General features: G+C 42.7%; 1 protein-coding gene across 3 annotated transcripts; it reads left to right on the top strand.

The window, feature by feature from the left end:
- The first annotated feature begins 11,626 nt into the window (after positions 1–11,626).
- On the top strand, positions 11,627–55,114 carry RRAGD (Ras related GTP binding D). Of its 3 annotated transcripts, none has more exons than XM_008994762.4 (7): positions 11,627–11,849; positions 32,069–32,364; positions 39,194–39,393; positions 40,498–40,612; positions 42,032–42,174; positions 46,935–47,083; positions 51,928–55,114. In XM_008994762.4, exons 2-7 carry the CDS (start codon positions 32,122–32,124, stop codon positions 52,077–52,079), a joined length of 1,002 nt encoding a protein of 333 aa, XP_008993010.1. In that variant the 5' UTR covers positions 11,627–11,849; positions 32,069–32,121; the 3' UTR covers positions 52,080–55,114. The 3 variants fall into 3 exon arrangements, with proteins under 3 accessions (XP_008993010.1, XP_002746865.1, XP_017826746.1); XM_002746819.5 differs by having other exon boundaries at positions 11,627–12,067; XM_017971257.3 differs by lacking the exon at positions 11,627–11,849 and adding an exon at positions 12,537–12,742.
- The last annotated feature ends 884 nt before the right edge of the window (positions 55,115–55,998 follow it).

Raw genomic sequence — 55,998 nt, 5'->3', positions numbered from 1 at the left:
AAACAAAAGAGTCACTGCAGCTTGGTTTGAAATTTGTACTGTTTGCATTATTAATAAAGTTATGGTTTCTTGTTGGGTGAAAAAAAAAGTTTGAGGTAGGCATTTCCCAGTTAGAGTGCAGTTGCTCAGCAAGGTCATCTAGACCTTTCCTCTCTGTATGCTGCTATTCCCATGATAGGTTTTTATCTTCAGCCTCAGGGTTGCATGGTTATTTTCATGGTTGCAAGATGGCCTCCCTGCCTCTAAGTACCATGTTCTTACAAATGGGGTTCAAAATGAGAAACGGTGGTATCAGGGTACTCTTCTGATTAGCCTCTTTTATTAGGAAGCAAACTCTTTCCTAGAAGTTCCCCAGCAGGATTCCTCTCTATAGCTTATTGAACAGATGTGAAAGAGTCTTGGAGTTTAATATCTGATTTTCCCTTCTCTAACTTAGAAAGCAGGCTTGAAAAAGGTCTGGGAATGGCTGGAAGGTAGCTGACGGATAGTGCCTGCTATTTTTGTTAGGTAAAACAAAATGGTATGTGTAAGTGACAGTTCCAGGACTTTATTCTCGTGAAGTTCTAATAAGATTGTTTCTCTTGGGAGTATCTGCCTACTTATATCATTGAATATGTAAGTGGGTGTAACTCTCCCAACCAAAGCAGGGGTTACCAAGTCCAAACTGATCTACAGACATGTGGAGCACCTAATACCTCTGCACTGCTGACTCTGTTGTCAAGACAGAACTTTCTGCTCTCATGTGATAGCACTACTTATATCACAAGCTTGTCCTTAAAAGTCCATATGGCTGGGAGCGGTGGCTCATGCCTGTAATCCCAGCACTTTGGGAGGTCGAGGCGAGTGGATCACGAGGTCAAGAGATCGAGACCATCCTGGTCAACATGGAGAAACCCCGTCTCTACTAAAAATACAAAACATTAGCTGGGCATGGTGGCACATGCCTGTAGTCCCAGCTACTCAAGAGGCTGAGGCAGGAGAATTGCCTGAACCCAGGAGGCAGAGGTTGTGGTGATCGTGCCATTGCACTCCAGCCTGGGTAACAAGAGCGAAACTCCATCTCAAAAAAAAAAAAAAAAGTTCATATGAATAAAAAGTTAAATTTGTTTTTAGAAACGGGATCTTGGTATGTTGCCCACACTGGCCTTGTAGTCCTCAGCTCAAGTGATCCTTCGGCCTCAGCCTCCCAAGTAGCTGGGACTTATAGGTGCCTGCCACTGAGCCCAGATTAAAGTTATTATTATTATTATTTTTATAGATGGAGGCCTGCTCTGTCACCTAGGCTGGAGTGCAGTGGTGCAATCTCGGCTCACTGCAACCTCTGCCTCCCAGATTCAAGTGATTCCCCTGCCTCAACCTCCTGAGTAGCTGGGATGACAGATACACACCACCACTCTGGGATAATTTTTGTATTTTTAGTAAAGACTAGAGATGGGGTTTCACCATGTTGGCCAGGCTGGTCTTGAACTCCTGACCTCAAGTGATCCACCCGCCTTGGCCTCCCAAAGTGCTGGGATTATAGGCGTGAGCCACCATGCCCTGCCTAGACTTTTTTTTTTTAGATGGAGTCTTGCTCTGTTGCCAGGCTGGAATGCAATGGCACGATCTCGGCTCACTGCAACCTCTGCCTCCCGCGTTCAAGTGATTCTCCTGCCTCAGCCTCCTGAGTAGCTGGGACTACAGGTGCATGCCACCCAATTTTTAATAAAAGTTCCTATGTAGCAATTGCATCTCACTAGGTTGAGACTTTCTTTGGATAATCACAAATGCCATCTTTAGTTCATTCACGGCTTGCAGTCAGAAAACTTCATTTACTTACTGAATAAATAAATATTTATTTATTTCAAAGACAACATGATTGACATCTAAGAAATGGCCAAAAATGCAGGATTAAGAGAGATTCCTCTGTAGCAATACACAGTAACTAGAATGTTAGAAATTTAGGACCCTGATTTACTTCTCACCTCCCAGTCCTGTTCCTATCTGGGTCTTACTTATTTTGATAAACAGCCTTACCTTACATCTGGTTGCTCAAACCAAATGCTTGGGAGGAGTCCTTTTCCTGACAACCCACATTAAATCTATCAGTACGACTTATCTGTTCCACCTCCAAAATGTATCTCAAATCTGTCGACTTCTCTCCATTTCATAGTTCTCACTCATTTCTCTTTTACCATTCCAGTGGCCTACCTGTTATTTCTGCTTCCACTGTAAGTCCCCTACAACCCGTTTTTCCCGCATAAGCCTGAATTAGCTCATCAGTTCATCAGTTATCTACTGCTGCAGAACAAACCACCTCAAATCTTTTTTATTTTTTGAAACAGAGTCTCTCTGTCGCTCAGGCTGGAGTTCAATGGCGTGATCTCAGCTCACTGTAACCTCCACTTCCCAGACTCAAATGATTCTCACGCCTCAGCCTCCCAAGTAGCCAGGACTACAGGCATGTGCCACCATGCCCAGATAATTTTTTTGCATTTTTAGTAGAGACGGGGTTTTACTATGTTGGCCAGGCTGGTCTCGAACTCCTGACAAGTGATCTGCCCATCTTGACCTCCCAAAGTGCTAGGATTACAGGTGTGAGCCATTGCATCCACCCCACCCCAAATCTTGATGATTAAAGAAAAAATACAGGCTGGGCGCAGTGGTGCATGCCTGTAATCCCAGCCACTCAGGAGGCTGAGGCAGGAGAACTGCCTGAACCCAGGAGGCGGAGGTTGCGGTGAGCCGAGATCGCACCATTGCACTCCAGCCCGGGTAACAAGAGCGAAACTCTGTCTCAAAAAAAGAAAAAAATACAGTCATTTGCTCACGATTCTGTGGGTTAGCTGAGCAGGGCAAGTTCAGCTGGAATAGCAAGGCTGTGCTGCATGTAGTGTAGGCTGGACTTTCTTGCATGACTGAAGTTTGGGCTGGAGAACCCAAGGTAGTGTCACTCACATGTCTAGCCCCTCGTCAGGGACGGCTGGAACGCTGGGGCCAAGTGCTCTGGCATCCTTTGGGACCTCACTATCCACAGGGCCTCTCCAGCAGGCTCCAAGAAAGCAACAAGACCTCTTAGAGCCCAATCTCAGAAGTTGCATCATGTCCCTGTTACTTCTATCACAAGTCACAGGGGCCTGCCCAGATTCAGGAGGAGTGAAAACAGAGAGAGGAATCGCAAAGGCCCATTTACAAAAGTGCGTGTGGGATGGGATGGATGGTTGCAGCCACCTTTGAAAACAATCTAACGGAGTGAGCTTGCATTTATTTATTTTTTAATTTTTAATTTTCTTATTTTTTAAAACAGGGTCTTGCCTTGTTGCCCATGCTGGAATGAAGCGGCACTATTGTGGCTCACTATAACCTCAAACTCCTGGGCTCAAGTGATCTTAGCCTCCTGAGTAGCTGGGACTGCACACTCACACCACCAAGCCCAGCTAATTTTTCTTTCTTTTTTTTTTTTTTTGTAGAGACAGGGTCTTGCTCTGCTGACCAGGCTGGTCTTAATCTTCCTGGCTGCAAGCAATCCTCCTGCCTCTGCTTCCCAAAGTGCTGGGACTGTAGGCATGAGCCACCATACCTGGCCCAGAGTGAGCTTTAAGAAAAGTATACAACACTTTTCATCCCTCCCTCCCTCCCTTCCTCCCTCCCTTCCTTCCCTTTTTTTTTTTTAAATAGGGCCTTGCTCTGTCACCCAGACTGGAGTGCAGTGGCACAATCACAGCTCACTGCAGCCTCGACCCTTTGTTTTGGGCAATCCTCCCACCTCAGCCTCCCAAGTAGCTAGGATTACACTTCCACGCTACCACGCCTGGATATTTTTTTTTCTATTTTTTTGGTAGAGACAAGGTGTCCTATGTTGCCCAGACTGGTCTAGAACTCTTGGGCTCAAGTGAGTCTCCTGCCTCAGTCTCCCAAAGGCATTACAGGTGTAAGCCACTGCACCTAGCCACCTCTCTTCTTAAACTTCTTCAGTGCTTCCACTGGCACTTAGACTACAATCCAAATTCCCTATCCTGGCTGAAAAAACTACCTCTCCCTTGTGCCTACCATCCTCCCGCTCTTCATTACACTGGCCTTTTTGTTCCTCCAACACCAAACCCTGCGCCTTGTTCTTGGTTTAACAACAGTTTCTGGGAAACACTCCATTCCGACTTTTGTTTTGCTCTCTCCTTCTCCTGGTCAGCTCAAATGTCACCTTTTTAGAGAGATCTTCTCTGCCCACCCCATCAAAATCAGACTCCTTCCCTTACCCCCAGCCACCCTTTCACCTCCCTCTGTTTTTTTCCTTCATAGTACAGATCTGAAAATTCCATCGTCTTCATTTTCTTTCTTTAAAAAATGCTCGTCAACTGCTAAAGGGATGAAGTTATACAACAGAAATCTCTGTAATGGCTATGAGTATGTCTGCACATTTAAAGACCAAGTGTTTCCCTCTAGACTAAAGAACTGAGGGGCGGTAGGTCAGGAGAGAGAGAAACTAGCTTTTCATTGCATATTGTTTCGTGGTGTTGGGCTATTTTACTATGCACATGTTTTTAAAATTGTAAGACATTTTAATAAGATCTCTTTCATGAGAGAATGCTTCCCAAATATTGTTCAATGATTTGTAATAATTTCACTAGATCACCAGATGGCTTAGGTGAACTGGAGGCTGTGAGCTGCCCTCTTGAGAAATTTGTTTGGCTTCCCTGGGTTAGAGTAAGTCCAGCAGGATTCTGCAGAAGGCTCTTTTCTTTGCTTGCTTTGAGAGAGAATGAATGTCTTTAAATACATATTTAAAAAGAAAGCGTGAAAAGCTTTCAACATGAGATTCCCAGGAAACAGGCACAATGCCATGAGATGCTTCAAAATACCTTAAGATGCAGGACACAGGCTGTATTCAATTGCTTGCCCTATTCAGGACTGCAATTACTCTGCCTGCATTGTGCAGGTTTCTTTTAAATAGCTCTCATGTTCCTTGTCATCACAAGACATCCGATTGGTAACAGCAAAATAATTCACTGAAATAAGGAAACAAACTCCTGGCCTTTAAAATTCAAATTTTCAGCCAAAGTACACGTGGATTTTATACTTTGGCTTAGCATACAGTATAGAAATATAAACCAAGCCTGGGTGCGGTGGCTCATGCCTATAATCCCAGCACTTTGGGAGGCCGAGGCGGATGGATCACGAGGTCAAGAGATGATCGAGACCACCCTGGTCAATAAGGTGAAACCCCGTCTCTACTAAAAATACAAAAATTAGCTGGGTATGGTGGTGTGAGCCTGTGGTCTCAGCTACTTGGGAGGCTGAAGCAGGAGAATTGCTTGAACCCAGAAGACGGAGGTTGCGGTGAGCTGAGATCGTGCCATTGCACTCCAGTCTGGGTAACAACAGCGAAACTCCGTCTCAAAAAAAAAAAAAGAAATATAAATCAGAAAGGGTACTAAATCACTTGCTACTTGTGTTCCTAGTGAAAAGAATGATGACAATCCACAATTGTATTACAACAAGAAGTTTTCTTTCTTTTGTGGGTTAGGAAGCTTTTCATTTTTTCTTTTCCCCTTTCCTCTCAGTGAATCCTGCAAATTAAATCCAGCTGACACAACAGATCCAGTTTTTGAGTGTCTATATGAACTTTGCTTCTTTCCTTAGGAGACTGAGAGCGGCTTATCACTTCCTTTCTACCCTTTTCAATTCAATGGCTTTATTTATTTATTTATTATACTTTAAGTTCTGGGGTACATGTACAGAACATGCAGGTTTGTTATATATGTACATATGTGCCATGGTGGTTTGCTGCATCTACCACCCCGTCATCTACATTAGGTATTTCTCCTAATGCTATCCCTCCCCAATACCCCACACCCTGTTACCCCTCCCCTAGCCCCCTACCCCTCGACAGGCCCCCGTGTGTGATGCTCCCCTCCCTGTGTCCATGTGTTCTTATTGTTTAACACCCTCTTATGATTGAGAACATGCAGTATTTTGTTTTCCGTTCTTGTGTCAATTTGCTGAGAATGATAGTTTCCAGCTTCATCCATGTCCCTGCAAAGGACATGAACTCATCCTTTTTTTATGGGTGCATAGTATTCCATGGTGCATATGTGCCACTTTTTTTTTTTTATCCAGTCTATCATTGATTGGCGTTTGGGTTGGTTCCAAGTCTTCCCTATTGTGAACAGTGCCGCAATAAACATATGTGTGCATGTGTCTTTATAATAGAATGATTTATAATCCTTTGGGTATATACCCAGTAATGAGATTGCTGGGTCAAATGCTATTTCTAGTTCTAGATCCTCGAGGAATTGCCACACTGTCTTCCACCATGGTCAAACTAAATTATACTCCCACCAGCAGTGTAAAAGTGTTCCTATTTCTCCACATCCTCTCCAGCATTTGTTGTCTCCTAATTTTTTAATGATCAACATTCTAACTAGCATGAGATGGCATCTCAATGTGGTTTTGACTTGCATTTCTCTAATGACCAGTGATGATGAGCTTTTTTTCATTTTTTTTGGCTGCATAAATATCTTTTGGAAAGTGTCTGTTCATAACTTTTGCCCACTTTTTGATGGGGTTTTTTTTTCTTCTAAATTTGTTTAAGTTCTTTGTAGATTCTGGATATTAGCCCTTCGTCAGATGGGTAGATTGCAAAAATTATTTCTCATTCTGTTGGTTATCGATTCACTCTAAGGATAGTTCTATTGCTGTGCAGAAGCTTTTAAGTTTAATTAGATCCCATTTGTCTATTTTGGCTTTTGTTGCCATTGCTTTTGGTGTTTTAGTCATGAAGTTCTTGCCATGCCTATGTCCTGAAGGGTACTGCTTAGGTTTTCTTTCTCCCCTCTTTCTTCTAGGGTTTTTAAGGTGTTAGGTCCTATGTTTAAATATTTAATCCATCTGGAGTTAATTTTTTGCATAAGGTGTAAGGAAGGGATCCAGTTTCAGCTTTCTGCATATGGCTAGTTAGTTTTTCCAACACCATTTATTAAATAGGAATCCTTTCCCCATTGCTTGTGTTTTTCAGGTTTGTCAAAGATCAGATGGTTGTAGATTTGTGGCATTATTTCTGAGGCCTCTGTTCTGTTCCATTGGTCTATATCTCTGTTTTGGTACCAGTACCGTGTTGTTTTGATTACTGTAGGCTTGTACTATAATTTGAAGTCAGGCAGCATGATACCTCCAGCTTTATTTTTTTTTTGCTTAGGATTGTCTTGGCTATGCGGGCTCTTTTTTGGTTCCATATGAAGTTTAAAGTGATCTTTTCCAGTTCTGTGAAGAAAGTCAATGGTAGCTTGATGGGGATAGCATTGAATCTATAAATTACTTTTGGCAGTACAGCCATTTTCATGATATTGATTCTTCCTAACCATGAGCATGGCATGTTTTTCCATCTGTTTGTATCCTCTCTTATTTTCTTGAGCCATGGTTTGTAGTTCTCCTTGAAGATGTCCTTCACATCCCTTGTTAATTGTATTCCTAGGTATTTTATTCTCTTTGTAGCAATGGCTTTAATGTAGCATTTACCCTTAGGCCATTAAATAGGACTAAGGCAGGAGTGTCCAGTCTTTTGGCTTCCCTGGGCCACACTGGAAGAAAAAAAATTATCTTGAGCCACATATAAAATATACTAACACTAATGATAGCTGATGAGCTAAAAAAAAGGAAAAAAAAAAAAGGAAAGGAAAATGTCTCATAATGTTTTAAGAAAATTTACGGATTTGTGTTGGGCTGCATTCAAAGCCATCCTGGACCACATGTGGCCCGTGTGCCATGGGGTGTATAAGTTTGGACTAAGGTCAGGCTGCCTGAGTTCCAAAGTAGTTTCTCCATCCATTCTGTGCAGTACCTTGGGTAAATAGTTTAACTTCAGTTTTCTTATCTATAGAGGGGATAATATTACATCTTTAAAGAGAATATTTTAAAGTTCATATTATTTTGGAACAGTGCCTCCTCATTTGAAGAAAATCTCAGTAAATGTTAGTTGGCTAAATTTTAATGGGTAATAGACAAAGCTCATCCTTCATGATACTAAAAAATATCTAAAAGTTGAGTTTTTTTTTTTAAGTTAAAATAAGCATTTAGTCTTTGTGATATTGTAGTCTCTTCAGGTCTCAGGCAATCTTGGACAGATGAAGACCTAAGACATATGCTCTTTTTGCATGTCAGCTCATTCCTAGTTGCTCTCTTATAGCCCGCACTTCATATTTACCCCAACAGTCGCATTTCCCAGGGCCTGGAGCAAGTAGAAAACTTGGCTGCCATTTCTTCCTGAAGTTTCTCTCCGAAATAGGCTAGATCTGTGTGAAGAGCCACATACTATCTTCCTCCCTTCTTCCACCCTTCTTTTCTTCTTCCCTTCCTCCCTCTTCCTTCCTTCTCTCCTACTTTTCTTTCTCCCCTCTTTCTTTCCTTCCATAAGCATTTATTAAGCACCTGTCAAGTATAAGGTGTGGTTACATACTTGCCATGGTTACATACAACAACAAAAACTATGGGTAGCACAGAGACAAATCCTCACATTCTTTGGAGCACTGTCCCGTGGAGACATCACCAGACATAGGCTGAGCTCCAGTCCAGAGTGGCCAAGGCAGCAGCCAATGCACTGAGCAGAGCCCACGCTGAGTTTCTTAAATGTTTTCTTGTAGTGTTTTTCAATTTTAATTTAAATTTGGAAAGAGTCTACATATGTGATTTTTTAAATTCAAGAACGTCTACTTCTAGAATATTTTCAACATATCTCTTGTTTGAAAGCTAACAGTATTGAAATGATGTCAGCAAAAGAAAAAAAGCAATCAAGCTTTTTCCTGTTCTGTTCAATACTATACATCTCTGAAATGGCAGTAAATTAGAATATCTTAAATCTACATAGGACTCTTTTATCTAGCTTGGGGTAGAATGTAATTGAGGATTTGACTTCTACTGATTTTTTTGTGGGATTTTATTTTATTCTTCTTTTTAAGAATGGTCCAGGCAGGGTGCTGTGGCTCATGCCTGTAATCCCAGCACTTTGGGAGGCCAAGGCGGGTAGATCACCTGAGGTCAGGAGTACAAGACCAGCCTGGCCAACATGGTGAAACCCTGTCCCTACTAAAAATACAAAAATTAGCTGGGCATGGTGGTACATGCCTGTAGTCCCAGTTACTTGGGTGGCTGAAGCAGGAGAATCGCTTGAACCTGGGAGGTAGGGGTTGCAGTGAGCTGAGATTGCGCCACTGCACTCCTGGGTGATAGAGCAAAACACCATGTCAAAAAAAAAAAAAAAGCAAGAATGGTCTAATTTTCAAGTATCTTGAAGTATACTCCAATCTATTGTTTCCTTCTAAGATCTCTTTTCTTGGGAGAAGTCAGAGAATCATCAGACATTTCTGTCCTTTCTGGGCCATAGGCACAGTGGAGCTGTTGGATTATGACCTGCCATTTCTTGATCTCTGGGTCCATGGGGCATACACACTTGGCAACCTGCCCAGGAACGCCCTAGAGGTCTGAGTCTGGCTTGACCTGGGACAGTCTTCTATGATCTCCTAAATTGTTATTTCCAGTTTGAATCAGTCCAGCTCAAAGGTCCCAAGGGTGGTGGGCTAGCTATAGGATAGCTGAAAGTCCTCAGCCACACTCTAGGAGGCCCTCCTCCCTGGAGTTTCCTTTGATGCAAGGGATGAAAATGGGCTAGGAAAATTAATCCTAGGAAATGAGCTTTGTAAGTACCTGAAGTTTTTTTTTTGTTGTTGTTGTTTTCTCCCCCATTTAATCTTCCTAATAATCCTTAGAAGGAGTGATGTTCTATTGATAAGCAATCAGGTTTAGAAGGGCTTAAGTAACTTGCCTCTGATGGGAGTAAGTAGTGCCTGCTCGTGTTGGTGATGCTCCTTGCACCTCACCCCACCTTGGGACCCACTCCCTTCTCTCCCTATCCAATCTCTGTCCTGGACTAGGTTCTGGGCTCCCTTGCCTTCTGGCTTCCAGTTGGGTTTGGTCAATGGGAGACACAGGAGAGTGGAGGGAGGATGGATGGAGAGAAAGGGGTCGGGGTATTTCTTTCCTCTGTTCTCTCCTTGATGTGAGGCAGTTTTGACAGCAGCAACTTCCTCAGTTACCGCTCCTGTATTGTGGCCCCTCTCCAGGGCTCTAGTTCCCTTCCTGTAAATTTAGGGGTGGTCATATCTTCCCACTATTGCGAATACCTGAGTTAATTTCCTAACCTCTGTCCACACTCCTGTAAATTGTTCCTTCACTTGAAGGCTTCAGTTAAAAATCTTTGCATCTACCATCTGTTTCGTCCTGGGAAGGACCTTAACTGATACAGTCATACCAGATCACACTGCCTGCCTCCCTTGGAAAATCTCAGGACCTTTCCAATCAGAAACAGCTACCTTCTGAAAAGTGTCTGCATCCACCTTCAACACTCAGAAATACTAGAAAATCCAGGACAATGAGTCATGATGTGGTAGACTGAGAGCTCCTTAAGGGCAGGAACACACTGCCTTTAGCATCCTTAGATCCCCTACTTAGTCCAACGCCAGGCATAGAGCAGGTGGTTAATAAATGTTTCTTATGGAAGTTAGCACCCTTGGGCCCGGAGAGTCTCCTGCTTGAGCACCCAGCCTCCTCTTCTGCACCGCACCAGCGGCTGAGCTGCTGGCACCTGTAGGAGCTGGATCACCATGCTGACCAGCCGGTTTTTTCTTATTGTGCTCCATAGAAGGAAGTTCATCCACGTGATTTTTTGCAGTACCCAGAAAGGGTGGGTACAGTGTGTTCCGTGGTGAAAAGCTTGTGAAGGAGGAATGCAGGTTTTAGAGTCTCACTCCACGTTACTGCTATTCCTATTTGAGAATTGCCCCCCCCACCACTCCCCTACTCCCACAAAAGCCGTGAAATATTTTATTTATGTGGGATTTCAGTCTATGCAACAATGAGACATGAGGAGGTGGCCATGAATAGCCCCTGAGTGTGTTATACACAGAGACCTTTTCCTAAAGGCTGCCGAAGAATTATTTAGTCTAAGCAGGCACAAGTCATGTGATTCCTTCAGAAAAATTTACATCTGGCTGGGCCTGCTTTTTGAATATTCTTGGTGGGAAGCACTTTGAACCATAAAGGCACACTAAAAGACAATTGCTATGGAGACTGCGCCTCCACTGTGCATTTCTCTGAGTTCTCTGCCTGGGGCTCTTGAGCGTCCACGGGGTGTCCTCCGCACGCTGCTCTGGGGTGGGGGTCTGGGCGCCACACTGCTGGGAGGCCGCCCACTTGGGATCCTAGCTTGAGACTGAAAGCAGGAGGCAGCCACCCACAGTAGAGGCTCTGCGGTTGTGTGTGCGTGGTGGGAGTGGGATGGGGGGGGACATTCAGGGTGTGCGGCACTCCCTCCCCCGCTTGTGTGAGGACCACGTGCAGAGGCGGCGCATGGGGGCCCCTGGCGCGCAGCCGCGGTGGGTGATGGCGCGGCGTCCCGGGGGCCCAGTGTATGGGGCGGGTGTGTTTGACTGTCTGGGAGGATGCAGGGGCCCCGCGCCACCACGCTCTCCTCGTGCGTGTGCGTATGTGGCCTCGGCCCTGTGCCCCGCCAAGTGGTGCCCGAGGCCGGGCGAGCGCGCGCGCGCCCGTGCGGGTTGTGTGTGTGAGTGTGTGACAGTGTGTGTCAGGTGACTCGGGTCACGCAGTCTCTCTCTCTCCCTCCTCGGGGAGGAACTGCCGCGCTCCGGCTGACTCCTCCGCCGGCGGGCGGGGCGGGGGAGGGGGCTTCGCGCGCGCTGGTAACAGCGGGACCCGGACCTGGGCGCCGCCCGCCGGGGGACGCGCGGCCCCCGCTTCCGCCGGCCCCCGCCGAGCTCTAGACAAACCCCCGCTTCAGAAATAGGCTGAGGGAGGCCAGCTAGCAGGTTTGGCCCCCACCCCGGAACCTCCCCGCCCCAGGGCTGGCCGGTGGGCGCGATGAGCCAGGTGCTGGGGAAACCGCAGCCGCAGGACAAGGACGAGGCGGAGGAGGAGGAGGAGGAGGAGGAGGAGGGGGAGGAGGATGAGCTGGTGGGGCTAGCGGACTACGAGGACGGGCCCGACTCCTCGGACCGCGATCCGGACAGCGGCACCGAGGAGGGAGGTGAGCGCCCGGCCCCCGCGCCCTCAGTTCGAGCCCCTTTCCTCCCGGTGGTGTCTTCCCGCCCCCAGCCTGGCCGCGCACGGGCCACCGACTTGGAGGGGTCCAGGGGAGAGGAGTTGAGGGGTTGGAGTGGGGAGGGGCGACAGAAGCGCGACCTCGAGCTGCCAAACGTGGGAGCACGGTGCTGGTGGCGGAGGGGGGGACCTGGATCGGTGAGGACGGGGAAGGAGAGAGGAAGCATCTGGGCCGAAGGAGCGCGCGCTTCTGCCCCTTTCAGAGCCGGTGCCTCCAGCGCCCCTCACCCGAGCTCTCTGCAGCGTCTGGCGGTTGGAGAAGGGAGGGGAGGGGACGGCGGGCGCGCCTTGGGACCTCTCTCCAGAACGCTGCTGTTGAAGCCAGAGTCAGATGTCGTGGCTAAAAAAAGGCAACGGCGGCAGCGTGACTGGCAGGGTCGTTGGCAGCTGCGGGTGTCAGTCTCGCCCCGCGTCGCCCCGGGAGGGGTCCTGGGGCCGCCCAGGTGGTGGCTGGGGAGACCCGTCGGGGGCGATGCTCGCCAAGCTGTTTTGGGAGTCGCCGAGTGGCCGCTGGTTTCCCGGAATCCACGCAAACACCGTTATCTGGACATCTTATCTGCACCCCGTATCAACACCTGGACTTGGCAGTGCCTGCCAGGGAGTGAGTGCGCGGCGGGGGATTCTTGCCATTGAAGCAAACTGTTTCCTGTTCTAGAAGCGGGTTTTAGCAATCAATCGTTCAGCTTGTGGGGGCTTCCTGCATTTTATTCTTAAGGTCTGAGGAAGTTGAGAGCATTTTAGGATTCCAGAAAGGTTAAACTTTTTTGTTTCCCTCAAAAGCGACCAAAAGTACCTTTATTGTAAGGTCACTTGGAAAGGTCAATAGAAAGTGGCTGTTACACATGATACTATTCTCGGTGAAGCTGTATGCATCCACGAGAAGGAACTAACTTTAGTGTTTAGCACTGAAGAAATTGTGTTACAGATACAAGTATCTTTGTGACTATTGATTTTTAAAGAACTTTCATTGGGTATTCACTGAACTTCTTTTAAATTCCCTATACAAAGCCTTTCTCACAAGGGTAGTTGCATAATTCTACATCTGGCAGGCACAACTTTCAATGAATCAGAAAGCAAATAAAGTTAACTATGCCTGGTAGATGAGAAAGCAGCCTCCCAAGTCACCATTTTTCAGAAAATGTTTTCTCTCTTAGGCAGTTTCTCTCTCTTGGCCTGTTTTGTGCTAATTCCTCATTTGCTTAAACTGATGTGTGCACCTTTGTGCTTTCTGTCTTCTTCACTTCCGGTAATTGGTCCTACCGTTGAGCACCGGGCCACATTTTTGTAGATAAAGGTTCTCAGTCCTTTTATTGGAGTCTCTAGAGCTACCTTCCGTAATTAAATTGTTCAGTCGCCTCATTATTATTTAAATTCCATTTGTTAGCTCCTCCCAGATGCTCAGAAGACTCCAGAGAGATGCAGAATAGGGATGTATTTGCAAGGTATTTGAAATGGTGGACACAGCAGGGTGTGTGCGGGATTCTCTTTTTAAAAAAAGAAAAAAAGTTGGGGGTGGGGGGACCATATCCGGAAGGGAAAGCCCTGTAATTTGATACTGTTCTGCGGCCCAGAGGGTCCAGGAAAAGTACTGGACCCTTCTTTTATTCTGCAGTTAAATGGGCACTTTTAAAATTTGATGTGGGGACTTGAAATTGAAGTGAAATTAAAGCGTGCCTGCTTGAAGGATGGGATTCCCGGAACAAAGCCTTCCCCAGGGCCCAGACTTTGAGGATCCTTCCTTAGCTGCTAACCTAAAGGCAAACTTGCCTGTCACTGATTTTTGGTGACTTGCATAGTAAAATCCTTCTGAAAGAGCTCTTGGGATCAGCTTGGGATCTTGCTATAAAAGGATTAAATATATTTGTATTGTGAGAAGAGCAACATGTTCATATTTGCTTGGCAAACGTTGGGCCTGCTGTGGTTAGGTGGTCTGCTTCTCAGACTTCCTCCTTATATTTTGGCCTCTGTTCTTTCCAGATTTCCCTAACTTTGACTTTTGGGTTTAGGCCTTGATGCAGAATCTCTGTCTGAACATTTGCTTCCTAGTGGCAGATAGGATCCTCAGTCAGCAGTTCCAGCGAGGACTGTTTCTGATGGCTGTCAGGCCAGCTGATATGGTCTGGGGAGTGGGGATTGGGAGGGGGAGGTTGGGAGTTGTGACTTCCCTTCCTGTGTCCTTCAGAAGGCTGATTCACGTGTTGCATTATAACCTTGTTTTATTTTTGGTAAAATTTTCATTTACCTACTCTCAAACTTAAAAGAAATGCAGGAAAAAAGTACTTACTTATTCTGAGAAAAGATGGTTGGATATGGTGTACTCTGAACCACTAGTAAAGCATTTCTCTAATGCACCCCCTCTCCCGTTTCCCTTTCCTAATAGCTTGGTTTAGTGCCTGCACTTAGTGGAGACCTGGGGCTTTTTCCATTAAGTTCAGAAATCTACCCTGTCAGGCTGGTGGCTGAGGGTGGGATGTGGGACCAACTGGTATGGCAGCCTAAGTTGCAAAGCAGTTTATCAGGAGCCATCCAAGAAAAGTGGACATAAGGTGGATATGTAAGCAATTTTCATTTCCCTCAGTCTTAGGACTTATAAAGGAATCTCTGATCTTATTTTTAAACTGAGTGCCTTGTAAGTTTTACCACATTGTACTAAGTTTGAAAACGTAGGGCAGCTAAGGTGAGACTTAAATTGCACTTCTCTGGCTTCCATTCCATATTTTATTCATGAATAGCAAAAGTGTTCTCAGGCACACGAGTTCTGTTAGGGCAGATCTGGACATTTCTCAACCTTCCCCACATGGTAGTTAATTACAGGTAAGGTGAGTCTCACCTTCAACTCCCAGAGAGGAGGCAGTGGTTAGGCCATTAAAAACAATTTCATCAAAAATAATGATTATTTTTAGATTCATGAACTTGAAAGCTTTTAATAAATTACTGTGCTTTAAAAACTGTAATAACATGGTGGCTCATGCCTGTAATCCCAGCACTCTGGGAGGCCGAGGCAGGCAGATCACAAAGTCAGAAGTTCGAGACCAACCTGGCCAACTTAGTGAAACCCTGTCTCCAGTAAAAATACAAAGATTGGCTGGGCATGGTGGCATGCGCCTCTAGTCCCAGCTACTTGGGAGGCTGAGGCAGGAGAATCACTTGACCCAGGAGGCGGAGGTTGTGGTGAGCTGAGATCGAGCCACTGCACTCCAGCCTGGGCAACAGAGCAAGACTCTGTCCCCCCAAAACAAACAAAAAAACAAAAACAAAAAACCCTATAATAACAAGGAAAGCAATTAAAAGAGCATATTTAATCAGAAAGTAAAATTGTTTTACCTCCAAAGCCCCTCCCATTTTTTAGGGGAAACTTGGCTAACATAGCTGCTTGCCCACAGTCCAGTGAAGTTCGATCTTTGTCTTCATAGCAGCCTGTGCACACCCTTAGGGTCTGAGGAAGTGATTCTCCAGGTGATTTCTGGAGGCCTGAAAGATCCAGGGTCTTCCTTCCTGAAGGATGTAGTTGGGGTGGATCCAGCAATTCATATGTATTAATCGTTAGTTCATTAGTGTCATCTTTTTGGGGGGAAGGGAGTGGGTTTCTCTATGTTGCCTAGGCTGATCAAGCAATCCTCCTGCTTCAGCCTCCCAAGTAGCTAGGATTATAGGCATGCATGACTGTGTGTGGCTTTCTCCTAAAATAACTAAAAAATTAGTAGCAAATTCACCTTTTTATTGTTCCTTGGAAGTAAGTAGAGTTAATGTTTCTCCTGATACTGAAACCATGGCTCAGAGATACCAGGGGACTTTTCTACCGCCCTGTCATGAGCTAGAAGTGAGCGAAGTTTGGAAGAGGATCAAGTGTGTGGAAATGTAAGCCCCTTTTCTTGTAATTCTGCCTTATCCAAAAAGAGTTGGGTTGACTACAGTCCTGGTCACAACTTATCTCTTGGATTTCTTTCTGGCCCTGGAAATACAGAAGAGTTGGAACAGATGAAACTACAGGATAGTTTAAAAAGACATGATCAAAGTCAAACCTTAGGTAACTACTTGTTTGAATGCCTATATTGGGAGAGTATCTTATATCAGACGTTTTATAAACCCCTGTCAGTGATTCAGGACACCAGAGAGTACTGACTCTCTTTTTTATTAGCAGCCTCTTCCATTTTAATATTAGACAGAGGGTAGTCTAATGGAAACAGGAGGCACAAACAGCAAGTTCTGGGTAAGAGACGATGGCTTTGGGTTTGAGAGATCATCTTTTGTCTTTCAAAGAGAACTGAGTCTGCCCCAAGTTCACCCCCTGCGATATTCAATCCTCCCCCAGCCCGTAGCAAATGCTGGTGACAACCGATTTCACTTTTAGCACAGCTACCTCGTTTCTGCTCATTTTTCTTCTTTTGAGATGGAGTCTCACTCTGTCACCCAGGCTGGAGTGCAGTGGTGCAATCTCAGCTCACTGCAACCTCCACCTTCTGAGTTCAAGTGATTCTTCTGCCTCACCCTCCCCAATAGGTGGGACTGATTATAGTTGCCCATCACAATGCCCAGCTAGTTTTTGTATTTTTAGTAGAGATGGGGTTTCACCATGTTGGCCAGGCTGGTCTTGAACTCCTGACCTCAAGTGATCCACCTGCCTGGGCCTCCCAAAGTGCTGGGATTATGGGCATGAGCACTGCATCTGGCCTCTTCTTTCTTTCTTCTCTATCTCCTTTATTAGTTTTGTATCCTTTTCATTTTTTAAGAAACCTTTTTGTTCTCCCTACTGTGCCACAGCCTTAAAGCTCCCTTGTGATTGCCTTTCCTGGTTCTGCTGTGACACTCAAGACAAATATGTTTTTCACTCCTGGGCTACAGGGTCCAGGGTGCTTGCTGGTCAACTTTCTCCTCTTGTGGTCCTCCTAGAAAGACTTCAGCTTCATTTCTTAGTGTGTAAAATAGAGGACTGCATAAAGCCAACTCAAAGTGATTGTTAAAAAGTTTGTAAGAATGCCTTTCCCTTTCTGCAGGCACGTTGGTAAATCAATACATATTAGTGAAATGAGAAAGGTTCCCTTGTCCCCCTCGCAGGGTGTGTGATGGGGGTTTGGCTCCCCTCTTCATGCTCCACTGCTCAAACCTCTAGGGGAGCACACAGATGGGCAGGCTGTGGGCCTCTGGCCCCATGGCAGTGTCTGTGCTGAATGTTTACAGCTCCTAAAGCCCCAGTGGGCGTGTGTTACAGGGTGCTCTTTTAGTGTTGCCATCTATGGGCTTGTATTAACCAGCTCAGTTAGACCCTCTATCTTGTCGCAAGAACAGAGTGCTTTCTGTATCCTGGCTTCTTACCTTAGTGTACCGAAGAATCGGATCACACCTGGGCTTACAGAATGAGTGCAAGATTTTATTGAGTGGAAGCAGCTCTCAGCAGATGGGGGAGCCAGAAGGCAGATGGTTTTTGCCTGGAGTCTGGCTGCTATTCTCTGACCACTCTGGCCAAACTCTGTGTCCTTCGGTCGGTCCATGGCTTGCTGGTGTGCTCCCAGTGTCCTCTCGATGTCCAGCTGCTTGTATCTTCTTCCATCAATCCACTCCTCTAGATGTTCAGCCATTTGTGTGTTCCTCCACAGATGTGCTCCTCCCGACATCCAACCCCTTCAGTCTCTGCCTTGCTAGGGTCTTGGTTTCTTTTTTTTTCTTTGAGTTGGAGTCTGGCTCTGTCATGAGGCTGGAGTACAATGACACAATCTTGGCTCACTGCAACCTCTGTCTCTCTGGTTCAGGTGATTCTCCTGCCTCAGCCACCCAAGTAGCTGGGATTACAGGTGCACACCACCACACCCAGCTAATTTTTTGTATTTTAGTAGAGATGGGGTTTTACCATGTTGGCCAGGATGGTCTCGATCTACTGACCTCATGATCCGCCTGCCGCAGCCTCCCAAAAGTCTTTCTCTTCTTTTTTTGTTTTTTGAGATGGAGTTTAGCTCTTGCTGCCCAGGCTGGAGTGCAATGGTGTGATCTTGGCTCACCACAACCTCTGCCTCCTGGGTTCAAGCGATTCTCCTGCCTCAGCCTCCCAAGTAGCTGGGATTACAGACATGTGCCACCATGCCTGGCTAATTTTGTATTTTTAGTAGAGACAGATTTCTCCTTGTTGGTCAGGCTGGTCTCAAACTCCCAACCTCAGGTGATCCGCCCTCCTCAGCCTCCCTAAGTTTTGGGATTACAGGAGAGAGCCATTGCGTGTGGCCAGGTCTTCAGTTTTTATAGCCACAGGATGGGGATGTGGCAGGCCAGGGGGTCTTGCAACATTTGGGCAGGAAATGCCTGGCCTCACCTCCATCTTTGGGGGTGGAGCCCTTGCCAGGGACCAGGCCCTCCTCTACCCGGCATTTCCCTTCTTTTTTCCATATAATTTAAAGGGACCATGCCCTTCCCTTCCCAGCACTCCCCTTCTCATTAGGACTGCTACTGAATGAATACATATGTTAAGGAAATATTTATATGTGGTATCAATCTTGTTTTTTAGTTATCTGCCAGTGTGATTTGAGGGGATTTCACAGGGAAAGATTTAGTCTTCACACATAAATAAAAGAATCACCTTCAAAAATCTGTATGCCTTTGAAAAATATGTGTTCTGTTTGCATTTCATTTTCTCTACTAAGTAGATAATCAAATGGACAGTAAATCTTCGTGATTTTTGCATATCTCTTATTAGTAGTAGTGTTATTATTCACATGATTCGTTCCCACTCGAATTGGAATTTCTTACTGAATTCCTGGGTCTTGAATGTATAAGTAGTTCCATTGATCAACAGAAGCTCCAGAAATTTAAAGGAGCCAGAGAGAAAGTTGCAAATAGAAACACACCAGAGGCCTCTTCCTAAAACCATAAGCACATAGACGCTTAAGCCTTTGTTGATCCCACAGAATACTAATGGTGAAGACATTCTAATTTTCCCTTAAGGCTGAGTGACCCTCTCACTGTAGTCACATTCCACAAAAGACTCTCTCGTTGCCCAGGCTTGGGGTGGGAAAAAAAGAAGGGGAGTGACTCTGTGTGTTTGTGTACGTGTGTGTGTGTCCGTGTGTATGTGGATAGAGATTGATAGAACAGGAAATGAAGGCTCACAGGCAAGGGGACATGTATGGGGTCACATAGCTAGTAAATGGCAGAGCTGAGACTTGAATCCTAGTCTGACACTAACCCAGTACGTGTTCAACCATTCCACTTGCCATCACTTCGCCACTTAATTCTTACATTAAATAGTTTATTTTCCTGTTTTGAGCCTGTTCAAAGATGTTACCTCTCAGAGAACTCTCCTTAATTATAATAGTTCTCAATCGTATAATGCACTAGAATTTATGAAGTGCATTTCGTATGATGCCTCATTCTTCCTGGAGAGAAGGCAGGGCCAATCTTAAGAGCTGTGTAAGAAGGTGAACATTGGGTATCAATTCCCACTTTCCTGATTTCTGGTTCCTTCTCTGTTGTAAGCATTCCTAACCCTCAGATCAGTCAGGTAGGGTCCCCAGGCAGCCCTGTTATACTCAAGGCACCAATCCATCTTTCTCTCCCTTCTTTTTCTATTTACTAAGGCCTGTTGGTTTTTGACAGGGCTCTGCTGGTTACTGGATAATTCCGGATTAAGTAATTAGCCTGCAGGTGTTAAAGACTGATAATGGGCCAATTTGATGACTCCTCCCCATAGTGCTGTTCCTTGGGTGATTGAATTTCCTGGGATCTACAGCAGTCCAGTTTGAAGGCTGGGTGGGCTCTTTGGGAAATCTGGATATTGCCAGCACCGAGTGGAGGAGAGGTGAGGTCTACTTGGTGTCCCTGACCACAGTAAATAAACTACACCTAGGCATAAAGCTGATCCTCTTGGTACTCAGTTCCAAGTGCTGATCTGGGCCAAAGTCAGACATGAAGTTTCTTTTTAAAGCTTCAGTTAATTTAGCCTCAAATTCTGCTCAGTCACTTTCATGTAATCATCCCAACAAACATCTATTGAGTGTTTGTTGTGGGTAAGCACTGAGGCCTCAGTTTGTTTTAACAACAATTTTAATTTTGTTAAGCTACAAACTGCAAAATCTTGTTTTCATATTATTCTATAATTTGTGTTACACAGGCCATTGGGCCCAAATTTTAAACTAATAGAAAAAAATCCTCCTTTGGAATATAATATTAAAATTTTACAGAAAGGCAGAAATTGCTTACCAATACCTAACACCCCTTCAAATTACAACTGTTTTTTATTCTTCAAGTATGTGTGTAATAACCCACATGGGAAAAATGACAAAAGGCCACAATGATGTTTTGTAAATATAGAGAAAACAAAGATTTAAATCAGGAAATTACAGGCTCACGCCTGTAATCCCAGCACTTTGGTATGCCAAGGTGGGAGGATTGCTTGAGCCCAGGTGTTCAAGACCAGCATGGGCAATATGGTGAGGCCCTGCTTCTAACCCCTTCCCCCTCAAAAATAAAAAAATTAGCCAGGTGTAGTGGTGGTGGTGTGTGCCTGTAGTCCTAGGTACTTGGGAGGCTGAGGGCAGGAGGATCACTTGAGCCCCGGAGTTTGATGCTGCAGTGAGCTATGATTGAGCCACTGAGCTCCAGCCTGAGTGACAGAGTGAGACCCTCTCTCTCAAAGAAAAAAAGAAAAACCAAGCAGGAAGTCCATTATCCATGGCCATAGAGACATAAAATATATATGTAAAATGTATATATCCCCAGGTAAAAACTGCTTCGTTGCCTTATAATATTCCACAGACATAAAGCTTCTCAATGCCTGGATGTTCCCTAAGTCCCTTCTAATTGGTTCATTTATCCTCTTCTTTATGTCTTGACAGTTTTTGAAAATGTCACTGTGGTAAAAACACCTAACAGGAGATCTGTCTTACTAAGTTTTTTTTTTTTTTTTGAGACGGAGTTTCACTCTTGTTACCTAGCCTAGATGGCGCGATCTCAGCTCACCGCAACCTCCGCCTCCTGGGTTCAGGCAATTCTCCTGCCTCAGCCTCCCGAGTAGCTGGGATTACAGGCATGCACCACCATGCCCAGCTAATTTTTGTATTTTTAGTAGAGACGGGGTTTCACCATGTTGACCAGGATGGTCTCGATCTCTTGACCCTGTGATCCACCCACCTCGGCTTCCCAAAGTGCTGGGATTACAGGCGTGAGCCACCGCACTTGGCTCTTAGTAAGTTTTTAAGTGCACAGTATGCTGTTGTAGGTACACTGTGGTACATCAGATCTCTAGAGCTTAGTCTGCCTGCTTGACTGAAACATCGTGCCCATTAATGAGTACCTGCATGGGAGCTGTCATTTACATTTTAGAGGATGAGTGTTACCACCTTGAGAGATGACACTGTGTGCTATGTAGGTGGTCAGTAAATGGCAATCGCTGGTTGATGAGGTTGTAATGGATTGGTTTGAGTTGTTTTGCTGTGGTCAAAGCTAAAACTCCTCAAATATGCCCTAACTTTCAGCCAACAAGGTCAGGGCTAGCTCAGCAGCTTCCATTCCCTGTTTCAAGCCTTTCACATTCTTACCTCCCTTGTGAGGCCCTGGGTCCTTTCTCCATGTGAGCTGCAGACCAGCAAGCCCCTCAGACTCAGCAAGTTTAAACACTTGTTCAGCTTCTTCCCCCTAACCTTCCTGGTGAATGAGCTACCAGATCAGGAACCCAGGGCTTTTTCTTCCTTGTCCCCCATGCCCGATGGGACACAGATTTCAGCTCACAAGTCCATTTCTTCTACCCATTTCCACAGCCTGTGCCTTAGCTCTTTTTCATTGGTGTTCTAGAACAACTTCCTAACTCCACACTGGCCCCGGCAAGGGAGTCTGTTTCTGGAGTGAACTTAATGTAAATGTAAATCACATTAGTCTCCCTTTAAAATCCTTAGTGATTTCCAGGCTGGGCTCGGTGGCTCACTTTGGGAGGCTGAGGCAGGTAGATCACCTCTACAGAGTGTTACCTCTGGTTGCCTTCAAACTGCATTCCCTAACCTCCAGTTTCCTGAACTTGAAAATCTCTTCCTGGAGCAACCTTTTCCTCATTCATCTCTTCCACGCCTCCTCTCCTTTAAGACTCCGATGTTGCTCCTCCGGGGAGCCTCTCAGTGCCTAGAATACCTAGCTGGCCGTGCATGGTAATTGCCAGTTTCTCATGTCTGTGTTCCCCTCTAATTGCTAGAGGATGAATCGTTTTTGTTTGTGTCTGCAGCCCTGCCTCATACTTGGCCAGTGTTCAGGGAACCTTGGTGAAATGAGAACACACTGCTCTCTTGTACATTTCATCTCACTACAGCAAGTTCCTGGGCAGGTTGAAGGGGAGCCCTCCCTTAGTGGATTTTTAAAGACTTGTCCTCTGATTGCTCCTTTTAGGGGGGCTGTCATCTTTCATTCTCTTTTGCCTGCCTAGAAGCCTGAGACAAGGGTAATGCTTAGGGAGATGTTGGTGGAAAAAGCCCAGCCTTCTGCAGGAGGCAGAGGCTGAGGTGACTTCTTTCTGGCATAAGCTTTCTGCCTCTACCACGCCTATTGTGGAGTGAGACCCTTTGGGAAATTCAGAGCTGCGCTCTAGGGGATTTGTTTTATTGCTGTGCTTAAACCCTGGACCCTCAGATTAACGCTTTACCTGGGCTAAGCTACCTGGGCTCTACGAGGTTTCTTAAGCAGAGATATTTGAGGAGAGAATGGGAGGGGATTAGAGGGAAGATTTTTGTCAGCAGTCCATTTCTGATATATAAGAAACCTTTCCTGATGTAAAGCCATGGTCTACAACATTTTTGACCATGGCCCTCGGTAAAAACATTTATACTCTGAACGAGTACTCACATACATGTTAATAAACCCAAGAGAGTTTCACTAAGCCGTGTTTTACTCTTACGCTGTACCATGTGCTCCAATATTTTTCTAGTTTCTTCTTTTTAAATGTCTTTCTTGTTTAATACTGTTGCTGTTTAATGCCCACGAATTGATTTTATGAAGACTGATGTATTCTGACTAAAGTTTGGAAATCACAGATGTAAAATATTTGAAGAGCAGCTGGAATGAAGCCATTTTGTAGAACACCTCAAGGAGAAGGTCCTTTGTAAATTTTAATTCATGAGATATGCAAATCAGATGACAGTTTAGTACTTAATGTTACCAACAGAGAACTGATTGGTGGTGAAGGTTCTGGGTGAGTACTCCACCAATACCAGTCGTATGGCCTTGGGCAGTTTCCTTCCTAGAGATTCCTCAGGTGTAGAACAGACTTATCCCCCCTCACTGGGCTGGTAAAGTTTATAGAAATGTCCAGCACAGACCAGGAATGATGGAGGCTGAAGTGGGAGGATCACTTGAGCCTAGGAGTTCCAGACTAGCCTAGGCAACATAGGGAGACCTCATCTCTACTAAAGGAAAAAAGAAATTATCTAAGCATGATGGTACAGAGTGCACTGGCATAATCACAGCTCACTGTAGCCTTGACTTCTGGGCTCAGGTAATCCTCCCACCTCAGCCTCCTGAGTAGCTGGGACTATAGCCACATGCTACCACAACCTGCTAATTAAAAAAATAAATATTTTTAGTGGAGAGAGGGTTTGCCATATTGCCCAGGCTGGTCTTGAACTCCTGGGCTCCAGCAATTTGCCTTCCTTGGCCTCTCAAAGTGCAGGGATTACAGGTGTGAGCCATTGGACCCAGCCTACACAGCATATTTCCATACTCCCTAGCTGAAGGCATCCGCTCGGAACCAGGGAGTCCCTGCAAAGTTGATGGTGTTCTTTCTGATAGGCCACTCTTTCTCAGCTGTTTAATGGTTGGTGGTCCATGCTTGAATTTGGCGGGTAGGGAAAAGGAAATACTTCTAGCTGTATGTGTTGTTGCAGCCATATGTGTGTTTAGCTTCCCAGCATTTCTGTGTATGTAAACATGCACACATACTCCCTTCCCCCTTCACAATGGTGTTTGTCACCTCGCCACCCTCCCAGGAGGAGGAGATCCAACTTCTACAGGGCATCAGTGTGGATGATCATGCTACATAGAGACTTACAGGCCCTGCTGGAGAAACACTTAAATCTACACCCAGTTCTAGCAGTATAAATTGGGAAGAAAGGCATTTATAAACACATGAATATTTTTCCACTTGTATGTAATTTAAAGGAGTTTTACTTGCATTAATTGGAGGCAGTGTTGCACAGCAGAAAGAGAATGCATAGACCATGAGTGGGCCAGCCCTCAGTTTAAATGTTACTTGACCTTTCTAAGCCTGTAAATTATAAGATATGCAAATTAGAGTACAGTTTAGTATTTAATGTGACAAATAGAGAGCTGATTGGTGGTGAAGGCTCTGGGTGGGTGGTGAAGGCTCTGGGTGAGCATTCCACCAAAACCAGTTTCTTCACCTGTGTAATGGGCATAATATCTATTCTTGAAGGAGCATGAATGGGATGAAGCCTGTAGAGTGCCTCAAATAGTGTCTGGCACATGGTAGGCACCTTCATACATGATAGCGATGAGTTCTCATTGCATGCATATTTTCCTGTTCCATGCAAGGCATTGTGCCTTTGCTTACATTTGGACTTCCCTCTTCTGGAGGACCTCCTGCCTCTCTTTCTCTCAACCCATCCAAATTCTGCGGTACTTTCATATGCATTCATATTCTGTGTGATCCACTGGGTCACTTCCCTGGCCCACAAGCATTTCCCTCCCTCTACTTTGCATTGATTAAACACTTGCTGTTTGGGAGGTGATAGCAGAGGAACAATAAATAACTGTTAAGGTTTCCATTCTTATCTTGAGATTACATTTTTTTTTCTGGAATTTTCCATTTAATTTTTTTGTTGTTTGTTTTTTAAGACATTTTTTATAGCAGCTGTAACTGTCAATTACAACAGTTAATTGACATAACACATATTTGATATGTTTCATGTATGTATGCACTTGTGAAACTATCAGCACAGTCAAGATAAAGAACATATCCATCACTTCCAAATGTTTTCCCGTACCCCTCCCTTCCTCCCTCTGACCTTTCTTTACCGCCTACTGCTTCTTCCATTTCTTTTTCTTTTCTCTTTTTTTCTTTGAGACGGAGTTTTGCTCGTTACCCAGGCTGAAGTGCAATGGTGCGATCTCGGCTCACCGCAACCTCCGCCTCCTGGGTTCAGGCAATTCTCCTGCCTCAGCCTCCCGAGTAGCTGGGATTACAGGCATGCGCCACCATGCCCAGCTAATTTTTTGTATTTTCAGTAGAGACGAGGTTTCACCATGTTGACCAGGATGGTCTCGATCTCTCGACCTCGTGATCCACCCGTCTCGGCCTCCCAAAGTGCTGGGATTACAGGCTTGAGCCACCGCGCCCAGCCTCTTTTTTTTTTTTTTTTAAGAGGGAATTTCGCTCGTTTCCCAGGCTGGAGTGCAGTGGCGCAATCTCGGCTCACTGCAACTTCCGCCTCCCAGGTTTAAGCGATTCTCCTTCCTCAGCTTCCCGAGTAGCTGCGATTAAAGGTGCCCGCCACCATGCCAGGCTAGTTTTTGTATATTTAGTAGAGATAGGGTTTTGCCATGTTGGCCAGGCTAGTCTTGAACTCCTGACCTCAGGTGATCCACCCACCTTGGCCTCCCAAACTGCTGGGATTACAGGCATGAGCCACCACACCCAGCCCTGCCTTTTCCATTTCTCAGGCAACCAGTGATATGCTATTTGCCACTGTAGCTTAGATTAGTTTACAATTTTTAAAAAGAATTTTATGAAAAAGGAGTCATGGCTTATTTCACTCAGCATAATTAGAGATTCATCCAGGTTATATGTATCAATAGTTGTTTTTTTTTTTATTGCTGAGAGGCACCACAATTTGTGTATCTAGTCACCTGCTGATGGACATTTGGGTTCTTTTCAGTTTTTGATTATTACAAATAAAGTTGTTATGAGCCTTTGTGTACACGTTTTTTTTTTTTTTTTTTTTTTTGAGACGGAATTTCGCTCTTGTTACCCAGGCTGGAGTGAATGGCACAGTCTCAGCTCACCGCAATCTCTGCCTCCTGGGTTCAAGCAATTCTCCTGCCTCAGCCTCCTGAGTAGCTGGGACTACAGGCGCGCGCCACCATGCCCAGCTAATTTTTGTATTTTTAGTAGAGACGGGGTTTCACCTTGTTGACCAGGATGGTCTCGATCTCTTGACCTCGTGATCCACCCGCCTCGGCCTCCCAAAGTGCTGGGATTATAGGCATGAGCCACCGGCCTGTGTACGCGTTTTTATATGGACAAAAACTTTCATTTCTCTTAGGTAAAAACTCAGCAGTGGAATGGAAGGGATAATATGATAGGTGTATGTTCAACTTCTTAAGAAAACACCAAATTGTTTTCCAAAATAGTATCATTTTACATTTCTACCAGCAGTGTATAAGAGTTCTAGTACCAGCACATCCTTGCCAACACTTGTTACTCTGTGTCTTTTTAATTTTAGCCATCTTAGTGGGTATCTCATTACAGTTTTGATTTACATTTTATAATGATTAATGATTTATTATCTTTTCATGTGCTTATTTACATTCTATAAATCTTGGGCAAATTGCCTCTTCAAATCTTTTGCTTATTTCACTTTTAAAATTGGGTCAGCGGAGGCCAGGCGCAGTGACTCATGCCTGTAATCCCAGCACTTTGGGAGGCTGATGTGGGTGGAACACAAGGTCAGGAGTTTGAGACCAGCCTGACCAACATCGTGAAACCCTGTCTCCACTAAAAATACAAAAATTAGCCAGTGTGGTGGCACACTCCTGAAAGCCCATCTACTCTGGAGGCTGAGGCAGGTGAATCATGTGAACCTGGGAGGCAGAAGTTGCAGTGAGCCAAAATTGCATCACTGCACTCCAGCCTGGGCAACAGAGTGAGACTATCTCCAAAAAAACAACAAAAAAATTGGGTCATCGCTTGGGTACAGTGGCTCACGCCTGTAATGCCAGCACTTTGGGAGGCTGAGGTGGGTGTATCACTTGAGCCAGGAGTTCAAGACCAACATGGCAAAACCCCAGCTCTACAAAAAATTAGCTGAGCCATGGTGAGTCACACCTGTAGTCCCAGCTCCTCTGGAGCCTGAGACAGGGGGATTGCGTGAGCCTGAGAGGTAGAGGTTGCAGTGAGCTATGATTGCGCCACTGTGTTCCAGCCTAGGCAACAGAGCGAGACCCTGTCTCAGTAAATAAATAAATAAAATAAACTTGAGTCATTTGTTTTCTTATTAATGAGTTTTGAGAGTTTATATATTCTGCTTACAAGTCCCTTTTCAGATACATGATTTACAAATATTTTCTTCTAGTATGTGTTTTGTCTTTATTACTTGACAATATCATTTGAAGTTTTTATTTTACTTTATTACTGTTTTTTTTGAGAGTCGCTGCTAAGTCTAAACAAATTTTTCATTTTTGGATTTGTGCTTCTCTTCCTTTTTAATTTTTATTTTTTAAAGTTTCATGGGTATAGAAGTTTTATTTCAATAAAATCCAGTTTACCAATATTTAGGGGAGGGTGTCATATCTAAGAAATTTTTGCCTAATGCAAAATCATCTCCTAGAAGTTTCATAGTTTTAGGTCTTACAGTTAGTACTATGACCAATTGGGTGGAATTTTTTTGTTTTTATTTTTGCATATGGATGTCCACTTGGCCCATCAGTCATTTGGTGAAAATGACCATCATTTCTTAATGGAGTTGGCTTTCTTTGCCTCTTGGTGAAAAATCAGTTGTCCATGTATGTGTGGGTTTATTTCTGGATTCCCTGTCTGTTCCAATGATCTCTTTGTCTTTCTGTGCACCAACACTCACAGTTTGGACTGGATTTTGAAGATTCTCCAAGAAGGGAACCATGTTTTATATATCTTTTTGTCTAACCAGCATTTACCAAGCAACTGCTTTGGGTCCCTTAACCCACATATTTATTGTATCTATAAAACAGAAACCTTAAGAGCACAATTGAAAGAGAAAATGTAGAGTTGAAATCACAATTTCAGGAGTATTTAAGATTTTGAAACATTTGTGTTTGGCAAATAAAGTGAAAGGAAATATCAAAGGTTTTCAGTGAACTTGTGCATCTTTGGATTTTAACTTAAAGTCCTGGGCTTTGTAAATTAAAACAGTGTGTAAGTTGCCTCTTTCTACGTTGTAAATTTTATCTTAGTTATTTTCATTGACAGATTATAGTTCTATACATTTAAGTTGTTACTTCTTTTGTCTCTCTTTTTTTTTTAGACAGAGTATTGCTCTGTTGCCAGGCTGGAATGCAGTGGTGCAATCTTGGCTCACTGCAGTCTCTGCCTACAGGGTTCAAGTGATTCTCCTGCCTCAGCCTTCCAAGTATCTGGGACTACAGGTGCATGCCACCACACCCAGCTAATTTTTGTATTTTTGGTAGAGATAGGGTTTCAACATGTTGGTCAGTTGCATGCCACCACACCTGGCTAATTTGTATTACTTTTTTTGTAGAGATGGAGTTTTGACATGTTGCCCAGGCTGGTCTCAAAACTCCTGAGCTCAAGCAATCCACCTGCCTTGGCCTCCCAAAGTACTAGGATTACAGGTGTGAGCCACTGTGCCCGGCAAATTCCAGAAAATTTTTATTACTCCAAAATAACTGTATACCAGTTAACAGTCATTCTCTATTTTCCCTTCTCTCTAGCCACTGGCAACCACTACTTTTTGTCTCTATGGATATGTCCATTCTGAACATTTCATGTAAATGGAATCATATAATAGGTAACATTTTGTATCTGTTCTTTCACTTAGCATTATATTTTCAGTGTTCATCCATATTGTGGCATGAATCGGTACTTTATTCCTTTTTTATGGCTGAATAATATTCCATTGTATATATTTTTTTGAGACAAAGTTTTACTCTATCACCCAAACTGGAGTACAGTGGCGTGATCATGGCTCACTGCAGCCTCAAGCCCCTGGGTTCAAGGGATCCTCCCACCTTGGTCTCCTGAGTACCTGGAGTTACAGATGCATGCTGCCATATGCAGCTAATTTTTGAAGTTTTTGTAGAGATGGGGTCTTTTTTTTTTTTTGAGACGGAGTTTCGCTCTTGTTACCCAGGCTGGAGTGCAATGGCGCGATCTTGGCTCACCACAATTCTCCTGCCTCAGCCTCCCGAGTAGCTGGGATTACAGGCATGCGCCACCATGCCCAGCTAATTTTTTATATTTTTAGTAGAGACGGGGTTTCACCATGTTGACCAGGATGGTCTCAATCTCTTGACTTCGTGATCCACCCACCTCAGCCTCCCAAAGTGCTGGGATTATAGGCGTGAGTCACCGCGCCTGGCCTGAGATGGGGTGTTACTATGTTGCCCAGGCTGATCTTGAACTCCTGGCCTCAAGCAGCCCTCCTGCTTCAGCCTCCCAAAGTGCTAGGATTACAGGTGGGAACCACCATGCCCAGCCTATGTTTAATCTTTTGAGGAACTGCCAAACTGTTTTTCAAAGTGCACCATTTTGCATTCCCACCAGTGGCATATGAAGGTTCCAGTTTCTCTACATCTTCACTAACACTTGTTATTATCTGTTATTTTGATTATAGCCATCCTAGTAGGTGTGAAGTGGCATCTCAATGTGGTTTTTACTTGTACTTCTCTGGTGGCTAAGGACATGGAACACCTTTTCATATGTTTATTGACCTTTAGTGTTTCTTTGGAGAAATGTCTATTCACATCTTTTGCTCATTTTTTATTGGGTTGTCATTTATTATTAAATTATAAGCGTTCTTTATATATTCTGGATACTAGACTCTTATCACGTGTATGATTTGCAAATGTTTTCTCCCATTCTGTAGGTTGTCTTTTCACTTGAAAAATTTTTTATGAAGTCTAGTTTATTTTTTTCTGTAGTTGCTTGTGCTTTTGCTGTCATAGATAAGAAACCATTGCCTAATGCAAGGTCGCCAAGATTTACGCCTATGTTTCCTTCTTAGTTCATTTTAAGAGTTTCACAGTTTTAGCTCTCCAGTTTAGATGTTTGATCCATTTGAGTTAGATTTTGTATATGTATATAATTTTTGTATGACATAAGGGTCTAACTTCATTCTTTTGTGTGTGGATATCCAGTTGGCCCAGCACCATTTGCTGAATGAATCTTAGTTTTAGTAATTATTTTAGGTCCTTGATCTCATTTATTGTAACAGCCCTATGAGATGTTTATTTTCATTATCAAGTCCATTTTATAGATTTGGAAATTGAGACTCTAAAGCTAAGTATCTTTTTCAAGGTCTGAGAGCTTAAACCCCAAGTCTTGCTGACTTCAGAGCCTTAACACTTAACCACTGGTCTGTGCTTCCTTTACGTCTGTGAAATGTACACGTTCTTGATCAATGAGGAAGGAAGGCTGCTTAGCAATTTAGTGGTTTTCTAGGACTTAAGAACATTGTGGAATTAATACTAAATATTTCAAGAACAGAGAAAAAAGAGAACCCTACAGGGTTTGGGGCACCAATTACTAATTTTATCAAGTAATGCCTAATCCTTCTAGGACCATTAGCAAAGGATTTTAAGATTGAGTTTTGTTACCAGGGACTGCTGTAGTGCTGGCCTCTAGGACTTTCTGTGAGGATAAGAATGTTCTGTGTCAGGGATTCCCAAACCTTGGGGCCACAGACCTGCACCAGTCTGTGTTCTGTTAGGAACTGGCCCGCATGGCAGGAGGGGAGCGGTGGGCGAGCAAGCGAAGCTTCGTCTGTGTTTACAGGCACTCCCCATTGCTCTCATTACTGCCTGAGCTCCGCCTCCCGTCAGATCAGCCATGGCATTAGGTTCTCATAGGAGTGCAAACCCTGTTGTGAACTGCACATGCCAGGGATCTAAGTTGTGTGCTCCTTATGAGAATGTAATGCCTGATGATCTGTCACTGTCACCCCCACATGGGACTGTCTAGTTGGCAGGAAAACAAGCCTAGGGCTCCCATTGATTCTACATTACGCTGACTTGCAGAGTTACTTCATTATATAGGATGATATAATAATAATAAAGTTCGTAATAAATGTAATGCACTTGAATCATCCTGAAACCACCCCTACCACTCCACTGGTCCCTGGAAAAATTGTTTTCCATGAAGCTAGTCCCGAGTGCCCAAAGGTTGGGATCTACTGCTCTGTCTGTGCTGTCCAATATGTTAGCCACTTGCCAGAAGTAGCATTCACATTGTTATGTGCCCCTCACCACCACCAGGCACGTCCAGAACTTTCTTATATTCCCCCACCTGAAACTACGTACCCATTAAACAAGAACTCCCTATTCCTCTCTTCCCGCAGCTCCTGGAAACCACTATCCAACATTCTGTGTCTATGAATTTGACTTCTCTAGAAACCTCACAGGAGGAGGATTTGAATTTCTAATTTTAATTATTTTTAATTTAAATACTGTATTTGGCTAGTAGCTACCTTACTGGATGGGGGTCCCAAGCCAGGGTAGTCCTGAGAGATGTCTGCCTCTTACAGACTTGGCATCTGCTGTGTAACACAGTCCAAACCTGCAACATCTAGTCCAGGGCCCATTTTCCAGGCCTTCATGGCTTGGGAGAGCGCTAGCCAGAGGAGGGTGACAGAGAGGCATAACTCACATCAACAAGCATCTCTTTAGTGATGACTTCTCAGAGAACGATATGCCTGAATGCTCAGATCTGGATTCTTTCCACAGACAGTGTGTTCCAGGAAATCTCTCTCTTTGCACTCAGAGTCCCTGCTTGTGATGTGGCATTATGTTGGTGTCTGGCCCCCGGGACTGTATGAGAAGTAGCAAGACTGCATTGTTGAGTGTTTTGCATTTACCAAAAGCTGTCCCCTCGGTGAGTGGAGGGAGGCAGTTAGTACTCTCTGGAAGAGTAGCATCATCTGTGAATCGTAAATCACATTTGAGGGGGAAGTGAAACTCCTCTAATTAACCGCTGTGAAAGCGTCTCACCCTCATTCTCATTTTGTGGTTTCTCCAGTTCTGGACTTCAGTGACCCCTTCAGCACTGAGGTGAAGCCGAGAATCCTGCTCATGGGCCTGAGGAGAAGCGGCAAGTCGTCTATTCAGAAAGTTGTCTTTCACAAAATGTCTCCCAACGAAACCCTGTTCTTGGAGAGCACTAACAAGATATGCCGGGAAGATGTTTCCAACAGCTCCTTTGTCAATTTTCAGATTTGGGACTTCCCAGGACAGATCGACTTTTTTGACCCTACGTTTGACTATGAGATGATCTTCCGGGGGACAGGAGCACTGATATTTGTCATTGACTCCCAGGTACAGCTCAGTCTCAGGGCTATGATGTCCCGGCCAGTCCCCTCCACACCGCCCCATGTATTTGGTTTGTTTTTTAAACTCTGGAATAGGCCTGTCTGCCAAACAAGTGTTTCTTGGTTAGGGCTGTCAGACTTTGCAAAAGTAAAAGGGCTTCACCTTGACTAATAGTCAACCCACTGAGCATTAGGGAACCATTGGTACTTCAGCAAATCATAGCCTAGGAAACCCCACTGATGGAGAGGCCCATTCAGGCCAAACATGTCATCCCTACTATGGTGCCCTTGGTCAGCATCTACAAAAGATTACAGGTTCTCTGCAATGAAAACATGTATATAAGTTTACATAACTCTTTTATTATTTCCTATGAAGATAAAGTTCTAGGTGTGAAAATTTTTCTGAAACATTATAATTATTGCTTAAGACAATATAATTCTATTATATATTTCATAATTATTAAATATAAAAAGTAAAATTTGAGATAAAGAGCTCTCTTAAGAAGATGGGTATTTGATATTTTGTCCACTTGATGGATCCATGCTTGAATAAGACCATATTTGGCATGAGTTCTATTTTTTTTAAATGTGGTTATAAGCACCGAGAAACTTTGTTCACATAAGTAGGTGGATATGAGGTGAGTTTTGTTCCCGCATTTGTCCAGCTACTTAGATTCCTTCCAAGTTACATCCCCTAAATTACCCAGGTTCCCATCACGAAAAAGTATTTTTAGTAGGGTTTGTCAACAGGCTTCCAGAGTAGGTTCTCCTTCCACTTTGTCAGAAGCAAAGAATTGGGAACCTGTTGGCTGGTGAAGAGCCCTATTCCCAGTCACCAGTCATTCCCTTTATCAGGTTCTCTTCCAGCATTCCACACTGGCTCCTTGGCACCCTGGATTTTTTAATATTCTGGGGCTTTTCTACTGTCATTGGGGTAATGGGGAGGAGGCAAAGGGAGACAGTAGGACTACAGGTGCATGTCAGGCAGATACATTTTAGGAAGGAGATGTGCAGCAGGATAGGGGCATTGGTGCTTTCCAAACTAGCCATGTTTGGGGCTCTTAGAGAGTGCCCAGGACACATGGCCCAGCCTGAAGTCTCCCCAAGGGCTCCCTTTTGCAGCTGGGGGGAAATAAATGGCATCAGCCCTTCTCAGCATGTGCTGAACCAACTCTGAGGTTCAAGTTGTGCCATTTGCCTGGAACTGTGGACCCACAGTGAGACAAGTTGGCCAGCTGTGGGTGTGCATCACCTGGCTAAGCACACCTGGCCCTTCTAGGTAGGGCTGCGGTGTTACAAAGACTGTTCCTGATAATATCATTCTGAGCCCATGCTAGACCATCCTCTAAGTAGACTCCCCTTGCCTGAGAAGATCATACGTTCATTCAGGAGCTAGGTGCCTGTTTAATATAATAACAAAAGTTTCAACTAAGCTTCTCAGTCCCAAGCGGCTGCATTATGTACTTGTATGGCTGTGGGAGCATGGCCATATGGTTAAAGGGGTTATTTCTTTCCTTTTTGGTAGGGGTGTGGAGGAGGGAGACTTCAAATCCAGTGCCTAATCTGTGATCACTAGTTTACTCTCTTCTTATAGGCCCTCCAGAAATGAGTGTTTTACCTAAACCATGTCCAGGGCCTGCTGTCAGCAGCTGCTTTCCTGACTGTCCCACTTGTACTGACCTGTTTTCTGGACCATCTGTGGTCTTGGCAGTATCCCCTGCCTTCCTGTCTCAGGTCTGCCAGCACCATAAATTAGGGAGCTAAGAGCCTGAGGGGAGTGGAGGGGGTGTATGCACGCTGCTGTAGGGAAGGGGAGGCTCCAGGGATATCATGCTCATGTGTCTCTTCTCAGCTCCATTTTTCTCCCTAAGTCACGCAGCAGCTGTTTCTGTAGTTGTTGAACTGGGTAGCTGTAGTAGTCCTTACCCATGGGTGAGTAGATTTCCAACCAGATGACTCATCATTACAAGACAATGGGTTAGTAAGTACTTACTTAAATACCATGTTGTGCTTACACAGCAATTTGCATTTATGGGAATTCAGATTTCCAGTGTAATCTATTTTAGGTGTTTGTAAGTTGGCTATAATATGGCTAAAATAGGTATATCTGCCTATTTTTAAATTAAAAGCAGACCTTCAGTTTAGGTTGGTAAATGTGTTTTTTATTTTAATTTTGTTTCTCGAGGTTTTTCTTTTTTTCTCAGACGAGGTCTCACTATGTTGCCCAGGATGGAGCGCAGTGGCTATTCACAAGTGTGATTATAACACAGCCTCAAACTCCTGGGCTCAAGTGATCCTCCTGTTTCAACCTCCCAGGTAGCTGGGATAACAGATGCATGCTACTATGCTTGGCTCTTCTCTTGGGTGTTTTGTTTGTTTGTTTTTTAAGCTGTGGGGTAGAGAAAGATATAGGAATGTTTTAGAAGTTCATTTTCTAAAATTATACTTTTTATAAAGAGTAAGAGGCAGGACACAATGGCTTATGTCTATAATCCCAACACTTTGGGAGGCCAAGGCAGGAGGGTCACTTGAGCCCAGGAGTTTGAGGCTGCAGTGAGCTATGATTCTGTCACTGCACTCTAGCCTGGGTGACAGAGCAAGACCCTATCTCAAAAAGAGAAAAAAAATCACATATAAAAATAAAAAGTAGGAAAAACATTGTTGAATGCTGTAATTTATTTAAAACAAGGAATAATAAAATAAGCAGTTTCAAAACTTGATATACTTTTCTGTTGGAAGCAGAGTGTAAAAATCGTGTTTGCAGGAATCTTAATGGGATGTGATTAGACGCACTGACAGGAAAATCAAAACTTTAGGGAAGTATCTCTGCAGCACTTGAGTGTCCTTTCCTTTATTTCTAAGCAGTGCTATTTTGGTCTCACACCTCATATTATTTTGTTTGTAAATTCCTCACAATCACAGGATTGCCAGATAAATATATCCCCAGGGAGGAAATGTGTCCTCACAGAATGTCATGAAATAAAAAAGAATGAAAGCAAGAGTGGTTCCCATGATCTATGGTGACACCCCAGCCCCGCTCTGCAGCCTACAGAATGCACCATTTCTCCTGAAGCCATTGCACGTGTGCCTATGGATCCAAAAGAGAGTTTCTTCTTGATCTGTGCTGGTGCTTGTGACCTGCCCATAATTCCCAGATCTAGTTTCAGAGTAGAAACTATGCAGTGTATTTCACCTTAATTTCTGTTTGTCATAGGAAGTAATAAACAATGGGAAAAATCACCTGCAATCCCTCTGCTCTAACCAATCAAGTATTTTCTTTTTAGTCCTTGGAGCTACATGCTGCTTTATCAGTTAGTTGGTAATCAGACCATTTTATATGCTTGACAGGGAGGTTAGAGTAGCAATTTCCAGTCTTTGGAGATATGATTCTCTCTTGACATTGGGTAGTTTTGCTCACAGACATGTTCCTTTAATTCTCCTCCTTAAAGACAGGGATAAGACTTTTCTTGAGGTATAATTTACACACAATAAAATGCACTCATTTTAAGTGCACAGTTCAACAGGTTTGACAAATGTGTACACCATATAACCACGTCTCATTAAAGATATAGAGTATTTCCTCCACCCCAAAGTTTCCCTTGTGTGCTTTCTCAAGTGGTCCCCTGAAACATTCAGCCCCAGGCAACCACTGAAGTGCTTTCTGACACTTCAGTTTGCCTTTTATAGAATTTCATCTATGTGGGACCTACGGTAATACCTTTCATTTTTAATGCTTAATCTGCTGACCCAGTGCCTGACATCTACCTTTCATTTAATTTTTGAGACAGGCTCTCACTCTGTTACCCAGGCTGGAGTGCAGTGGCATGATCTTAGCTCACTGTAACCTCAAATTCCTGGGCTCAAGGAATTCTGCCTCTGTCTTCGAGTAGCTGGGACTACAGGTGTGCACCACCAAGCCTGGTTATATATATATCTTAGGCTTTGTATATGTATATTTTTAGAGATGAGGGTCTCGCTGTGTTGCCCAGGCTGGTCTTGAAATCAAGCAGTCTTCTCCAGTAGGTGGGATTATAGGTGCGAGCCACTGCTCCTGGCTTTTGTTTTTTATTCTAAACAACTCTTTAGAGTGTCAAGGATAGGAAGGACTCCCGTAAGTAACACCCCCCATGGGCACCGAGGAAGAACTGTCCAGACCCCAGGCACAACTAGTGCCTGAAGAATATCTTAGTTTATAGTGTTATTGCTCAGCTGTTTCCTTTATCTAATCCTTCATATATAATCATATATTAGTTTATAGAATTAGTGCTTGAAGTGTAACTTACTGCTTACATATATCTAGCATACTTAGTTCTATATAATCTTTCAATATAATCATATAGGTATTGTAGTCAGAGCTGTACTGACACATTTAGTGCTGATTTACATAATCCTTCTATATAACCATATAGTAGTCAGTAGTAGGAGAAATGCCTAGAACAGTCACAGAACAGAAGCAGTACATGGGAAAACAGCCAGATCAGGATGAGAACCAAAGATCCAGGCGGTGGCATCCCTGCCTGAAAGGGGAGGTTTGGAGCAAGCGCCTCTCCTCCTGATAAAGGAATTGCAGTACCTTGCATCCAGTTCCTATGGAAAGTAGGCCTCAGGCCTGAGATCCTGGAAGTAACCGAGGGAGAAGAAACTCTCTGGTGTGACCAGTCACAGTGGCTGTACACCCGGTCAGTCTTTTCTCGCTTCTGTGCTAGCTCAAAGAATCCTCCCATAAATATCTTAAGAGAAGAGCACAAGTCTATCAGTTCCCACTGCATTACACTTACAGTATCCTTCTATTAGAAATCCTTTGAGGTCTCCAGCCCCTGGATAAGAAGTGTTGCACACAGCCCACCTCCTTGCCTTGGTGATCTAATGGGGGTGAATCCCTTTTCTGTACATGACCTTCCACTACTGCGCATGGCACAGCCCCCTGCTGTGCACGGCCCACCTCTCTGCTCAGGTGACATAATGGGGTGGTCCCCTCACTTGTAACTCACGTGATTATGTATGCCCTATTACTAAGCCTATAGATAATGATCTCACACATGACCCCACCCCCTGCTTGTACCTAATAAATACAGATGCTCTTGGGCATTTGAGGGGTGCTGCTGATCTCTGCTCACAGGTAGTGTGGCCCCCTGAGTCCAGATGCTCTTCACCAGTTCTTCAGTGTCTTGTCTCTTTACCTCTTGGATCCTGCACCTCAACACAGCATAAGGGACATCCCACGACCCAGTGGGTCCTCCATAGCCCTACATCTGGCACCCAACGTGTGGGTGCCCTACAGACTCCTTTTGCTGTTTTTTCCTCTTTATAGTTTCCTATTTGTATAATTAATATTTGACTTATCTAGAGACTAGGGATATATTTTTGTTGATGTTTGGAGCATGGAAGAATGCCAGAAAACATCCCCAATTATATTGGCTTTCTGTATTTTCCAGGTTTGGAGTCATAATTGGGGGGAAAAGGCATTTAGATTCTGTCCTACAGAGCTCTTTCCCTTTTTTTTTTTTTTTTTTTGCATAAAAACAAGACCTTTTTCACACCCTTAAATTGGCAATAAACAAGAGATCCGACATCACCAGTTGCTGGTGCGGGTCTGAAGCATCAGATGCTATTACACCCTTCCAGGTACAGTCAAGGCACTCCTACCTATGACCCAACAAGTCACCCTTCAGAGTAAGCCAATGAGACTGTACACATATCATTGTAATCACATATATGTGAAAATATTTACAGTGTCCATCAGCAGGCAAATATATGATAAATTATAGACCATCGATGAAAGAAAGTTTTATAGAGCCATTAAAAGGAACTACTGCACTATAGTTATGCACTACATAACATTCAACATAGATGAATCTTACTGACATAGTGTTGAATGAAAAAGGCCAACTATCCATACAACTTAATATTTCTTTCCATTTTTAAACAGTATAAATGAATTCTATATGATGTTTGGGGATGTCTGTGTCTGTACTAATGTATACGTGAGTGAGAATAAATACTAAACTTGGGATGGTGGTTGTGTCTAGAGGATGAGCGGGTAGAGGGATGGCATGGGTTGGGAGGATGAGGAGAAACACAGAGGGCTTTGGTGTAAATGTTTTCTTTTTTAAACAGAGATGAATACGCAGGTGTTCATTATATAGGCATGGGAATAAAAAAAAATTAGTATTGTGTTGTTTGGGGCAATTATCCTAGACCAGGGCCTTTTTCTGTAAAGGGCCAGATGGCAAACATCTTCGGCTTTGTAGACTGTACTGTCTCTGAGCAGTTTCTCTAGAGGAAACTTACTCAACTCTGCCATTGTAGCACAAAGGCTGCCTTAGGCAATATGAAAGCAAATAAACACGTTCCAATACAACTTACTTTTAAGAAATCAGGCAAGGGGTCTGTGGACTGTGGTCTGCTGACTTCTGCACTAAACCAGCTCTCCAGCTCCTTCCCCATCCGCCCAGTGGCCCGTATCATGCCTCTTTCTCTACTTGTTCATTATAGTTCACAAAAGACTGGAAAATCTGGGAGATATAGTATTCCAGGGAAGGTCTTATGTGGAGTGGGGTTTCTCTTCCTGAAACCACAACTCTGATCTTTATGACTGTCATCAACCTCGGTCATAACTACCTAAATCAGCTGCATTTTTTTAGCCTTTCTTTTTCCTCTCTTTGTTAACAGAACTTAAGTTTTCTCTCTTTAATTCTAAGAAGCCAGCTTGTTGAGGGGAGCCTTTGCAACATATTTTGGGGGGTTGTAGCCACATGGTTTCCAGGTGAAGACTGTGTGTCGGGGGTTCAGGAAGCAAAGCGGCCTTCTCTCACAGGTGTTGCCTTTGGTCCTAGGACGATTACATGGAAGCCCTGGCCAGGCTCCACCTCACGGTGACCAGGGCCTACAAAGTGAATACCGACATCAACTTCGAGGTGTTTATTCATAAAGTGGATGGTCTGTCAGATGACCACAAAATTGAAACCCAAAGAGATATTCACCAGAGGGCAAACGATGACCTTGCAGATGCTGGATTAGAAAAAATTCACCTGAGGTGAGAACAGAAACCCCTTGAGGATCCCAATAAAGGATGGAAGAAAGCAAGTTTGGGGTTTGGAGTCAGCATGACTGGCTTGGCATGGGCAGTAATTTACCTTCTTTACCCTGTTTTGTGCTGTAGACATTGGGATAGGATTCGGGGAAAACAAGCTTTGCACGTGCTAATGCTAATCTTTAGTGAAACCGGTGTTTGTTTTTTTTTTTTTAACAAATGGTCAAAGCTAAGGTTCTCCCCTCACATGAAAAACACATTATAGAAAAGCCATGATATAATTCTAGTAGTTAGTCAATGCTAAAGTTTACAGTTCTTGATAAAGATATTATCTGTAACGCCTATAATCTCAGCACTTTGGGAGGCTGAGGCGGGTGGATCACGGGGTCAAGAGATCGAGACCATCCTGGTCAACATGGTGAAACCCCGTCTCTACTAAAAATATAAAATTAGCTGGGCATGGTGGCGCATGCCTGTAGTTCCAGCTACTCAGGAGGCTGAGGCAGGCTTGAACCCAGGAGGCGGAGGTTGTTGTGAGCCAAGATCGTGCCATTGTACTCCAGCCTCCAGCCTGGGTAACGAGCGAAACTCCATCTCAAAAAAAAAAAAAAAAAAGATACTATCTGTAATTATAAGTAAAGGAGTAGTCTGAAAATCCAAATAGGAATACTCACAAAGGAAAACAATATCTCCATCCTTTTTTTTGTGGGTAGTATATGCATCGTTCATTTTGTAAATTGGAAAAATGGAAAAAATTAGTTGCTTCAATATCAAGAATATAAGTTACTAATGAACACCTAAGAGGCTTGTGTAAAGATGATCTGGCCTGGATTGTCTTGCAGAATGTCAGGAAGCTGGGATGAACACAGATTGCTGCAGTTTTAAGCTTGCCTGTTGGCAGATGGGAATAGACACAGCTCAGGCTTTTTGGGAGGTGGGGAGGAATGGCTTGTTTTTCACCGAAGTCACTGTGAATTCTGAAGGGGCTGGACTGTATGTGTTAGGACGATAGATACAGAAGGCAGATTACTGGTGCACTGACATAGCCTAGGCAGTCTAGTCTTCATTCAAAGGGAAAATATGATGAAATACTGTTTCCTCTTTCAGCTTTTATCTGACAAGCATATATGATCATTCAATATTTGAAGCTTTTAGCAAAGTGGTTCAGAAACTGATTCCACAACTCCCAACTCTGGAGAATTTGCTGAACATCTTTATCTCAGTAAGTAAATAATATACTCCTGTTTGAGTCACTTGTAGAATTTGAAAATAACATTGCAAGAGTAAAAAAGCTCTTATTTCTGATTTCTCCTATAGCATTCCAAGGTCATTTAAGTATTACTTTTAAAGTTTACTCCTATGTGTTGTTTTAGATCCTTTAAAATTTAACTCCCTGCCTGGCTTGGAGGCTCACGCCTATAGTCTCAGCATTTTGGAAGGTTGAGGCGGTATGATGGCTTGAGGCTATGAATTGAGGACCAGCCTAGGTAACAGAGTGAGATCCTGTCTCTACAAAAAATGTAAAAACTAACCAGGTATGGTAGCACATACCCATAGTCCCAGCTACTCAGGAGGCTGTGGTGGAAAGTATACCACAGGAGTTTGAGGCTGAAGTGTGCCATGATTGTACCACTGCACTCCAGCCTGGGCATCAGAGCAAGAACTTGTCTCTAAAAATAAAAATAAATTACTCAAACAGATTCCTGCACTTCACTGGTATAATTGGAGTGTTTATTCAAGTTGTAGGCAATCATTCAATATTAATAGAGCCCACCAGAGGTACGGAACATAAAACTTAGCTTTAGTGAAAAGATGTATACTGTTGAATAGCTTTTTATAAGTTTAACATGCTGTGAATGATGTGCTAAATGAACCCTAGGCACTACCAGCTCCAGGTAGGCTCTGCCTAGTTGAACTGAGGCAGACCTGTTGGCTGTACTCACGTTTACCCTGTCATTACACAATTTTGAGTGTGTTTGTTTAGCGTTTCTAAACTTATTTTTAAATTTACAGTCAGTAAAAGTATTTTTAGTTGGCCTTTTCCTAACTGCAGGGGTACATCTCTAAGAGTTAGGAAATACTGCCTATTTATTTGGTTACCTAAAATAAATAATTTGTGATAATTCTAATTCTACTTTTTCTTTCCTTTTGAGACAGAGTTTCACTCTTGTTGCCCAGGCTGGAGAGCAATGGTGTGATCTTGGGTCACTGCAACCTCTGCCTCCCGGGTTCAAGTGATTTTCCTGGCTCAGACTCCTGAGTAGCTGGGATTACAGGCGTGCACCACCATGCCCAGCTAATTTAGTATTTTTAGTAGAGATGGGGTTTCTCCATGTTGGTCAGGCTGGTCTCAAACTCCCGATCTCAGGTGGTCCACCCACCTTGGCCTCCCAAAGTCCTGGGATTACAGATGTGAGCCCCCACGCCTGGCCTTTACTTTTTATTTCTTGTGTAAGTCCAGTATAAAGAAGTTTATGACAGTGAAGTTTAAATTGTAATAAAATGGTACAATTAAAATTTTTAGTAACTTAATTTTTGCCCATTTGTATTTTACATTGAGAGTGGCATTCAATTTTGTGTAGTGATGACATGCTCTGAAATTGGCTGTTGCTTTAAGGCAGTATTTTTTTTTTAATTTCAGAATTCTGGAATTGAAAAGGCATTTCTATTTGATGTGGTCAGTAAAATTTATATTGCAACTGATAGTACTCCAGTGGATATGCAAACCTATGAGCTCTGCTGTGATATGATAGATGTGGTTATTGACATCTCTTGTATTTATGGGTAAGTACAACGTGCTTAAAGGCCACAATCAAGCCATCCTTCTTTCATAACTTTTGAGGCATTTTGGATTTACATTTACTTACTTGACTATAGTATCTTTGTCTTAAATGAAATCGAAGATTTCATTTGACTGAATCTAAGAAATCTAAGAAATCAAAGATTTCTTTGACTGAAATCTTTAAATAAATATATCATTTAGCATGCAATAACAGTTATTAAGCAAATGCAAGGATTATGCTAATAATCTTATTGCATGTATTGTATCCTTTATATTATTTTTTTAGTGATGGGGTGTCCCTGTGTTGTCCAGGATAGATCGCTCTTGGGCTCAAATGATCCTCCCATCTTAGCCTCTTGAGCAGCTGGGATTATAGGGATGAGCCACTGTGCCCGGCTTACCATTTAATTCTCAATTCCATGTGACAGGAATTACATTTGATCCTTGAACAACACAGGGGTTAGGGGTACCAACCCTTTGAACAGTCAAAAAGCCACATATAATTTTTTATCTCTCCAACTTAGCTATTAATACTAACAGTCTACTGTTGACTGGAAGCCTTACCAATAAACTGTTGATTAACACATATTTTATATGTTTTATGTATTATGTACTATATTCTTACAATAAAGTAAGCTACAGAGAAGAAAATATATTAAGAAAATTATAAGAAAGAATATACACTGGGCATGGTGGCTCATACCTAGCACTTTGGGAGGCTGAGGTGGGTGTATTATCTGAACCCATGACCAGCCTGGGTAACATGGTAAAGCCCTGTCTCTACTAAAATACAAAAAATTAGCCAGGTATGGCAGTGTGGGCCTGTAGTCCCAGCTGCTCAGGAGGCTGAGGCAGGAGAATCGCTTGAACCCAGGAGGTGGAGTTTGCAGTGAGCTGAGATCCTTCCACTGCACTCCAGCCTGAGCAACAGAGTAAGACTCTGTCTCCTTTAAAAAATAAAAAAAGAACATATTTACTCTTCATTAAATGGAAGTGGGTCACGATAAAGGTCTTCATCCTCATTGCCTTCACATTGAGTAGGCTGAGGAGAAGAAAGAGAAGGCCTTGATTTTGCTCTTAGGAGTGGCAGAAGCAGAAGAAAATCCATGTATAAGTGGACCCAGGCAGTTCAAATCTGTGTTGTTCAAGGTCAGCTGTACTGGATTCACTTTACAGATGAAAAAACTGAGGTTCAGAGTGGTTACATATCTCACCTTTGCTCACACTATCAGAAAGGATTGGAACTAGAATTTGAACTCAGTTCTGATTCCTGATCCCCTTATGAAAAAAATCTTTGAACATATCATTCCTAGAAAACAGAGCTTTCTGTACACTTAATATAAAATAAACAAGGAATGAGGAAAACTGATTATGTTAACTGATGTAGAGGCAATTCTACATAATTATAAATGTGCTGAACAGGTGGTGTATAGACTGACTGGGTGTGAACTCGTTGTTCATCTTATTAAGATGTCAAGGTGTTGCTATCTCTATTGTCTCTGACATTCTCAGCTAACTGATGTAAAGCTTTTGCTTATCTTCCTCTTTACTCATTGCCTGTGACTTGCCTTACCCAGCTTGACACTGCCTCCTTTGTCAGCTTTTGCGAGTCTAGTCTCCATTTCTCCCCTTCATTGCTTAAAAATTCTTTGCCCACTCAGCTCAGATTCTGTTAACTCTTTTACACACACACACACACACACACACACACACACACACACAGAGAAAGTGATACTTATAAGATTGTTGTGAGGATAAAATATCATTAGGCTCATAATGTGCCTTCAACTTGTAGACCCTGGATAAATGTAGCTGCCATAATTTATTATTACTGTTATTATTAAACACTGACATCTGGCTTTAGAAATAGACCGTATTGCCCAAGATTACTGCCCTGAAGCATTCTATTATTTTTAAACTGTAAGTGGATGACCTTGAAATACTCGTGGAAGATGAATGCACCCTGATTACAGTCTAGATTGCCATGGTAATCAAGTACAATGAACAACACAATTAATCTGGCACATACTTAACAATATGCATGATCATTATTGTGCCATATGGTAATTAGATGTAAGTGGTAAGTTGTTCATGTAAATGATGTTAATCAGAGTTACTTTTACCCAGCTAAAACAAACAAGGGGGAGGGGGTTAGGAGGAGGAGGCCTGCCTGGCTTTGTTGTCAGATTGGTTTTTCTATAGTGGAGTACGGTGTTCTGAGAACCCACAGGATTCAGTAAGAACCAGTCTGGGTCACAGATGGTTTGTGGGCTCTGGGGTTTCCTCAGTTGTTGCTGGAGCAGCAACAAGCCAGTCCTGTTAACCAGAAGCAGGTGGCCTCGTAACTGGGGGCTTTGCTGCCACTCCCCAGATGCCCAGTGGAGACCATCAGGCCCCAGAATCAGGTGACCTGGTGCCTCAGGAATCTCTCAGCTGAGGTTCTGCCACAGCCGGCAGCTCTGTGCTCGCACATGCACACATCCGCACACATGCACATGCACACACTTTAAAATCTGTTCTATATTCATGTGTTTTAATTGCTTAGAGATGAAAAACTTGAGTAGTAAAACAGATTTTGCAGTTGCAAACCTCATCAATTTCTACTTGTAGTTTTTGGTGGAGTCTTTTTCTAATTTGTTTAATGTTTACCTTTTTCTCATTGTGAAAGTAATACATGCTCATTGTAGAAAATACATAAAAGTCTAAAGAATAAAATTAAAGTAGCCCATAATCTCACCACCTAGAGACAGTCAGTGTTGACGTTTTATATAGTTTCTTCTTATTTCCATGTGTAATTTTAGGCTAATGAGATCACATTGTATGTAAAATTTTATCCTTTTTTTATTTAACATTATCATCTAAGAATTTTCCTGTATTATTAAATGCTGTTAATGAACACAGTGTTAAGTATCTATACAGTATTATATTTACTTGGAAATTTTAAATGGCATTTTCTTCATTGGGTAAAACATGTTAAATGTTTCAGTTTCTTGTTCTCAGAACATTACTTATAAGCAAGAGAGACTGAGTCTTAAAATATAGTAGTTAAAAGCAGTGCAATGGAAGTTAATGATTTTGTTAAAGCATCTTTAACATTTGAAGTTCAATGCTTAAAATGTTTTTCTTTAATGTTTTGGTAGGTTATAGTGAGTTGAATCCTTTGAAAAAACAAAAAACTAAAAAAAAAAAGAACAACTAACCTCCACAATTTACTTTTAAGTGCCCCTGTGTATGGCAGTTTAAAATACTGTCAAAACCAAAAACCTACATTTCCTTAAAACTACTCTGTGCAATTCAGTCTTTTCATTAAATCTAGCTTGATACTCTACCATCTTGTGTATTTACAGGATTAAAGCATTAACTTTGAAATTAGCCATATCGAGGTTTGAGGTCCTGGCTTTACCCCTCCCTATCATCAACTTTGACCAAGTTATCTTATTTTCCTTCAGCCTCAGTTTCCTTAGAAATTTAGAGGATTCTTATAGCAGACAGTTCTTAATGCATTTTAAGAACTAAGGATGGTTAATATCACATAAATATTTAATAACTGCTAGGTCTTAGTGTATGTGATAAGGTTTAACACAATTCCAATTAAGTCAAGTTTCTGGTCCATTATTCATAAATTTGGGGAATAAAAATAAATCAGAAAATTTATGTACAGTTTCAGATAAGGGGGAAAAGGTTTAGGGAAGTGTCCTTTGCCTATGAGGAAAGGATTCATAACTCTTATTACACAGGTATCTTCAGAGAGTCCAGTTTCGATCATTAAAGCCATAATAGTAAGTGTGTATTTTATGTTCTCAGCTTTATGCTTAGTATATATATGCATTATTTCATTTAATCTTCATTGGAAAACTTTGAAATAATTACTGTTAGTGTACATATGAGGAAATGGAGGCTCTAAGAAGTTATTCGACTTGTCCAAGCTCACATAGCTAGCAATTAAAAGAACTGAGATTCAAACCCAAATCGTTTGTGACTACAGACCACACCTTTTCTTAAATAGACCTGTATGTCTTATTTAACTCTTTATTTTGAAAAAAAACTGCAAACTTACAGAAAATACGGAAGAGTAGTAAAGTGAACTCCTATATAACTCTTCACTGGGATCTACCAGTTTTTACCAATTTGCCATATTTGCTACATTTCCCTTTTTCAAATACTATGTATCTATTTCTTTTTGGGGGACCATTTGAAAGTAAGTTGAACCAGTTCACAGTTCGGCAAATTCAGCATGGCTACATTATTATCTAATATATAGACCATATTCAGATTTTGCCAGTGGTCCCAATTCTATCTTTTATAGCAGTTTTTCCCAATTCAGGATCCAGTCCAGCATTTGGCGGTCAGGTCTATTTAGACTCCTTGGATTTGGAACCTACCTTCGGCGTTTCTTAGTCTTTCATCAGACCATGCTTTTGACTAGTCAAACCATGCCTGGCTATTCTAGATGAGAAAACAAGAAGCCCTGGGCCACAGAGGTGGGAAGAGCTAACCTCACCCCACACCTGGCTTCCTCAGGTTCCTGGAGAGTGGTCCAGCTGTTGCAGACAGCCCCTCATTGTCAGTAGGAAGTGACTGTTGAGGACTGTGTATGTTTCTGTGCCTGTGTGTTTCTGAGATCTTTTGCTGAAAGGCACTGTAAGTGTAAACAACTTATGATCATCACTTTTTGTGGCTTATAGCCAGTCTCTGTCACTGGCTTACAGTTTCTGTTTCTTTCTCCATGGTCACACATGTTTTGGTTTCTGTCCCCATTTAGTCTCAAAGAAGATGGAGCAGGAACCCCTTATGACAAGGAATCCACAGCCATCATAAAGCTGAATAATACAACTGTGCTTTATTTAAAAGAGGTGACAAAGTTCCTGGCTCTCGTTTGCTTTGTCAGAGAGGAAAGCTTTGAAAGAAAAGGTAACTTTTTGGTGTGATTTAAAAGAAGCATTTCAATTCAGACTGCTACTGCATGTATTGTTTGTTGAATGTGGGTGGACAACAGCATGCCCCTCGAAATTTCCAGATGCCAGTCACAGGCCCCCTTGGCTAGGAAGCCAGTGCTGGGCGGGCACCTGCCCACAGCGTCAGCTTCTGGGCCAGTGAACTGGCCTGCCCTCCAGTGGGGTAGCTGCAATTGCAGCAAGGTGGAAGTGGAACCCATGATCCTCCCAGGGAGGGAGGGGCCTTGGCATCTCTGCTAGGAGGAAGCTAACAGGCATTGTTGCCAGGCTGTGAATGAAGTCTCTTACCAGGGAGCAGACTCCCCAGCCTATCTAGAGGGTGGAGGCCTCCACCTTGGTCCACACCTCTAGAAGGTCTTAGGTGACTGTGTGATCTTTTGTTCTTCCCATGGAAAGGAGGGGACAACAGGTGGTTTGACTTCTGTTCAGCCTCAATATACTACTTTTTTTTTTTTTGAGATGGAGTCTCGCTCTGTCACCAGGCTGGAGTGCAGTGGTGCAATCTCAGCTCACTGCAGCCTCTGCCTCCCAGGTTCAAGCAATTCTCCTGCGTCAGCCTCCCGAATATCTGGGGCTATAGGCGAGCGCTGCCACGCCTGACTATTTTTTTTTTTTTTTTTGTATTTTTAGTAGAGACGGGGTTTCACTATGTTGGCCAGGATGGCCTTGATCTCCTGACTTCATGATCCACCCGCCTCAGCCTCCCAAAGTGCTAGAATTACAGGCGTGAGCCACCACGCCCAGCCATATACTTCTTAAATCTTCAGAACACAGGGATGGCATCATGATTCCAAAAAGGGAAGACATGAATATACTTAACTCCACTAAATATTTTTTTAGGATCAAATTTAATTTTATTTTGAAACCAAAGCAATTAAACTTATTTCCCCTTTCTATAATATCTGAACGAAAGTTACTAACAGAAGTCCCTCCCTGGGAAATACCAGCTTATTGATGTGGCTAGGGACTTTTGTTAGTAACAGAGTATGGTTTACTAATTTGTTGGGTAAAAAAAAATCTCCAACAAAGTAATAGTTACATATCCTGAATATGTAATAGTAACATATCCTGAATATGTAATAGTAACATATCCTGAAATAGCCTTTTTCTCCTTATAAGCAATATACGTCCATTAAATCAAAAATGCTTTGAAAATTTAGGAAAGTATAAAGAAAAAACTACTTATTTCACTATCTAGAGCTAAACCCATGTTAAATATCCGGGATTTTTCTTTCCCTTTCTCTCCCTCTCATTTTTTGAGACAGGGTCTCGCTCTGTTAGGCTGGAGTGCAGTGGCAAAATTATGGCTTTCTGCAGCTTCAACCATCCGGGATCAAGTGATCCTCCCACCTCATCCTCCCATGTAGCTAGGACCACAAGCACATGCCAACACGCCTGTAATTTTTTTTGGTTTTGGTAGAGATGAGGGTCTCACCATGTTTCCTAGGCTAGTCTCAAACTCCTGGGCTCAAGCAGTCCTGCTGCCTCGACATCCCAAAGTGCTGGGATTAAAGGACTGAGCCACCACGCTTGCCTCTCCTTCTCTCTTATTTTCTCTCCCTCCAATCCTCTTTCCTTTTCTCCCTTTCTTCATTCCTTTTCTCCTTCCTTCCAACAAAACTGGGGCCATATTGTCTAATATAGTTTTATATTCTATTGTTTTCACTTCTGTATATCATGAAATTTTAATTCATTAGCCATGAAACACAATTTAGATTTTGTTTCTTTTTAATCAGAAAAATAATAGATTCTTTTAGAAAATTTAGAAATAACATTTAGCAAAAAAAAAAAATTATTGATAAGATTCATATTCAGATAACTACTCTTAACATTTCCTGTATACTTTTCCAGTCCTTTCCTGCATGTGCGTTTTTTTGTTGTTGTTTTGAGACAGTTTTGCTCTTGTCACCCAGGGCGGAGCACAGTGGCATGATCTCGACTCACTGCAACCTCTGCCTCCTGGGTTCAAACAATTCTCCTACCTCAGCCTTCCAAGTACCTGGGCTTACAGGCAGCTGCCACCACACCCAGCTAATTTTTGTATTTTTAGTAGAGACAAGGTTTCACCATGTTGGCCAGGCTGGTCTGGAACTCCTGGCCTCATGATCCTCCCGCCTCAGCCTCCCAAAGTGCTGGGATTACAGGGATGAGCCACTGCACCCGGCCTGTGTTTTCTAAAAGAACTATGAGATTGTGTGATGAATTCTACTTTATAACCTTCACTTAAATTATTAGAGATGTGTTTCCAAGTCATTGCCTTTTTTTAAACCACATCATTTTAATGGTTTTGTAAGATTCTATTTTCAGACATCTACATTGTTTCTAGATTTTGATGTTATAAATATCATTATGACCTCCTTTGCCTGAAATATTTGTGTGCATCTTTGGTTGTTTCCTAAGGAAAAATTTCAAGTGGAATTACTTAGATCAAAAGCGTAGGCCCATTTGGGGGGCTTCTAACACCTATTACCAAAATGTTCTTCAGAAAGATTTTCTGGTTTTATGCTGCTAAGAGAATATGAATACTTATTTTGCTGTCTTCTTATCAATATAGGGTATTAGTATTCTTGAAAGTTGATAGTGGAAAACTACTGTATTATGTACATTTACATTTTCTTGCTGCTTTGTGATGTCCTGTATTTTTTCTGTGTGCACCATGACTGACCAAATTGCCTTTTGTGTCCTTTGCCTTCAAAACTTTAAATTAAATGTTGTTCATCTTTTACTCCTTATTTTCATCTTGCTAGAAGCAAGAACAGATTGTATAATAGATCATGGAATTTTAAGACAGACAGGCAATACACCTTCTTTCACCCTCTCATTTCACAGATGAGTTTACTCAGGCCTAGAAAATATAAATGACTTTCTCTCAACATTTCACCATCACTTTATGGCAGTCAGGGCTAAAGGTTGCTGGTCTCAAGTGATCCTCCCTGCTCGGCCTTCCAAAGTGCTGTGATGTACTGGCCTCCTAGTGTGCCTGGTGCCTGGGTGTTTTTATTGTGCAGCTAGGGTTTAGAACTCATAAGCCAGAGAAGGATGTGGGTCCTTAGGAACTGTAGGTGGGGGTGAAGACAGTGTTTATTTTGTTCATGTCTCTGTTCATGTATTTTCAAAAGGTTTTCATGAGGGTTGAAATAGCAAACACTGTTTATGAATGTTTACTGTCTTTAAAAAGCCTCAGTTGTGAACTTTTATTATTTAAAACCCCACATGCAGCAAGGTTACTGTTACATTTTGAAATGTGCAAGGATATGTAAGTTAAGATTTGTCAAGAACAATAGGGCTGGATACGGAGGTTCATGCCTATAATCCCAGCACTCTGGGAGGCCAAGGTGGAAGGATTGCTTGAGCCCAGGAGTTCAAGACCAGCCCAGGGAACATCTGGTTTTGTAGAGATGATGTGAAACCTCATCTCTACAAAAAAATTAAAAAATGAGGTGGGAGGATTGCTTGAGTCCAAGAGATTGAGACAGCAATGAGCTGTGATCAAGCCATTGCACTCCCACCTGGGTGACAGAGTGAGACCTTGTCTCAAAAAAAAAAAGAACAGTAGCATGTGTCTAAAATTTCAGAAGTTGAGTATTTCATTGTACCCTTCGCATAGAGCCAAGTTCTTTCAGCTGAGCTTTCTCTCTAAGACAGGTTGTTGCACATAAAAGCAGAGAATCTTGAGGCTGTCACATCTCACATTCAAATTGCCATGTCAGAATCATTCCTTTGCTCCTTTGTTTTTATTACTTTTCCCTTTGCTTGCCTCATTGTCTTTCCTTGAGGAAATTGACTTCTGGCTTTACTGCACTTGTGGTTCTCTATCTCTGCAGGAGCAGCAGAGGGCATTGCTCAGAGGTTTTCCTGCTCCTGGAAACCGAGATGGTGCCCTCCCCGCCCTCCCTTTGCAGTTAGTTGTATAACTAGTTAAAAGAATTTAATCCTTGGCTGGAATCCCAATTCTTCCTTTGGACAGGGCTCTAGAAGCATCCCCTGATAGAAATAAGTATTGGGCTAGTTATTTTAATAAATGTTAAGATAGTAAATAGAACTGACCACCTTATCCTAATTGGTATAAGCATAATGTTGCTCTCAGGACTTTTACAAATTACTAGTAATGATGAAAAATGCACTCCTCAAGACTTTGGATTATCTTTTATTCTACTTTTTGTGCTACCAATATATTTCTGAAAAACACAAGAAGATTCTCTCCTATCTCTCCAATACTTAATACTGAAAAGCTGAGTGTCATTGGTTGTTCAATTTCTGCTGGAGGTGATGTAAGATGACTGTTAACACTCTAAAATTGGGGGTTTTGCTTTCCCTAGGGCTTATGAGAATGGTTTAAACATAATAGATACTCAGTAAATATTTATTGATGAATACACAGCTTTGGGATCTCAAGTCAGGGTCTGCCCCTACTCCGTCTAATAATGCCCTTTGGGAAGAAACATTTTTCATTACAGATTTCTGTTAATTCTAAGACATCTTTAATTCTGAAAGGTTAAAAAAAGAAAGTGCAGTTCTGTGGTTCTTTACATATTTTGGGTCATAGAAACCTTTGAAAATATGGTATATACTCTGGAAACTTGCCTCAGGAAAAATTTTCCTTCACAAGACTTTGCCTATAATTCCTAGAGGTTTACAGCAATATCTGAAGGCGACCTGCAAACATCCCGGGGAAATCTGTGATCCTTACGCTAAGACCATCCTCTACCGCCCCCTACTGGCTTGTCCTGGCCATGGGTCACACGAAAAGATGGAGGTTATTTCTGTGACATTTATAAATATTTTTGTTCTCCTTTACAGGGCTAATTGACTATAATTTTCATTGCTTCCGGAAGGCCATTCATGAAGTTTTTGAGGTGAGAATGAAAGTAGTAAAATCTCGAAAGGTTCAGAATCGGCTGCAGAAGAAAAAGGGAGCCACCCCTAATGGGACCCCTAGAGTGCTGCTGTAGGTGAGGGTTCAGGAACATCTTTTGAAATCAGACCCTATCCATGAGGCTGCTGCGCCATGTTGCACTAAAGGAAGAGGAGGAAGGAGATTGGGACACATACCATGGATTTGCTGTAAAAAAAAGAAAAAAAATCCTGCAACCCTCTTGATCTTATCTTTTATAAATAAAGTAAGCACTTTGAAGCAAAAACTTGTATATTAACAATGATGTGAACTCCATTGTCCTTTCATTACACAAATGTAAACTTTTATGTCTGTAGTAAAAAAAAAAATCCCACGTGAGAACTGCCAGGAACTGTACATATTTTGCACTTTTTCATGTTTCTCATTGAACTGAACTTTGATAAAACGACTTTTCTAAGCTTTTTTTCTGTATTTGGTGTCAAGGACATGGATACTGTAGTCCATATCTATATGGCAATCAGAAATTAATCAAAAAGTGATGCATTGGTAATGACTTTTTGTAAATTTGGAAATCTTTGCTACCAATTGTTGAGAAAAATCATTTTTCAGTGGAGCTGGAGCAGATTGGGGCTACAAGCTCCAGGAGCAATAAGAACTGTCCCCTATTTATAATGGGTGTAAACAGTTTTGTAGAATAATGTTAGCACCAGACTTACCTAAAAGTTCTATGGTGGTGGCTGTGCTTCCCTGCTCAGAGGTGTTAATGAAGCTCTTTACCTCAACACACATCTCTAATCATTTTGCACAGAGAAGTTATTTCTTTTTGTTGCATTACTGTTCTTTTGAAACTCTGGGACCAGATTTCCAAAATGATGCCCATCACTGAGGAGAAGTAAGAATGTCACTGAATTGCAGGGTTTCTGGAGGCTTTTCTATACCTGCCACCCGGGGCTAAAGTAAAGTCAGAGGCCCAAAGTTGTCCCAAAAGTATGTGATTGGCAACTGCAGACTAAAAAATATTTTTACAATTCTGGACTTTTGTGCAGCGGCCTGTGTGCTGCATTTAAAATGCTTCTTCAGGACCAGTTCTTTATTGCTCCATGACTGTAGTGACACAGCAAATCGCAGATCTGCACCATGGAGCTTAATCCTGTTAGTCACTTTTGTCACCTCCAAATCTCCTTCTCACTGGTGATAAGGTGCCTCGTGTACTCCACCTGTTCCCACCTTGTGATTGAGCCATACTCAGCCTGCCACCAGCATGCTCTGCAAGGCTGAAGAGTCATCCTGAAGACTCCTAAAGGTCAGTGGGAAAAGGATGGCTGGAGAGACATTACAATTAGCTGTGTAATTGTTTCTGTGAAATTCTTTCACTTATGTTTACTTTAGACTAACAGGAAATTAAGAGTCCTAAATCTACCCCTATGCCAAATCATTCCAAATAGATAATTTTATGTGCATCTCAAGAGTTAGCACCCTAAGGCATGCTTGTTGGGCATTAGAAAATAAGATTTTTTCTTTTTTAAAAAGCAGAGCCTCCTAAGAACATCAAAGTTGGTCTTAGCAAAATATATAAAGTCCCTAGAGCAACTTATCCTTGAAACTTTTTTTTTTAGAGGTGGGGCCTCTTTCTCTTGCTTGTGCTGGAGTGCATTGGTACAGTCATAACTCACTGTTACCTCTGGGGCTCAAGGGATCCTTCCATCTCAGCCTCCCTAGTAGCTAGAACTACAGGTGCACACCACCACACGCCGCCTGATTCTTATATTGTTTTTTGTAGACAGGATCTTGCTGTGTTTCCCAAGCTGGTCTCAAACTCCTAGCCCCAAGCAATCTTCCTGCCTTGGCCTCCCTGAATGCTGAGATTACAGGCCTGAGCTACTATGCCCGGCCTAAACTTTCCCACTACTCTCTGCAGCTTCTTTCCAACCTCTCTTCTTCCTCTCCCCAAGTCCTGTTTCTTTGAAACTGATAACTGAAATTTAAGATGATATCTGGTTGGGGTTTAAGATTTGAGCCTCCCAAGGGTCTGTGCATTTTGAAAGATTTCTAAAAATAATTAAGGTGCCCTAACTCCTTCCCTCATGATTCCTACTCAGAAACCTGGATGTTTAGGAGCCCAGGGCTCCCTAATTTCCAGAGCTATATCCTGTTGGACCTTTGCCAACAGACCTGGCACTTATGGGTTGCTATAAATCTAATTCTCTAATATTTTTTACATGTTGTTTCACTTTGAATAAGCAAATGAAGAATCTGTTTTCTAATGTGACTTTATCCTCAAGATAGAGACATTAGCCATTTGGTAAATCACACATTACTTAGGTATATTTATTACTATAACCAGGTGGAGCTTCCATTTTTAAGCTGGGTATATGATGGGTTTTTGTTAAAATGTGCCTTAAAAAGCCTATTACTTCAAGAGCAAATGATTCTTTGGGGGAAAGGCAAAAATAATTCTATGACATAGGGCCCAAGTTCATGGTAGTAAGTGCACTCTTTGATTAATCACATGCTAATATAGATTTAATATAGATTACTGCCTCTAACCTTGTAAGTGTGGCAATGACTTCTCAAAGAAAGATGTAGGAGTTATGTCTAAGCATTCAGTTTTCAAGTCTGTGCTACTGGAAATGTCTAAGTCATTTTGCATTGTATTTTTGACAAGGGAGGCGGCTTACTGCGATGTATATGGCCATGTTTCATTCTAAAATCAAATTCTATAACTACAAAGCCTAAATATACAGCTACAGCAACTGCACTGGAACATTTTTGCTTGGTTTTAAGGGTTGAGAACTTGCCTTGCAGGTTTCCTGCCTCAAAAGGAGCGGGGCAGTCCTTTGCCTTTGGAGTCAATTAGAACTTTTACATAGAGGTGAGACTGTGAATTATTTTGGTTATTTTCAGTGATGTGGATGAGTGTGAATGACCAGGGTGGAAAGTTTTTGAAGGAATATAAAGCAAAAACCGATTGACATTCACAAACTGTTCTTTTGTGAACATACTTTGAACCCTTAAACATGACTAAAATCACAGCAATATTGTTACATACGGGTTATATGCCAACTCTGTTTGAAATATACTCTGGAAAAACAGCTGAATTGTCTTGGTTATTAAAGTGTGGTATGCATTCAACTTGTACAGACTGGATGTAATTTGTAATCAGGTATAGCTCATGTTTTACTTTAAGCAGTACATCACTTATAACCATTGTTAAGCCATTGCTTTCAAGAATGTTAACTGCCAATTTAAAAGCGTGTGTCCTGGGTTCATGCTTTGGTAAAGCTCTCATTTCAAGTGTATTCATAACTAAGCTTTCTGGGAACAGAATGTTCTCTTTGGTGAAAGGAAGTACAGCTTTTCCTGTTTCAGAGTCTGCTTACCATACATGTATGTCACTGTTTCATTGGCCCTGTTAGATCCATTTGGTAATATTTATTTGTCCTGAGTAACTAGCTTTCATTTTATGGAAATGATGATAAATAGCACTACTTAAATTTATGATTTTATTTTTAAACTCTTATGTGTCCACATTTTTGATGGGTACATGCCAGTTAGAACTGTAGAACTGTTACTTCAGTAAACTTCAGATTTTTTTTTTTTTTTTTTTTGAGATTGAGTCTCGCTCTGTTGCCCAGGCTAGAGTGCAGTGGCACAATCTTGGCTCACTGCAACCTCCACCTCCTGGGTTCAAGCGATTTTCCTGCTTCAGCTTCCCCAGTAGCTAGGACTACAGATGCTCGATACCACATCCACTAATTTTTGTATTTTTAATAGAGACGGGGTTTCACAAGTTGGCCAGGCTGGTCTTGAACTCCTGACCTCATGATCCACCCGGCTCAGCCTCCCAAAGTGCTGGGATTACAGGCATGAATCACTGTGCCTGGCTAACTTTACATATTAATCCTTGCTGCTGTGGTCCTAATCCCCTAGGATTTCCCTAGGGAAATCCTTTACCTAACAGTTTACCTTATCATTCTTAACTTTGCTTAGTAAGATTCCATCCTACAATGAGCTTT

Source organism: Callithrix jacchus, chromosome 4 (assembly GCF_049354715.1).
Source record: "Callithrix jacchus isolate 240 chromosome 4, calJac240_pri, whole genome shotgun sequence".
NCBI classification, from domain to species: Eukaryota; Metazoa; Chordata; class Mammalia; order Primates; family Cebidae; genus Callithrix; species Callithrix jacchus.
Note: the sequence above shows the minus strand (reverse complement) of the source record. Positions and strands in the feature narration are given on the sequence as shown.

Excerpts from the sequence above, each read along its gene's own strand:
- RRAGD (XM_002746819.5), top strand. The coding sequence starts at position 11,902 with ATGAGCCAGGTGCTGGGGAAACCGCAGCCGCAGGACAAGGACGAGGCG. Across the intron at positions 39,394-40,497 it reads TTAGAAAAAATTCACCTGAG|CTTTTATCTGACAAGCATAT; the intron begins GTGAGAACAGAA and ends TTCCTCTTTCAG. Across the intron at positions 47,084-51,927 it reads GGAAAGCTTTGAAAGAAAAG|GGCTAATTGACTATAATTTT; the intron begins GTAACTTTTTGG and ends TCTCCTTTACAG.